This window comes from Haliotis rufescens, unplaced genomic scaffold (genome assembly GCF_023055435.1).
Source record: "Haliotis rufescens isolate VD_foot unplaced genomic scaffold, xgHalRufe1.0.p SCAF_29, whole genome shotgun sequence".
Lineage (NCBI taxonomy): Eukaryota > Metazoa > Mollusca > Gastropoda > Lepetellida > Haliotidae > Haliotis > Haliotis rufescens.
In genome coordinates, this window is record NW_025963990.1 from 572,214 (window position 1) to 644,302 (window position 72,089).

The 72,089-nt window shown below is 43.1% G+C and overlaps 1 protein-coding gene across 1 annotated transcript; it reads left to right on the forward strand.

Annotated features, from left to right (window-relative positions):
• The first annotated feature begins 15,292 nt into the window (after window positions 1–15,292).
• LOC125384199 (calmodulin-binding transcription activator 2-like) lies at window positions 15,293–45,605 on the forward strand. The gene is made up of 20 exons (XM_048402713.1): window positions 15,293–15,562; window positions 21,109–21,176; window positions 22,214–22,349; window positions 23,138–23,209; window positions 23,803–23,941; window positions 24,958–25,004; window positions 26,332–27,492; window positions 27,902–28,028; window positions 28,749–28,883; window positions 29,668–29,762; window positions 30,907–31,091; window positions 32,553–32,628; window positions 33,435–34,155; window positions 34,960–35,094; window positions 35,581–35,818; window positions 35,931–36,121; window positions 36,648–36,796; window positions 37,278–37,456; window positions 37,601–37,663; window positions 42,701–45,605. Exons 1-20 carry the CDS (start codon window positions 15,293–15,295, stop codon window positions 42,795–42,797), a joined length of 4,284 nt encoding a protein of 1,427 aa, XP_048258670.1. The 3' UTR covers window positions 42,798–45,605.
• Window positions 45,606–72,089: the final 26,484 nt, after the last annotated feature.

A 72,089-nucleotide genomic window follows, 5' to 3' on the forward strand; every position in this document is an offset into this window, starting at 1 on the left:
CCTTCGTAAATCTCCAAACGAGACAATTCTACGCCATTTCAAGGCAAGTCGTACAAATGCAACAGTAGTATAGCTGGAAAGGCTATTTATTATAGACTTTAAACAGCGTGAAAGAATGAGTTTCTGAAGTTGAGAAAAGTGATATTTTCACTCGCCTAGCCCTCACCACCATGAATCTGTACCCGACCACCCCTCACCACCATGAATCTGTACCCGCCCACCCCACACCACCGTGTATCTGTACCCGACCATCCCACACCACCATGTATCTGTACACGCCCACCCCTCACCACCATGAATCTGTACCCACCCACCCCACACCACCGTGTATCTGTACCCGACCACCCCTCACCACCATGTATCTGGACCCACCCACCCCAGACCACCGTGTATCTGTACCCGACCACCGCTCACCACCGTGAATCTGTACCCGCCCACCCCACACTGCCGTGTATCTGTACCCGACCACCCCACACCACCATGTATCTGTACACGCCCACCCCTCACCACCATGAATCTGCACCCGCCCACCCCACACCACCATGAATCTGTACCCGCCCACCCCACACCACCGTGTATCTGTACCCGACCACCCCTCACCACCATGTATCTGGACCCACCCACCCCAGACCACCGTGTATCTGTACCCGCCCACCGCTCACCACCATGAATCTGTACCCACCCACCCCACACCGCCATGAATCTGTACCCACCCACCCATCCACCCACCCTACACCACCATGAATCTGTACCCACCCGGCCCTCACCACCATGAATCTGTACCCACCCGGCCCTCACCACCATGAATCTGTACCCGGCCACCCATCCACCCACCCTACACCACCATGAATCTGTACCCACCCGGCCCTCACCACCATGAATCTGTACCCACCCGGCCCACACCGCCATGAATCTGTACCCACCCACCCATCCACCAACCCTACACCACCATGAATCTGTACCCACCCGGCCCTCACCACCATGAATCTGTACCCACCCGGCCCTCACCACCATGAATCTGTACCCACCCACCCCTCACCACCATGCATCTGTACCCGCCCACCCACCCTACACCACCATGAATCTGTACCCACACGGCCCTCACCACCATGAATCTGTACCCACCCGGCCCTCACCACCATGAATCTGTACCCACCCATCCCTCACCACCATGCATCTGTACCCGCCCACCCACCCTACACCACCATGAATCTGTACCCGCCCACCCACCCTACACCACCATGAATCTGTACCCACCCGGCCCTCAACACCATGAATCTGTACCCACCCGGCCCTCACCACCATGAATCTGTACCCGGCCAACCCCTCACCACCATGCATCTGTACCCGCCCACCCACCCTACACCACCATGAATCTGTACCCGCCCACCCACCCTACACCACCATGAATCTGTACCCACCCGGCCCTCACCACCATGAATCTGTACCCACCCACCCTACACCACCATGAATCTGTACCCACCCGGCCCTCACCACCATGAATCTGTACCCACCCGGCCCTCACCACCATGAATCTGTACCCACCCACCCTACACCACCATGAATCTGTACCCACCCGGCCCTCACCACCATGAATCTGTACCCACCCACCCTACACCACCATGAATCTGTACCCACCCGGCCCTCACCACCATGAATCTGTACCCACCCGGCCCTCACCACCATGAATCTGTACCCACCCATCCCTCACCACAATGAATCTGTACCCGGCCAACCCACACCGCCATGAATCTGTATCCAACCACCCCTCACCACCATGTATCTGTACCTACCCACCCACCCCTCCCTCCCCAGCATGTATCTGTAAATTTTTTCCATCAACAAAATTGACGGAAACGTTTTTTTAACGCATTTCAGTGACTTGATAGGTTTATTAAAAAAAACCCAACAGTTTACCAAAATTTGACTTTGGGAAACACCCAAAATAGGTCCAATCCAAGATGGCCACCATCAAAACAAACGAAAATCGAAAAAGTGAAAACATTGAATCAATCAAAATCTTAACATGGATGATGAGTCTATTTATAATCAACTTGCTAGGATCAACACAGAGGAATGTATATTTAACAAATTGTTTGAAGTGAAATCTTTCACAGAAATAAATTATGGCTGCCTGAAAAGTGAAACAAATGCAACTGTTCCATATCAGACTATAAAATACTTAACACAGGCCTATAAAGAGTGAATAACCCTGCAATACTAAAGTTTACAAGTCAAACTTAGTATCAATTTAAATGTCTAAAGTTCAAGATAGTCTTTATATTCACACTCATATACTGGACATGAAGAGACGATTATTCAGTAATGTCAGAACAGTCATGACTGGGTCCATTTAAACATGTCACCCCTTTGCATTGTCCACATGCTTCAAAACACTGTCTGCTCGGCCGCCATTTTGAAGAAGGGGATACTTTGGGATTTTTATTTTCTAACTTGATTATTTATGTGAAGACAAGACACTGTATGCTTATATATGTAAAACGTCAACATTATAATAAATCGGTTCATCTTCTGCAAGAATTACTGATATTAACACATTTGTGTACTTTTTCGTCATTTTGAGGCATTATTTTAACTTTCTATGTGAATTTTCAGTTCAACATTGATAAATATACATTCCTTTGCATTTATCCTGTCAAGCTGATATAGAAAGAATCATCATAAATGTTTTTATTGCTATTGGTTCCATTTTTATGACTATAATTACTTTTGTTGGCGGCCATCTTGGATTTGACCTATTTTCAGATAGTTCCCCACGTCCGATTTTGGTAAACTATTTTTGTTTTAATGTATAGGTGTCAAGGCACCAAAATCCAGCAATAAACCTTTCCGACAATTTTGTTGAACCTTGACCTTTTAATTACTGGACTATAAGGGCGTTAGAACCTGTACTGAAACGTCAATCCTTATTCCATATATCTTATCCTTACTCATGAGAACACCGTTTCGTACGGACAATAGTTCTCAATTATCCTGACGGGGATGGCAATTGTCTTGATACACTCAGTTCATTGTCAAACAAGTTAAAGGACAGTTCTTCACATCCAAGTTTAACATTGGACTCCAAGCATTCTGTAAATCAGTTTCCTGCATGAGTCAATGTATGTGGGAGATCTGGTGCAGGTCCAGTTAGGAGCTGGTATAGCGTCTCCATGGCGACGTTTAGATTTGTCACCGAGCCATCTGATTGATTGACAGATTATAGCACGGAAACTTTGAAACAGACATACACTTGGTAGCCTCTGGTGAGAGGCTCCCGTATCCAACAGTTTGCTCATGAGGCCACAACAAATGATTTACTTGTTGGTCGGATATATTTTGTTTGGTAAATGTATAATTATACCTGTGGCCACGGGTGTATTTAACAAACCATTGCAGCACATTATAAAGCAACGTGTGATGTAATTAATGACACCCAAATCACTAAATATTTTACAAACTTGCAAGTTAATTGTATCTTGTTTGTTTGATGTTTAACGCCACATTCAGCAATTTTCTAATTATAATTGTATCTTAATTTAACTGAGTGTATTTTAGACAATAATTGGGACATTTTAAATCATGAATATTTACAATCGGTTCTCCAGGCATGTTTTGGGGCCATGGGGTATTTAATCAGTGTTATCACATTAGGTGTTGATTGTTTTGTTTGGGTATCAAATATGTTATTTTATTCTTGGGCTAAGTCTATATCATGCTTTTGTAAGCCAATGGGCAGACCTTTAAAAAGAATACTGCTGAAAAGGCTTTTATGTGACTTCTAATGTGCATCATGCGCTTCCTAAAGCGTGTCACGTGTCAAGCTCACAACTATATCCAACACTATAAGCAAGACGTACATAGCCGGGGTAGAATAGGTCTTCAGCAACCCATACTTGCTGTAAAAGGCGACTATGCTTGTTGTTAGAGGCAACTAACGGGATCGGGTGGTCAGGCTCGCTGACTTGGTTGATACATGTGATCGTAAAACAGTTGCATAGATCGATGCTCATGATGTCAATCACTGGATTGTCTGGTTCAGACTCGATTATTTACAGACCGCCGTCATATAGCTGGGATATTGCTGAGTGCGGCGTTGCACAACAAACAAACAAACAAACAAACAGACATGTATATAGTTGCCTACAGTTTCCAGTTCTTTTTCCCAAATGTAGAATAAAATCTTTGTGAGTGAGTGAGTGAGTGAGTGAGTGAGTGAGTGAGGGAGGGAGTGAGGGAGGGAGGAAGCAAGAAGTAGCAAGCAGCATCTATATCCACCTCTTTGTATCTGACTTTGTCTAAATCTATCTGCATCCTTGGCTGCCAGTGATGAGGCCAGGATATGGCCAGTGGAATGGGACACGTGAATGTCATGTACCAGTGTCACTTTAGTTTCAACAGAGCCTGTCTCTTATCATGGCTGCTCGGAACGTAAAAACACGAGGCATGGTTCACAGTGGCTGACCCTGTCAATATCAGATAAACCCACGCATTGATAACCTGTGTAACACTGTATGCATTTGAACAAAATCTTGAAACTGTCCAAATTACGATGGGGTTGTCTTTTGATATTGTATGTGTAAGCTACATGTATATAAAGAGTTACATTTTGATATATATCAACTACCGGTAGCCCTACCCGTCTGGGTTCCGGATAGGAATATAGGTCAGGCTCAGTGACTTGGTTGATTGTCTGTCCTGGAATCTCATTTAAGTGGATCGATGATCATAGTGTTGATCACAAGATTGTCTGATCCAAAATCGATTATTTACAGATGGCCGTCGTGTAGCTGGAATATTACTAAGTGTGGCGTTCAACAACAACACCAACCTGAAATAGCTATAAAAAGATAACATTCGGTATATGTCTACAAAACACATATCATCGAATGTATAAATGATTTACTTTTTATTATAGATAAAAGTGTTCATTATTTTTGAGTCTTACTTTATTAAAATAGATTGTGCTTTCCTTGTGGGAGGGAGGTGTGTGTGTGTGTGTGTGTGTGTGTGTGTGTGTGTGGGGGGGGATGTTTGGGGGTGGGGGTGGGGTGGGGTGTTTGGGGGTGTTTGGGGGTGGGGGTGGGGTGGGGTGGGGTGGGTGAGGTTGGGTGGGGTTGGGTGGGGTGGTGTTGGGGTGGGGTGGGGGTGGGGGGGAGGTGGGGGGGGTGTTTGGGGGTGCGGGTGGTGGTTGTACTCGGTACTCAGGGGTAGAATTGATCCCCATCAACCTGTGCCAGTGGCAGTGGAAGGAGGCAAGTCAATGGATGGGTTGGTCTGCAGGCTCAGTGAGTAGGCTGACACTTCCTGTTACTCGTTACACCAATCACTGGATTGTCTGGTCCAAATATGACTGTTTACACACAATGCAGATTTTCTTAAACTATAGAGTCGACACCAGTAGGTAATTCCGCTTACTTCCGGACGCCACGTGACAGGCAGTCGGAACGAGCAGAAGGGAGTGAGTGAGTGAGTGAGTTAAAGTTTAACGTCACATCGGCAGTATTTCTGCCATATAGTGACGAAACAAAATTTGACATTAACAATAGACCAGAAGGGAACAGAATAGCCATTTGACATTAGCCAATTACAGACGGGAAATTATTCAACGTCACCAGTCCTTCGTCATAAAACGTCAACAATAATAGCTATAAAAGGACAGGTAATCCAGCTGGTCGTGTTACTGGCAATGCTTCAGTTTCTACAAATTCCGCTCACCTTGGCGTGTAATTCCCCTCATACTTGTAATAATAAATTGTGATTTGATCACCTCGACACAAGCCTAATAATTAAAATATGTGAATTGTTTGGCATGACATATATTTCACCATAGTTTCAATATTTCATTTTACCATACTTATATTTTACGTTCAAAAGAATTTACAAAATCTATGTTAGATTTTGTGATTTGAAAGTGTGTTGCTGGAGTATGGTAGAAAATGTGGATTATAAAGTTTAAAAGCTTTTACAAAATGAAGTTCCAGGATCTTATATGGAGAGTATGGGGACGTGCAAGAGTATTTTATCCCCAATTCCCCTGGCTGTTTGCATTATATACAGACAACAGGAGTTTATATTGCCAAGTTTCTGCTGTCCAGTGTACCCCCAACTGTGTCATGTCAAGCACGTTTCAACCACGTGCAATACAGTCGCTCCAACTCACGGTGGACGAGAAGTCTATGGTGAATCTGCCCTAGCCACGTTATAACACTTGGACAGACTGTAGACAGGTGCGTGAGCCTGTATGGATGTAAAACCCATGTGGATTGAAAAGTTTGACAAGCAATATACGAATTTGACTATCCGGGTGTTCTGGGTGTATGGGGTAGTGGATTGTGGATTGTAGATTTGCCCTTGGAAGTTTAATCCAGGTGACCATGCAGGTTTAATATTCATTGTGCCTTCAGCCAATGGGAACAGTTATGGGCGTCAGTCATTTTATCCACCAACAATGACCACTGTCCACGTGGTCATTGATTCATTCCAGGCTCTACACTGTGTAAAATGTGTTTGGAACAAATGTTCCTTGTCCCATAATTTTGACATGTTTAGGCCTAACTTAACAATGTTTAGTGCCTATTGCGGTAAGCAGGTATAACTTCATTGTCAGCAGAGAGAAGTGTCATTAGTAATAGCCAACAACACACTGAAGGAATATGTGTAATAACAGTTTTATATACGGACCTGCAAGCTCTGGGTTGGTAGTCTTTGTTACTACCTGTGCTGCGGAGACTGTTGTCATTGTTGTTTATAGAGCTAAACATGTCTTGTGTGTGTTTACATTCTAAACAGTTTTTACAGTGTAAAGTAATTATCTGTTACAGTACTCTACACCATTTCGTCACTTTACAGGACCCTCATATTGTCTGAAAGGACCCTTAAAATTCATTATTAGGGGTCCCCTTGCCCCCCCCCCCCCCCCTTTTGTAAGTCAAGGTAAAACCCTGACTATAAGATATATGATCAACTGAACACGGCCTCACTAAGTTGGTATGTAAGATGTAGGCTGTAGATTGCACACAGCTGAAAGCCTGACAAAGTAATAATGTATCTACAATATTAAGCTAAACTTTGTTGTGTACGATTCAGTTACCTTTATAACTACTGAGTCACTGTCAAAGTCAAACAAAAGAATCAACTCAAACACTTGAAGTAACACTGTAAGTTGACTAACATTTAATCTAAACACAACAAATGACGTGAATTTATTGATGCATCTCATTGCAAGGGTTGGGCTCCATTTTGTGTCTTAGGGTTAGGGAGCCAGGTCAAGGGTTGGGCTCCATTTTGTGTCTTAGGGTTAGGGAGCCAGGGCATGGGTGGGGCTCCATTTTGTGTCTTAGGGTTAGGGAGCGAGGGCAAGGGCTGGGCTCCATTTTGTGTCTTAGGGTTAGGGAGCCAGGTCAAGGGTTGGGCTCCATTTTGTGTCTTAGGGTTAGGGAGCCAGGACAAGGGTTGGGCTCCATTTTGTGTCTTAGGGTTAGGGAGCCAGGACAAGGGTTGGGCTCCATTTTGTGTCTTAGGGTTAGGGAGCCAGGGCAAGGGTTGGGCTCCATTTTGTGTCTTAGGGTTAGGGAACCAAGGGAAGGGTTGGGCTCCATTTTGTGTCTTAGGGTTAGGGAGCCAGGTCAAGGGTTGAGCTCCATTTTGTGTCTTAGGGTTAGGGAGCCAGGACAAGGGTTGGGCTCCATTTTGTGTCTTAGGGTTAGGGAGCCAGGACAAGGGTTGGGCTCCATATTGTGTCTTAGGGTTAGGGAGCTAGGGCAAGAGTTGAGCTCCATTTTGTGTCTTAGGGTTAGGGAGCCAGGGCAAGGGTTGGGCTCCATATTGGGTCTTAGGGTTAGAGAACCAGGGCATGGGTTCGGCTCCCCCTTGTGTCTTAGGGTTAGGGAACCAGGGCATGGGTTGGGCTCCATTGTGTGTCTTAGGGTTAGGGAACCAGGGCAGGGCATGAGTTGGGCTCCATTTTGTGTCTTAGGGTTAGGGAACCAGGGCAAGGGTTGGGCTCCATATTGTGTCTTAGGGTTAGGGAACCAAGGGAAGGGTTGGGCTCCATTTTGTGTCTTAGGGTTAGGGAACCAGGGCAAGGGTGGGGCTCCCCCTTGTGTCTTAGGGTTAGGGAACCAGGGCAAGGGTTGGGTTCCATTTTGTGTCTTAGGGTTAGGGAACCAGGGCAAGGGTTGGGCTCCATTTTGTGTCTTAGGGTTAGGGAACCAGGGCATGGGTTGGGCTCCATTTTGTGTCTTAGGGTTAGGGAACCAGGGCAAGGGTTGGGCTCCATTTTGTGTCTTAGGGTTAGGGAACCAGGGCAGGGCATGAGTTGGGCTCCATTTTGTGTCTTAGGGTTAGGGAACCAGGGCAAGGGTTGGGCTCCATATTGTGTCTTAGGGTTAGGGAACCAAGGGAAGGGTTGGGCTCCATTTTGTGTCTTAGGGTTAGGGAACCAGGGCAAGGGTGGGGCTCCCCCTTGTGTCTTAGGGTTAGGGAACCAAGGGAAGGGTTGGGCTCCATTTTGTGTCTTTGGGTTAGGGAGCCAGGTCAAGGGTTGGGCTCCATTTTGTGTCTTAGGGTTAGGGAGCCAGGTCAAGGGTTGAGCTCCATTTTGTGTCTTAGGGTTAGAGAGCCAGGTCAAGGGTTGGGCTCCATTGTGTGTCTTAGGGTTAGGGAGCCAGGACAAGGGATGGGCTCCATTGTGTGTCTTAGGGTTAGGGAGCCAGGACAAGGGTTGGGCTCCATTTTGTGTCTTAGGGTTAGGGAGCCAGGACAAGGGTTGGGCTCCATTTTGTGTCTTAGGGTTAGGGAGCCAGGACAAGGGTTGGGCTCCATTTTGTGTCTTAGGGTTAGGGAACCAGGGGATGGGTTCGGCTCCATTTTGTGTCTTAGGGTTAGGGAACCAGGGCATGGGTTGGGCTCCATTGTGTGTCTTAGGGTTAGGGAACCAAGGGAAGGGTTGGGCTCCATTTTGTGTCTTAGGGTTAGGGAACCAGGGCATGTGTTCGGTTCCATTTTGTGTCTTAGGGTTAGGGAACCAGGACAAGGGTTGGGCTCCATTGTGTGTCTTAGGGTTAGGGAACAAAGGGAAGGGTTGGGCTCCATATTGTGTCTTAGGGTTAGGGAACCAGGGCATGGGTTGGGCTCCACTGTGTGTCTTAGGATTAGGGAACCAGGGCAGGGCATGGGTTGGGCTCCATTTTGTGTCTTAGGGTTAGGGAACCAGGGCAAGGGTTGGGCTCCATTGTGTGTCTTAGGGTTAGGGAACCAAGGGAAGGGTTGGGCTCCATTTTGTGTCTTAGGGTTAGGGAACCAGGGCATGGGTTCGGTTCCATTTTGTGTCTTAGGGTTAGGGAACCAGGACAAGGGTTGGGCTCCATTGTGTGTCTTAGGGTTAGGGAACAAAGGGAAGGGTTGGGCTCCATATTGTGTCTTAGGGTTAGGGAACCAGGGCATGGGTTGGGCTCCACTGTGTGTCTTAGGATTAGGGAACCAGGGCAGGGCATGGGTTGGGCTCCATTTTGTGTCTTAGGGTTAGGGAACCAGGGCAAGGGTTGGGCTCCATTGTGTGTCTTAGGGTTAGGGAACCAAGGGAAGGGTTGGGCTCCATTTTGTGTCTTAGGGTTAGGGAACCAGGGCATGGGTTCTGCTCCATTTTGTGTCTTAGGGTTAGGGAACCAGGGTAAGTGCTGGGCTCCATTTTGTGTCTTAGGGTTAGGGAGCCAGGTCAAGGGTTGGGCTCCCCCTTGTGTCTTAGGGTTAGGGAGCCAGGGCAAGGGTTGGGCTCCATATTGTGTCTTAGGGTTAGATAACCAGGGCATGGGTTCGGCTTCCCCTTGTGTCTTAGGGTTAGGGAACCAGGGCATGGGTTCGGCTCCCCCTTGTGTCTTAGGGTTAGGGAGCCAGGGCAAGTGTTGGGCTCCATTTTGTGTCTTAGGGTTAGGGAACCAAGGCTAGGGTGGGGCTCCCCCTTTGTGTCTTAGGGTTAGGGAACCAGGGCATGGGTTGGGCTCCATTTTGTGTCTTAGGGTTAGAGAACCAGGACAAGGGTTGGGCTCCATTTTGTGTCTTAGGGTTAGAAAACCAGGGTAAGTGTTGGGCTCCATTTTGTGTCTTAGTGTTAGGGAGCCAGGGCAAGGGTTGGGCTCCATTTTGTGTCTTGGGGTTTGGGAGCCAGGACAAGGGTTGGGCTCCATTTTGTGTCTTAGGGTTAGGGAGCCAGGGCAAGGGTTGGGCTCCATTTTGTGTCTTAGGGTTAGGGAGCCAGGTCAAGGGTTGGGCTCCATTTTGTGTCTTAGGGTTAGGGAGCCAGGTCAAGGGTTGGGCTCCATTTTGTGTCTTAGGGTTAGGGAGCCCTAACCCAGGGCAAGGGTTGGGCTCCATTTTGTGTCTTAGGGTTAGGGAGCCAGGGCAAGGGTTGGGCTCCATTTTGTGTCTTAGGGTTAGGGAGCCAGGGCAAGGGTTGGGCTCCATTTTGTGTCTTAGGGTTAGAAAACCAGGGTAAGTGTTGGGCTCCATTTTGTGTCTTAGTGTTAGGGAGCCAGGGCAAGGGTTGGGCTCCATTTTGTGTCTTAGGGTTAGGGAGCCAGGGCAAGGGTTGGGCTCCATTTTGTGTCTTAGGGTTAGAAAACCAGGGTAAGTGTTGGGCTCCATTTTGTGTCTTAGGGTTAGGGAGCCAGGTCAAGGGTGGGGCTCCATTTTGTGTCTTAGGGTTAGGGAGCCAGGGCAAGGGTTGGGCTCCATTTTGTGTCTTAGGGTTAGGGAGCGAGGGCAAGGGTTGGGCTCCATTTTGTGTCCAAGGGTTGGGGTCCATTTTGTGTCCAATGGTTAGGGAACCAGGGCAAGGGTTGGGCTCCATTTTGTGTCTTAGGATTGAGAACCAGGGCATGGGTTGGGCTCCATTTTGTGTCTTAGTGTTAGGGAACCAGGGCAAGGGTTGCTCCTTGACTATGGCTAATTCGGCTACCCCTTTGGGCGTCCTTATGCCAAATGTTCCAAAACATCTTCTTAGGGTTAGAAACCTATTATGTGGGTATCGCCATTATGAAAAGATGTGTTTTCTGCCAATGGTAAAACCTGGGAAGAGGTTTTACATTTTTACCAAAACCCTGGGATGAGGTTTTTGTAAATTTAGTAAAACCTCATCCGAGGGTCTTTGTAAAAAGGTAAGACCTCCATACCAGGTCTCGCCACTGAAAAAAATACATTCCCGATACACACTGATTTCACAGGGTCTTACTTAATGGCACATACCCGGACTTCTGCACAAAGACAACAGAAAACAACAGCCAGTAACATCCTTTCATGAAAGTTAAATGTAAAGTAGAGAGACCCTTTTTGGGATAGACCTTCCAGCCTTGGACTTTAGATCGTCGCTGGTGCGTTTGTAGATGCGGACAGCACTACTCCGGTGCCCTAAAAAATATGTTATAGTTAATTACAACAAAGTATACAACCGTATGTTCTAAACATCTATAAAGCATTAAGCCACTTTAGAAAATATGGTTACATCAAAATACATTTTTTTAGTAAAAATTAACCATTTCTATACGCTTGTTAAGGGCGTTTCATTTTATTCACAGATAATATTCGAAACAGTGATAATCATAAAATATTGGTAAAGGACTGTCCTATACATTGAACTAAACTTACCAGTTTGTTCGCAAATCTGCTGCTCGCTTACTTCCAGAAATAGGTCTCCGCCTTCCTCCTCGCTCACATCTCGAACTCAACTGAGAAAGACAACCACGTGTTCTTACCGCATGTATCCCACGTTCACGGTTCGGGTTCTTTCTATACGCTTATCCTGGCAATAGCGAGGTAGTAAATCCCCGTTATAGTGCCCTAAATGGGAGACAATTAAATTTACAGTAATTCTAAACGTTTAACGGTTTCTAAGCTGGATTAAACACTCCTCCTCGGTTTTGGTAGAGAATGTTAAACCTCGGGAGTCGAGAAAGCCCTCGGGGCTATCGCCCCTCGAGATTTCCCTCCTCCCGAGGTTTTACATTCTCTACCAAAACCTCTGAGTTGTGTTTTCTCCATTACTTAGCTGTTGTTTGGGTGAGGTGATCCTTGGAATCAGAACAAACAGCACATGCGTCTCCATGAGTGCACACTGTATGTTTACTTAGGTTAAATTCATCTTAGTTCTATCTTCTCTGTAAACATTGCGCCCCCCTGACGAAATGGTCTACGTTTCACATTCTGGAGCCATGTGTCCAAAGCATGCTATGCTATGCTATGCTATGCTATGCTATGCTATGCTATGCTATGCTATGCTGTGCTGTGCTGTGCTGTGCTGTGCTGTGCTGTGAAAAGTGTTAAAAATGCAAGAAAATGAACAAAGTTGGCACTTCAAAACACATTTAAATTTGATTCAGAATTCAAATCAAAATCATGAATTTAAATTATTTGTTGTTAGGGTGTCTACAAGGCCAGTAGTGGCACCACTCTGACAGTTTAAACTTATATACACACAAACCTTTGTAATAAAGATTCTACTTGAACCTAGGCTGTCGATGTAAAGAATAGTTATTCAACACACACAGTCTGCAGCAGTATTTCCATGAAGAATATGGCGGTAAATATGGAGTCACGAATTCATTGTAGGTTTTACTCCTGTGGTACCTCGGTGACGATAGCACTAACAGGCATTTCCCTTGATCTTTTTTCCATTTATTTGCAATTATTTGTTTATTTTGGTAAACGAAGAGGCTAAACTGAGAAAAATACTACTTAGGACCAGTTTAAGGCAAATTAAGTAGCGTACACATACCAATGTTCAGATTTGAGACTTGCCAAGAACCCACAGGATATTTTTTATTCCCGTCACTGTTGTCTCGCCTCTGTACCTTTTGACCATTATGGCAGATGTCACGTGATGTTCCAGGTTATGAATGTAAACTCTTTAAAATTCTTTGGCTCCCGTTCCTGATCCAAAAACTCGTTCCTTGTCCCTATTAATACGTGTAAAAAGTAAACATATGGCCCTTCTTCAATTCCGAAACAAGTCAAACATACTGACGCATAGGGCAGCAAACGTCCCCTCAAATTGACCACTTGACGCACAACGGAACCGGAAATAAGCCACGCCGGAACCGGAAATCAAGCAAATCGGAACCGGAAATCAAGCAAACCTGAACCGGAAATAGGGAAAACCTGAACCAGAAATCAGGCAAATCGAAACCTGAAATCAAGCAAACCGGAACCGGAAATAAGCCACGCCGGAACAGGAAATCAAGCAAATCGGAACCGGAAATCAAGCAAACCGGAACCGGAAATAGGGAAAACCTGAACCAGAAATCAGGCAAATCGAAACCTGAAATCAAGCAAACCGGAACCGGAAATAAGCCACACGGGAACAGGAAATAGAGCACATCGGAACCAGTAATCAGGCAAACCTGACCCGGAAATAGACCACACCGGAAGTCGTGGGACACCGGAATCGGAAATCAGGTGAACCATCTGGAAATTAGCCACACTTGAACCAGAAATTAGGCAAACCGGAACCGGAAATCAGGCACATCGGAACTGGAAATTATGCCACACCGGAACCGGAAAGAAGGCACACCGGAAGTCGCAAAAGGACAAACCGGAACCGGAAATCAGGCACACCAGAACCAGATGAAACTTTAGTATATCATGTGCAACATTGTGCAACATTGTTCAACATTATGCAGAGCAAAACGGCCGTTCAGTTTCCCTAACGCATACTTACTGTATGAGTTTTAGTCACCTCTTCTTTAAATACAAGTTCACAAGGCAACCGTGGTCTGAAGCCACAACGCGGAACCGCTGCACAGCAAGGTGTTTCAATGTTACGTTCTCAGAGGAAACTGTCTTTAATCAGTAACGCGATACTTCTTTATCATGGTAGGATCATCCATAACAACTGCATTCCTGTAGTAAATGCAGCTCATAGTCAAGCACTGTCCACATGTTTCGTGGCTTCGCATTCACGTAAAGGGACATATAAACTTTGTAGTTTTATATCAAATTTTATATTTATGCTTCTAAAAGTGCACTGAAATAGGGTAAGGCCTATGTAAATATAACATATAACGTTCCAGAAAAATTACTCATATCCAGCAAATAGTCTTGTTCTTTCTGCTTTCAAATCAATCGATAGTATCTGTCTTTGTGGTTTAGGCATTTTGGGCGCATTTACAAAACTTGAAATATCATGCCACGTGCATCGTACGTATGCTATTCAGTTTCAGGCCCCAAGAAGAAGACTGCACTGGTGGTTAACGGGGCATGTTGCGAGCTTATGACCCGCAAATAGATTAGCCCATGGCCACACAAACGATCCTGTACGCCCATAGGCCAGATTGCTTTATTTCACACCGCTAATGGGGCCACCAGTAATCTTGTTAATCTCGCGCTATAGCCCAACATTTATTAATAGAAAGGGTGTTTTCCAGACATTTCACACCCATCTGGATATCCAATTTGGGCTACTTCGGGGTCCTTTCGGAACTTCTCATGCCTCCGGGTTCGGTCCGCAGCATCCTGACACAGCTCGCTTTGGCCCAGGAACACCTTCAGTGGGTGCAAACCCCCTTTCTAGAAGGAACTCTTTTTTTAAGGGACTTCTTACTAATTGCATGAACCCACGACTCAACTCTCAACCCTCAACCCGAGCCAATCGAATCGCTCTCTTTTCATCGGCCGACTAATCGCTTTTCTCCCTTTCCCTTCTTTCGGCTCCATTACCCGGGCCCCGCTTTTACCCCGCTTCGGCCCCGCTTTTACGCCCCTTAGTTACGGCTTCGCTTTCGAACACGATGAAGTTACAAATATTCTCAATTAAATTTACTCGTCTTCTCTTGTCTTTCATTTCATCACATTTTTGTCCAAAATAGTCTCTACAACCAAAAGATTTTATTTTTTTATATTCAGTCTACTTTTGTTTTACTTCTTGCACGTTCGTGGCATACTTATTTTTTGCCTTTCTGGCTATTTTTTGCTATTCAATGCAGCTTTAACTCTCTTTCCAATTGTCACCATATATTTTACACCTCGTCTGCAGGTTTTTATACTCTTCGCATCTTCGGTAATATCTTTTATATTCCTCGTACATGTGGTTCCATTTTTCTCTACTTAGTTCCACTTTTCGCGCAAATCCACCACGTGACTACACCGGTTACGCCCAGAGCATTTGGGCATTGCACCGACCGCCGAAAAACGCAGTTCGGACAGCCGGTACCAAGCCACTCGGAAGACACCCGGAGAGCATCTGGGCTTTGCACCGACCGCCCAAAAACGCAGTTTAGCCAGACGGTACCAAGCCACTCGAATGCCACCGGCTACGCCGAGAGCATCTGGGCATTGCACCGACCGCCAAAAAACGCAGTTTAGACAGCCGGCACCAAGCCACCCGGAAGGAAGCGACAAAGCACCAATCACAGGCGAGATCACTAATGTCAAGGCCGTCATTTCCTCCGTCAGCTGGCAATGGCGACACACGGAATTTCTCTCTGGCTGGCATCGTCACACACACGCGTGCTCCCTCGGTCTTGTCGCATCTCCATCGAGGGAGAGGACGATTATGTTCATGCATCTGAAGGTAAGTTCATTCATATATTTCACTCAACGTCTTTATTTCCCGCTCAGAGCGGCCATTCTGTCAAAACAGGGACGAAGCATGTTCCAAACCTTGTCCTTCCTTTGGCCGTTTGCAACTTCTTAACTTTCATCACAGAAAATGTCACCTGTTTTGGCCGCTCTCTGGTTGCGAAGAAGCAGGCAGCGTGCCTCCCGTATTCTTGTATGTATGGATGATCAATGCCTACCTTCACACACTGACCACGCCCTACAACAGTTTAAACAACTACCGTATTTCATCCGACATAAGAACGGCACTATGCTATCATTAATCAACATGCACCATTCATCACGCCCTTCAGTGTAAACAAACCTAAGTGTTCAACTACCGTATTTCTGACAAAAACACGACCCTTTATTATGAGTATGTGTTGTATATAGTACTTTTCTTCTGTTGGAAATGTATTTGTTCAAGGCCCCTACCCCTCCCATTCAAACTAATACTGGTGGCTCATTGCTGGAAATCTTGCCCAGAGTAATTCTTTAAGCATGTAACATTTGTCTTGGCAATGGGCTAAGGGGAACAACTCTGTCAGTCTTCCAGGTTCATGCAGCTTAATTAGCGTCACCTCACGACCAAATGTGTTTACCTCACCTGATGCAGCTTTGTCAGCCATGTTCTTAACAATACAAAGATACTGACCCAGATTCCTTCATTGTTTTCTGGCTTGTATTACAATTTATGGTCGAAATAAGGCTGCACTATAAGTAATAAAGTACCTAATAGTATAATTAGGTAACCTAGATTTGAAAATACTATATTTGTAAACACTGGAAAATGGTTAGTTCGAATAATTTCATTAATTCATGTTCGCACTACCCGCACGGTATGTAGGCGTTGGCAGACGACATGGTAGAGAAGGTTCTTCATGGTAAAGACCCTAGTTTTAGGGCTCCAGTTATGCATATAGGATGATTATGTTGCCTAACCTGTAGAAACTTTCTGTTTGGCAATATGTTCTAAGTTAGTGTAGGATGCAAGCAGTATTTTGTCCAAAGACAGGTGTTTGTGGGTTACTCAGGTCACGTGACTTTCCACCATGTCACGTACACATCTAGTAGATATTGAAGCTTGAAGAATCAAAGTATAAACTATGTCCCTGGCTAGTGTACATGTTGTTAGTTTTCCCCTCTATGTCATTTGGTATATCTATCTGTCCCAGGGGTATGGGAGACAACTCTGGTTGTCTTGTTTAAGTAATGATTTGCAGGGCGCTTCAATTGTACTGTAATGTTATAATGTTATGCTCTTCACTCAAAATCCATTTATTATAATTCATGTGTAATGTCTTGATATCCATAATTAATCATAGTACATTTTGGGGTATTATTCTGTAGTATATTTCCATGTAAAACACTTGATATTTAAAGAAGAGTTTCTGTCAAACTCATTTCCAAGTGCATGCTGCTTGAAGTATAGCTACTTTTCTTGTACTGTAAATAATGGATAATATATAATAATGATAGGATTTATGGTTCTGATGTTTATTGAAAGTTAATGTTGATCCTGTTAACCATTCTGTTGATCAATAACTATTGTAAAAGGGGTTCATGTCATGTAGACCAGTGTTGCTATACATAACAGAGAGAACTAAGTAGGTACATAGACACTTTACTGAAACTATCCCTTTAATAGTCGATGAGTTGTATGCTATATCGTTGCACCATGCCAAGTTGTAAACTTGATGACAATACAAGTTTTGTCAGCCATGTTCTTACGAATACAAAGATACTGACCCAGATGCCTTCATTGTTTTCAGTCAGTCTGAGTGATTGTGAGCTGGGTAACATATGCATTCATTATGCTCCATTCATGATATCAATCACTGGATTGTCTGGGACTCGATTATTTACAGACCGCCGTCATATAGCTGGATTATTGCTGAGTGCGGCGTTAAACAACAAACCAAACCAAACCAAACCATTATGCTCCATTCATTGATCAAGTTCTTTGTCTTTAGTCCATTGCTGCTGTACAGGCCTGCCGAACCGACGTCACACAACCTCGTCCCTCTCCCCCCTGGTTCCCCTCCCGCCCTCCCTCTCCCAATCCTGTCCTGTTCGTTGTATCATGGATTATTACTTTAACATCTGTTTTTTTTCTAAAAACCTTATGTAAAAGTCAATAATATTGTTGACATTAGTCTCTTTGTGTTACCACTTGATTGTAACCATGGTAACAGTTCTGTAATTATTCCAGTTTCATGAACCAGGAAAAGTGACGTCTTTATTAAGACCTTTATATCTAAATTTCCAAGAAATTGATGTTTTGGTTGGTTACCAAGGTATCAGAGCATGAAGAGTGGTGGAGTAATTATGTTTCAACTTGTTTTGGCCGTGAATCACTTGTGCTCATTTTGTTGGACATTCTTGCAGACCCAAGATGGCTGAGCGGCGCCGACACAATCTCCTGACACAACTTACCACAGCCCTGATATTTTCTTCTTTATGGAAGATTGTGAAAGGTAGGCGATTTTATACTTTGGTCTCCTTGTACTCAATAGTATTTTTCATGAGGTATACTGTATTTGTGGTATTAAGCATCCCGCTCTACTAAAAGCAAGGATTTATCTGGAATTCCAAACAAGGTTCTGTTTGTTCCCGTTGTGTTCGGGTAGGTTAGGTTACCTACAACTCTTTCAGATCAAGCACCACTTTACGATCATTGGTTAGGCACCCCTTTACGATCATGTACCCCTTTACAATTAGGGTTAGGCACCCCTTTACAATCAAGCACCCCTATACAATCATTAGGGTTAGGCACCCCTTTACGATCATGTACCCCTTTACAATCATTAGGGTTAGGCACCCCTTTACGATCATGTACCCCTTTACAATCATTAGGGTTAGGCACCCCTTTACGATCATGTACCCCTTTACAATCATTAGGGTTAGGCACCCCTTTACGATCATGTACCCCTTTACAATCATTAGGGTTAGGCACCCCTTTACGATCATGTACCCCTTTACAATCATTAGGGTTAGGTACCCCTTTATGATCAATTTCCCCTATACGATCCTTAGGGTTAGGTACCCCTTTCCGATTAAGCACCCCTTTACGATCCTTAGGGTTAGGTACCCCTTTACGATCAAGCACCCCTATACGATCCTTAGGGTTAGGTACCTCTTTCTGATCAAGCACCCCTTTACGATCCTTAGGGTTAGGTACCCCTTTCCGATCAAGCACCCCTATACGATCCTTAGGGTTAGGTATGTGGTAGGGCATGGGTTAGCTATCTCTTTTTTTTATCCAAAGTCATTTATCTAAAATCCATACCATTTCTTTAAAGTTTCGGGTGTCTCGATGTCTCTGGCAACAAATGTAACTTGTGGTTTCAATAAGCGCCCCCCTACCTTTGTCAATTTGCCAATCTCCCGGGGTGCTTACTACCGCTGACATTTAGGTCTATATTGTTGTTTTTTGTTTTTTCAATTGTCTTGCAACCATGGCAACATATGAGACAAAGGATTCCAGAAAATCTCTTCTTTTTCAGGAGAAATCTAGATTTGCCATAGTTTTGTACACTTGCTTGGGAGCTTTCTGATATTTCAGTCAATGTCTGTCAGAGGGACAAGTGCTGTTGTGCCTGACAAAGTATGACAGCAACATCTGAAGTGTTTCATCACTACATGTCCATATACCATGTCCATATACCTGTCCATATACCATGTCCATATACCATGCCTATATATCATGCCCATATACCATGTCCCAGACTCGTTGATGTACTGCGGTGGTAACTGACTGGCACATAAAGAGTCCTGTTTATTTCTTGAACCTTGGAGTATTTTCAAGTACTTTTGCCATCTTATGCCAAACACAACACATTTTGTGCCTCATATACATGATGTGTGTTCTCATACTTTCATGGTGGTTTCTTTGAGGCCTGTGTGTATTTTCAAGTACTTTTGCCATCTTATACCAAACACAATAGCTTGACTGTGAACAGTCTGTAGGTGATCCACTCTGTAGGCTTTACTGTAGGTGATCCGCTCTGTAGGCTTTACTGTAGGTCATCTGTTCTGTAGGCTAAAAGCTCTGTAGGCTTTACTGTAGGTGATCCGCTCTGTGGGCTTTACTGTAGGTGATCCGCTCTGTAGGCTTTACTGTAGGTGATCCGCTCTGTAGGCTTTACTGAAGGTGATCGGCACTGTAGGCTAAATGCTCTGTAGGAGAATAGAGATGGAACCGTCAGTGATGTTATGAGAATGGAACTGTTTAGAATGGAACTGTTTATAACTTTATAACTGGGTAGGCAGAGGCACAGGACTAGTTTGTCTGCATCAGACAACACAAGGGATCAAAGTGTGGGTGTGTGTGTGGGTGGGTGTGGGTGTGGGTGTGTGTGTGGGGGGGGGGGGGGGGGGGGATGGGTGTGTGTTATTGATTGTGACTTGGAGTGAGATGTTCATTTCTGTATTAATCCTATCAATGTTAATGTGTGTTTGGTTTGTCATCTTTACTGAACACAAAGGCCATTATCTGGGGTTGCTGGGTGAGAACTGGTCCCTAGCAACATGTGCTTGTCCCTAGCAACCTGTGCTGGTCCCTAGCAACATGTGCTTGTCCCTAGCAACCTGTGCTGGTCATAAGAGGCCACCAGAAGGGATGGGTGGGCAGGCTTGGTGACTTTGATGATTGTTTCATTGTACACCGGCGATGTGGATCACTGCTTACAATATCAATCACTGGTTTGTCTGGTCTAGATTATCTTTAGGATGTAGTCATGGAGCTGAGTGTGGTGTAAACAAACAAATCAGAAATAAGGCCACAGGCTGAGGTCAGTGGGTGCACGATGCAGTACAGCATGTGGCCAAGCATGGATCGGGTGGTCAGGCTCACTGACTTGGGGGATGCAGGTCATTGTAGCCCAGTTGCATAGATCGATTATTCATATCAGTCACAGGATTGTCTGGTCCAGATGCGACTGTTTCAAAGGCATGGGTCATTATTCAGTGGAATACTGCTGAGTGCGGCGTTAAACAACAAACAATGATGGCATGGGTCATTATTCATATCAGTCACTGGATCTGATCCGATGTGTTTGTAGCAGCTTTTTAAATCTAATGGAGGCATTATAGTTTTTCTACGAGAAAAGATTCTAATTGGATCAGTTTAATTGGACAGTGTTATGATATTGTCAAGAATAAAATTCCAATATGGATCATAATTTACAATACATGTGTCATATGGAAATAAAGTTTCTCTGAAAATTCATTCTATTTTATTGGAATCAACAGTGTTATGATATTGTCAAGAATAGACATGATGGAACACAAAAATGTACAATACATACTGTGTCCATATGGAAATAAGATTCTTTGAGTCGAATCGGTGTTCAAAACTCAGCATTGATGTTAAGACCTTAGTGGTTCTTGTCTTAACCCTGATCAGGATAATTCTGTTGAATGTTGGAGATTGAGGGGACCATCCACCTCCCTTAGCTTGGCAGTAAATAGTAATCAAGGGAGGACTTTGTGACTTTAACAATGACAATTTGTTTTCAGGAGACAGCATCTGTGCTGATAGCATTCGATCGTCACAAAGAATGGCAGATCAGAGAACTCAAAATCAGGTATTTTCAATGTGTGCTATTTGGTGCAGTGAAATAGTTCTATCTATGATGCACAATTTATTAGAAAAAATGTTAATAATAATTGTCTATATGTGATTTCCTCATAACAGTGTATAATCTGCATGCAATATGGCTTGCCAGAGGCTCATGTTTATTTGATGTCGTATTAAATGTCACGGTGAAGAGATGGAATTTCAGTATGAATGGAAAGTAGAGAGTTTGTGGTTGGAATTGACATGTCCCTTGATACTAAAACATAGACATTATATATTTTCAATATTCATTTATTTAATGGAATTGATGAAAGGATTCCAATTCATATTGTTCCAACTTTCCAGCATTCCAGTAAACTGACCATTAACCTGAGGCCAGTGATTAACATGATTAATGTTACAAGTTGACACTAGTCTGCTAGTCTGAGGCAAGTTCAAATTAAAAGGGCAAGTAAATAATGTTGGACATTAACCCTCATCGTCTTGTCGAAAGTATATGAAGTTTGTTACAGCTAGCTGGGTTTGAACTAAATGCTAAAATGCTTTCCAGGGTTTGAGTCATTAGCATTAGAAATTAACACTGGTTTGCAAATCTGATGCAAATTAACATTTTTTGGAAGGGCATTAGAAATTACACTGCTCTGCTAGCCTGAGCCAAAAAGAAGTTTGGATGGGCCAGTCATTAGAAAATCAACACTGGCATGCTAGGTTGAAACAGTGAAATTTTGGAAGGGCCTGGCAATAATTAGTGTTAGAAATGGTGTGGCAACTTTAGATTAGTGAAATTTAGAAGGCCCAGTGATTAGTGTTAGAGATTGTGTGCCAACTTCAGACACGTTAAATGTTTGAAGAGCCAGGTATTAGTGTTAAAAATGGTATGCCAACTTGAGACAGGTGAAATTTTGGAAGGGCTATTGATTAGCATTAGAAGGGCCAATTTTGATTAGTGTTACACTAAAGCTGGACTGCTAGCATGAGTCAAGTGAAGTGTGGGAAGGGCAAATGGAACGTGGATGGTTGTTCAGCATTGGTTCATGGTTTCAGGCCTCCGAGTGGCTCCATGCTGCTGTACAGTCGGAACAAGGTGAGGTACCGCAAGGACGGCTACTGCTGGAAGAAGCGGCGCGATGGCAAGACCATCAGGGAGGATCACATGAAGCTCAAAGTGCAGGGGGTGGAGGTGAGGGGAACTACGGGGGCGTTGTGCTGTCACTCTGGCTTCACGCCCCACTCTGCAATAGTCTATCTGTAGGTGTCCGATACATCAGGGTTGGAAATAATACTAGCCCACTTTCCCACTAACCCGGGGCTACTACAAATGCCTCTGGGCTAGTACAAATTCCTGTGTGCTTGTACAAATTTCCTAATTTCCCCATTGTTTTAACATTACTGGGATGCCAGGATTGAATTGATCCCACCACTCTGCTGGTTGTAAGCGTTGACCAGAATTGATCAGGGGGTCAGGCTCAGACGTGTCATTGTGCCCAGCTGGCATGGTTCGGTACTCGCAACATCATCACCGGATTGTCTGACCCAGACAGGATCATTTGGCCATTGATCTCCCCTCTAAAAAACATGTGACCTCCCGTTCATGAACAATATGGGTTCCTGACCCTATGTATCTGATACCCACCAACCCTTTTGACAGGTAATTGGGACCCATGAAGATCTGGGGTAGAATAGGTCTTCAGCAACCCATGCTTGTCATAACAGGCAACTATGCTTGTCTGAAGAGGCAACTAACGGCAACAGGTGGTCAGGTTCGCTGGCTTGGTTGATGCATGTCTTTGTATTTCCATTGCGTAGATCGATGCTCATGATGTCAATCACTGGATTATCTGGTCCAGACTCGATTATTTACAGACTGCCGTCATGCATTAATCAACAAGCGAACAATTAAATGTTGGTGGACACCTGAATAATTTGTTGATATTCAATTGATTGAGTCCTGATTGTGTTTGTTTTCAGTGTATCTATGGCTCATACGTGCACTCGGCAATCCTCCCTACTTTCCATAGACGCTGTTATTGGTTGCTCCAGGTGGGTGTAATGTGTAGTTTCTTACTGTTCAGTAAATAATAGTGACAGGTCCCTTTCCATGTTCACCTGAAATTCACCAAAAGCAGAGTCGATTGTACGATTCCGACAATGTCACGAGCATGTGTATATGAATCACTATCAATAGTGATGATACCATGTTTCGCAAAAAGGTGAGTGTATTTTGTTTCACAGGTGGCACCCGTCACCAATACATGCAAAGACAAGTCAAGTGTTAACCTGAAAAAACACAGGAAGATATGGTGTAAGTCAAATTAGGTAATTGCATCATACACCATTTTTGTCACTGATGTGTCACATTTTTAAAACATTTTGAAAGCTTTACGGAGGCCTTGAATGTTGTAACCTTGATCAAACAACTTCTGACCAAGAGTCGTATGACGCTCTTTGAAATCTTGGAAGAAAGGGGCTGCTCGATTGTAGCTCAAAGACATAAGGGAAAGTTGACTATTGGAAAGACACTTACATTACATTATGTTTCGCAACCCACACACCTGTATTAGTTTAAATAATATTGAAATGGAAAATTTGCGATATATTGTACCTGTGTACCTGTATGGCCTGACCTGTTTCAGAATCCTGACATCGTTCTTGTCCACTACCTGAATGTCCCCTACCCTGACAACACCAAACTGAGCATTCCTGTTTTATCTTACGACATGGAGAAGAAAGAATGGACCAAGGAGGAACTTGTTGATCAGCTCAGGCCGATGTGTGAGTTGACAGAGGGCTTCCGAATTAGCTTTCTTGTTTAACGCCACACTCATCAATGTTCCAGCTGTATGATTTCAAACTGAAAATAATCGAATCTGGACCAGACAATCCAGTGTTTGACATCATGAGCATCAATCTAAGCATTTAGGATATGGTGACATGAATCAAGCAAGTCAGCGAGTCGGAGCACCTGTTAATCTGGGTTGCTGAAGAGCAATTCTAATTGAAATGTTATCTCTTAGTCCAAGACTAATAAACTTCAGGAAGGACTCATTTCCTATCGTTGACTGCCGTGGTTACCATGGCAATTGTGGGGCGGTCGGGTAGCCTATTGGTTAAAGCGTTCGCTCGTCACACCGAAGACCCGGGTTCGAATCCTGACATGGGTACAATGTGTGAAGCCAATTTGTGGTGACCCCCGCCGTGATATTGCTGGAATATTGCTAAAAGCGGCGTAAAACCAAACTCACTCACTCACTCACTATGGCAATTGTAAAGCAGATCATTTGTACAGACTAGTAGAAACAAAGATTAGTTAATTACCCTGGACTATGTTTTGAAGCAGTGAAAGAGTGTATTGTTTATTTGTGTGTTCATTGCAAGACACTGAAAAACAACTTGTTTTATATAGGGTAAGATCCAAACTGAGGCACCACGCCTAGCGTATATGCCAATAAACATAGTTACAAATTCTGATACATATTCTATGAATGCTACGTCATAATACTAAAAGAATTAGAAGACAAAATACCTGTATCCCAGGAACCATTCCAATCTTTGTGAAACTGGGAGATACTAAGGGAGATAATTTGGGCAGTTAATATGCAACCCACTGGTGACACAATGTCAGACATTGTCTGATGTTGAAAACTTTACATGAGTTCAATTGTTGATGTCAGAAACTGACAGAAAGAATTAAAAGCTTAAGACATTGTTGTATTCCTTGTATAGATGTTGATATTGTAGTAACAACAGTCATACTCCTTGAAATGAAGCTGTAACTGTGTCTCTTGTAGTGGCGTGTGGCAGGAGAGTGGATCTTGGTCCTGAGCAAGAACACATGGTGAGAGCATTCATCTTGATGACGAGAGTAATTACTGTCAGGACTTGACTGATTCCCAGAAATACCGATTAACATCACAGGCATGGGTGTTCCAGTAGTCCAAGGCACTAAATATACCGTGCAGAGTTGCGTCCCTTAGGGTTGCCAGGAACCTATGATCGTTGGTTTGAATCCTGGATTCACTCTGATTATGTTTCTAGGTTTGTCCACACGTTTATAGCTTTCACTAAAGTGGTGAACATCTAAGAGCTGCATCGGGGCGGCCGGGGAGTCTAGTGGTTAAAGCATTCGCTCGTCACACCGAAGACCCAGGTTCGATTCCCGACATGTGTACAATGTGTGAAGCCCATCGTCGTGATAGTGCTGGAATATTGCTAAACGCGGCGTAATACCATATTCACTAAGACCTGCATCACTTTGGGTTTTCCTCCCACATTAAGGTGACAAGCCGTAATATAACTGAAATACAGTTGAACGAGATGTTGAACCCAACTGAGTGATTCTCCCTAAGCTCCAGTCTACGACTTTACCACTCACTGTGCACTTCCTCTGTGGTGTAGTGGATGGAGCACCTGCAAAGAGAGGAGAAGGTTCTGGCCACGTTTTACCAAAAGTGTTACCAGAGTGTTACCAGAGTGTTACCCTGCCTGGCACTCGGTATCAAAGGAATGAAACAAGGACTGGTGGGCTCAGAGTCAGTATGCTGTATCTGAGTGTACTTGAGATGGTACTTGTTGTTACCCTGCCTGGCACTCGGCATCAAAGAAATGAAACAAGAACTGGTGGGCTCAGAGTCAGTATGCTGTATCTGAGTGTACTTGAGATGGTACTTGTTGTTTCCTTGCCTAGCACTCGGTATTACAGAAATGAAACAAGGACTGGTGGGCTTAGAGTCAGTATGCTGTATCTGAGTGTACTTGAGATGGTACTTGTTGTTTCCTTGCCTAGCACTCGGTATTACAGAAATGAAACAAGGACTGGTGGGCTCAGAGTCAGTATGCTGTATCTGAGTGTACTTGAGATGGTACTTGTTGTTTCCTTGCCTAGCACTCGGTATTACAGAAATGAAACAAGGACTGGTGGGCTTAGAGTCAGTATGCTGTATCTGAGTGTACTTGAGATGGTACTTGTTGTTACCCTGCCTGGCAGTCGGCATTAAGGGGATGAAACAAGAACTAGTCAGATATTCAGTTTGCCAGTAACAAACTGACGTCTAATCACTATTGTTGTGTTGACGTTGTGTTAACTGACTCGGGGTATCACTAAGGGTTGATATTCCTAGAAAAGGTTTTGTTGCACGGTTACAATATTGTTCCTTTTCTTGCAGGTTGAAGAAACAATTGAAGACTTTGTTCAACAGTTGATTAACCTTCGGCAGGACAAATCAGGCAAAGCCAAACCCCACAAATGCACTCCTTCCTGTGACAAAAACTTTCCTCATTCCAAATGCACCAAGGACTCATCACCTCCTAACACAGCCAGCCTGGCACACAATCGCCTAGTGTCCATGTTGCAGCGCCACACCCAACGCAGCGCCACCCAGTCGGTAGCCCCGCCCACTCCCGAGCTTCACACCAGCCAGGTGGTGATCACGCCCACTACGGCCCCCTCGTCCAACTCCACTCAAGACTTGAACCACACAGCTGCAGCTCCTGCTCCTCTCATTCTAAACCTAGCAAGTCTCCACGGCAGTAACGGTCTGATCTTTGTCAGCGGACATAACACATCACCCATCTCCATCATCAACAACTCTCTCACCACGCCCATTCACACCATCACCGCGGCAACCCTGGACACGCAGGGCCGTTTCCCTCAGCCTCAGATACTCCAAACCATTCCCCAAGTGCTTGCTGGTGTCAAGCAGGATGATAAATTGTCACAACATATTCACAATCTCCATGCACATGACTCGAACAGAAAGTCTCCCGTTCCGATGAATATTGCAAGTGATGCTTTGTTGGAGCTGGCAGGCACCCAGCAGGATTCGAAGGATCTTTTTCTCGATCAAATGTCAGCTACAATCTCAGATACTCAGCGAAATCTCCACAATACATTAGACTCGCTCATTCGCGGGGACTGCTCGCACACTGTGGGAACACTAGTGAAAGATAATTCGGGGACTGATAATTGTGATACTCTTGATGGCAGCTTTTCCTCATTTCCCAGTACTGATCTCAATCTTGATTATCTTCTCGACTTGCCCGAACTTTATGACTGTCCTGATTTGCCCGACACAAATGCAAGTCTCGGGACGTCAAGTGGCGGAATGCCGACTTCTGTCCCGCTCATCAATTGTGCTAACTGCCTCAGCAACCAACAAGCTCAACAATCACAGCAGCAACGGGCGGAGTCGCATCAATCTTCAACATCGACGTCTGCTACGTCAGACACGCAGACAGCAGACAACACTCACTCACAGACTGACACAGACAGCAGCTTCTCTCAGGGCGTCATCACAGACTTCTCCCCTGACTGGTGCTACACAGATGTGAGGGGCATAGAGTTTCACATTTCCACCCAAACCAAGCTGCCTCTCTGTGATAATATTGAAATACTGTTCCAAGCGGTGTAAAAACCAAACTCACTCGCTGACAGATATGATAAATCCACTTCTGAGTAATCTTATCGGGATGTGTTCTAGTTTATGATTTGAGAGCAAGTACATTGAGGTAGCTGTGAGGTGTACAGTAAACGAGGGTTATAACAAACTCAAAGGGGCCACTGATTTTAGTTCCTTATAACCGTGTTCGTTATAAACATATTTGACTGTACCTCCAAAATGTTGTTAAATTATTTATCATCAATAATCCATAATCAGCATGATTAGGGTTGACATGCCTGTGATAGTGTTGGCAGTGACTGATGAGATGTTATTGAGTGTTGTTGTATGTTGGAAGGGTGGCACAAAGATCCTGGTGACAGGCCCATGGTTCTCCACGTCCACGTCCTACTCTGTTGTGTTCAACAGTAAGACGGTGCCTGCTACACTTGTACAGGCAGGGGTTCTCCGGTGCTTCACTCCAGGTCAGTATCTCACACTTCTAAAGGGGGATTCCGGGTTAGTGGCGACTTGGATGGTCAGACTTGTACCACAATGGCATGGATTGTTGATGATGATATCAATCAGTGGATTGTGGGCCCAGACTTGATTGTTTACAGGCCGCAGTCATACAGCTGGAATATTGCTGAGTGTGGTGTTAAACAACACACACACACACACACACACACACACACACACACACACACACACACACACACACACACACACTATGCTGGTCGTAAGAGGCAGCTTGGATCAAAGGTGGCCAGACTCAGTGAATTGGTTGATTGCGTGTTAATATACCCTAATTGCATGGAACGTTGATGTCATATGATGCTAATGTCTTGCAGCACATGACGCCGGCCTGATGACACTGCAGGTGGACAGACTCAGTGAATTGGTTGATTGAATGTTAATATACCCTGATTGCGTGGAACGTTGATGTCATATGATGCTGATGTCTTGCAGCACATGACGCCGGCCTGGTGACGCTGCAGGTGGACAGACTCAGTGAATTGGTTGTTTGCGTGTTAATATACCCTAATTGCATGGAACGTTGATGTCATATGATGCTGATGTCTTGCAGCACATGACGCCGGCCTGGTGACGCTGCAGGTGGACAGACTCAGTGAATTGGTTGTTAGCATGTTAATATACCCTGATTGCGTGGAACGTTGATGTCATATGATGCTGATGTCTTGCAGCACATGACGCCGGCCTGGTAACGCTGCAGGTGGCCAATGATGGGTTTGTCATCTCCAACAGTGAGGTGTTCGAGTACAAGGCTCGGGAGAAGCACAGCACGCAGTCAGCTCACAACGAATGGTTCTCAATGGATTGTGAGTAGTTGTACCTCGGTTTATTTTGCAGTGTTGGAAATTAAGCTTGACAGTCAAGGGGACTTTTGATTTTCCTCATATTAGAAGTCAAAAGATTCAAGTACCAGAGGCCCCCCTTTTGTTTTGAACACTGATTTTGGAACACGGGTGGTTCATTTGTCGAAGGTGTCACAGTTCAGTTTGCAATGTGGCAATAAAGGGCTGCTTTAAAGCGTTTGCTCAGTAATCAGAAGCCCAAGGTCTGTTCCCCAGCTTGGTACAATGTGTCCAACCCATTGCTGATATCGCCCTTATATTGCTGGAATAGTGCCAGTTGTGGTGTAAACTCCAACTAACTCACTCAGTTTGCAGAGTTGTGTCCCCTCAGCTGATTCAAGGTTCCAGTCCTAGATTCAGCCAAATTATTCTGCCTGTGCTCATGGTGTTCCACTAATGCCTTGTGTCTGTGACCTGCCTCACTTTGGCCTTTGAGTGAGTGAGTGAGTGAGTGAGTTGGGTTTGACACCACTTCCAGCAATAGTCCTTCGGGGGACACCAGAAATGGGCTTCATGTGGGGAATCAAACCTGGGTCTTAGTGTGACGAGCAACACTTTAACCACTAGGCTACCCCAGCGCCCCCTGGCATCTTTGAAGTAACTGAATACCAGTAACTAGAAAGTGGCATTAAACCCAACCCACTCGCTGTTTGTGTGCCATTATGATACTGCTGCAACATCGCGAATTGCCTCACAATCTCGGTACATGTGTAGAGGTGTGTAAATGTTTGCTATGTTTTTGTTTCAGCGACGGAGATGAAACTGCTGCTGGTGGAGAGGTTGGAACAACTGGAGAAGAGGCTCATGCCAGCTGACAAGAACACAACTTTCCTTGACAAGCAGGTGAGCTTTCCTTGACAAACAGGTGAGCTTTCCTTGACAAGCAGGTGAGCTTTTCTTGAGAAACAGGTGAGCTTTCCTTGACAAGCAGGTGAGCTTTTCTTGAGAAACAGGTGAGCTTTCCTTGAGAAACAGGTGAGCTTTCCTTGACAACCAGGTGAGCTTTCCTTTGAGAAACAGGTGAGCTTTTCTTGAGAAACAGGTGAGCTTTCCTTGACAAACAGGTGAGCTTTCCTTGAGAAACAGGTGAGCTTTTCTTGACAAGCAGGTGAGCTTTTCTTGAGAAACAGGTGAGCTTTCCTTGAGAAACAGGTGAGCTTTTCTTGACAAGCAGGTGAGCTTTCCTTGAGAAACAGGTGAACTTTCCTTGAGAAACAGGTGAGCTTTTCTTGACAACCAGGTGAGCTTTCCTTGACAAACCCTGTCTATGACACTGCCAACTGTAAATCATCAGTGTGCCAGGTATTTGGCCTTCCACTCTTTGAAAGAGATGGCTTAAGCATGATAGATGAGAGTGCATGCAAGTATCGTGGTATGTATCGGATCGTGAGCAAAGTATCGTGGTATGTATCGGATCGTGAGCAAAGTATCATGGTATGTATCAGATCGTGAGCAAAAAATCATGGTATGTATTGGATCATGAGCAAAGTATCGTGGTATGTATCGGATCGTGAGCAAAGTATCATGGTATGTATTGGATCGTGAGCAAAGTATCGTATGTATCGGATCGTGAGCAAAGTATCGTGGTATGTATCGCATCGTGAGGAAGGTATTGTGGTATATATCGGATCGTGAGCAAAGTATCGTGGTATGTGTCGGATCGAGAGCAAAGTATCGTGGTATGTATCGGATCGTGAGCAAGGTATTGTGGTATATATCGGATCGTGAGCAAAGTATCATGGTATGTATTTGATCACACAGTTGTGTATCATCCCAGCCCTACAACAGTTTACCCTGAACTTAATCGAGTTTGCTGGGACTGACCATTGTCTCGAGCCTTGGCTCCCTTTAAGATGGGAACAAGTTCAATCCTTTCTTCACACAGCTATTTAACAGTATCAGAATAAATGTAGATACAAGTTTGAAACGAGAATCTGTCCCGGAGTGAGACGAGTGTTGTGACTTTGTTTGTTGTGCACTATTCCAGCATGCCCTGAATGTTGACCATGAGAACACCGAGTGTCGTCTTGTGCAGTATGTGGAGCACCTGGCTGGTCGACCCTGGCAGAAACTGGAGACTTACCCCAAGGCTGGCCATGGCGGACTGACTTTACTTCATCTTGCGGCGGCCCTTGGCTACGCCAAACTCATCAGCTCACTTGTTAGGTGGAGGTGGGTAGCACCAGTACAGGAATCAGTGTTGGAAATTAATGGGAGCCATGGTGTCCTTGAGGTTTGCTTCCATAGTGTTTGAATCCTGGCTCTTCTCCTTAAAGGGGAAGTGTACACGCAAAAATTACTTTCTTTCTTTTTCTAAACAAAACGCAATTTTAGAATTAGTTAGTATCTGTGTTTGAAAATATACACTCATTTTTTTCACAGTGAAAGTAGGAAGCTCACAATAGTGTGAAAATGATATGTCGTTATGATGCCTTCGTTTTTCGAGCTAAACAGGCCTGAGTTATCTCCCTTAGATTATGACGTAATTGGTGCCAATTCAACTGGGTCCCTGTCTATTCTGAACGCAAAAGATATCAAGTACAAGTTTTCGGTAAAACAACATGGCCTACGACACACTCCGGCGCAGTGGTGACTCAGCATAACACTATGCTGGCTGGCATCTGAGACGCTAGAATCACACACTTGTACCTACACCACGTGAAGCGGCTCTAACAAAGCATGATGATGTCATAATGTTTATCAATTGGCACCAATGACGTCATATTGCAAGGGGCATAAGCCATGGTGTTTTTGTTATGGAAATAGAACACTTGGTAAATGTGAAAAATATAAATCGTTTTAATGCAAAACATATGTTGATTAATTGTGATATTTTTATATTTTTGTCTATGACACTTCTAGGTTAACACTTTTATTGTGGAAAAAGTACAAGAAAATTAGGTTCATTTCCGTGTGAACTTGCCCTTTAAAGCTTTAACTTGGCAGTAGTTATGACTGGGACACCTTTTCTTCCATGCTTAATTTCCAACAGGGAGATTGAATAGTTGAATGAAAATAACAAACATGTATTTAGAATTGGTTCTTTGAAAGTCCCCAGAACATAATTCCGTAAATAATGGGTGCCTCGTACCCTTCCTTGTTGTAAGAGACGACTTAAATGAGGGTCAGGTAGTTACAGCGTGTGAGCTGACTGATTGTGTTCTATCATAACCCGATGCTGTGGGTTGTTGGTTGTGCTGCTGGCCTCTGGTAAGCTGGGCCAATACACGAATATTCCCAGGCTGCCATGATATAGTGAGAACATTACTGTTTTATGTGTCCTTGGTTCTGTGATGTTTGATGCTGCTGTGAACAATGTCCAGCTATGTCGTTGTTGCCTGCGACTGATTTAGTCTGGGCCAGACAAACTGGTGGTTGATATTATGAGCAACACCCATGTCTTTGGTGAACAACGACATGCAATCAACCAGGTCACTGAGCCTGAACACCCAAAGAAAGTTGGGGAGCCTCTTACGAGCCTTTGCTGCTGTTGCTGCTGCTGCTGCTGCCGCTGATGATGATGATGTGCTGGGGACCTATTCTTACCCAGGGCCCCACAAGGATTGATTGATTGATTGATTGATTGATTGATTGATTGAAAAGTGATAATACTGTTTTCTCTTTCTTTGACAGATCTGACATCTCTAATTTAGTTTTAGAATATGAAGTTGATGCTCACAGTGTGGACAACCATGCCTGTACACCATTGGTGAGAAGCTAATTACTGCAGCATTATCTTGATCATAGGCAGGAATTGATCTAGACCTGCTCACAATGAACAAAGAAGCTGATTACTGCTTCATTTTCTTGATCATTGATCTAGACCTGCTCACAGGTCGATATTTGGCACCAAGTTGGCAGCAACTGTAAACATTCCCGAATGAGAATACAAACTTTCCCAGTTCATGTTGATTTAGTTATAGGTCGTGGTTAGAGTGTTCGCTCGTCAACCCGAAGGCCCTGATTCGATTCCTCACATGGGTACAATGTTAGAAGCCCATTTCTGGTGTCCCCCGCCGTGATATTGCTGAAATATTGCTAAAAGCGGCATTAAACCATACTCACTCACTCACTGTTCTAAAGATACAATTGCACCTACGATTGTGAAGGCTACAAAATGTGGGAGTTGTTTGGCAAGACAATCTCACATAGCCTAGTTTGTTCCTGATGTCAGTGTTGAATGCTTTGGGCCTCAGCTTGTCTGCTAAAGTTTGATGGTACTTTGCAAGTTGTAATCATGGTATTGATACATGGCTGACCATATAGTTGTACTCACTGGTAGTTTGTTGAAATGAATGACGGGAGGGTGGAATGTTTCAGTTGTCTTCTGTTATCAGTGTAGGAATCCTACAGTCTTTAAACTTTAACATGATGGCTTTGCCACCAACAATCTTAGCTCTGCAACTGTCGTAAGCCTGTATGGGAGGTACGATCACCTGAGTGCTAAGATCGCTTTGTGGAACGGGACCTAAACCACTTTAATTTCTTGCTTACCTTCACACTGGTCTGTTTCAGATGTGGGCATGTGCAAGAGGAAATATTGATGCTTCACTGACGCTGTATCATATCAACACGGGGCCACTCAGCATCTGTAACAAGGATGGACGTCTCCCGCTCACCGTTGCCCGAAGCAAGGGACATCACAACCTTGCCAATCAAATCGAGCAGTTGGAGCAAGCTCGTCTGCAAGCCCCGCCCCCTTTCCCCCCATGCACATCCACAGCATCATTTGCTGGCGCAACTTCTTCTTTCACAACCTCGGACTCTATCACTGCGTGTGACCTGTCACCAACTCCTTGCCATATATTCCCCAGTTCTCACAAAAACATTTGTGATGAGAAACAGGAAAACCTTCACATCGACATACCTCCTCCCCCTCCCTACCCAGGGGATTCCAAGCTCGTCCGGCGACTCAGTGAACAAGTCATTGGCACCTGTCATCGCCAACTTAGCAAACGCTATTCGGTGGATATATTGCCGAGTGGGGCAACAAACGACCAGACCTCGCCCCAACATGACGCTTTTCAGAAGCCAATTCGGGAGGCCAATTCTGAGCCACACCTGTCATTGGTTGGTGATCATCCAATCAGTGCAGTGACGGACTCTGCCTTGCTACCAGTTGCTCAACGTGATCTGGCATCGCCAGATATTCTCATGCAGACCGAGTCTTTGCTCAACACCATAGCGACGGAGTCTGGGAAGGAGACGGATGGTCTCCTCATGCAGATGGACACAGGTCAGTTGAATAGGAGTATGACAGTGTTGCAATGTTGCAGATATTGATCAGCTTGAAAATTAACCAGGGATCATGATTTTGCCAGTTTTTGTTTTTCTGTTTGTTGTTTAATGCCTCACTCAGCAATATACCAGCCATATGGCGGTGGTCTGTAAGTAATCATTGGACCAGACACACCAGTGATTGACATAATGAACTTCAATCAATGCAGTTGGGATATGAGGACGTGCATCAACCAAGTCAGCAAGTCTGATTCTGTCGGTCGCTTCTGTCCACAAACATTGGTTGCTGAAGACCATTTCTAACCCGGATCTTATGGAGGTAACAGGATTTAAAAGCTTGATAATGATCGAATTTGTGTGTCATTTCAACAATACCTTAAACAAGGCCTCAAAAAGGTCTTGGAAGTTTGTATTGGTGATTTTCAATGATACATGTCATGGTTATAGTATAAATATATCTACTATTATTTCAGCAAGAGCTGATGAAACATGTTGTACATGGAAGAGACCCATCAGCCTGTTTCTCTGCATGTCCTTCATTGATTCCTCATGTTGTCAATCACTGGATTGTCTGGTCCAGACTCGATTATTTACAGACTCTCGTCATAACGCTGGAATATTGCTGAGTGCAGCGTTAAACAACAAACCAACCAACCAACCTCATTGATTCTTAACATTTCTTGTGGATGAATGTTTCATTTGCCATGTTTGAATTTGCAATTTGATCTGCTCTTTAGTCGTGTAATCAGTGTTGAGTGTCTGTAGGAGTAATGTCTATAATGCAAGCTCCGTACCTCTGTAGATGAGGTATCATCGGTGCGGAGTGACAGCCCTTTCATTGATGTAGAAAAGATCTCATCTGACGAGGAGGCGGAACACAAGGCAGCTGTTGCTGCTGCTGCTGCTGCCGCCGCCGCTGCTGTAGCATCTGGTGAAGGTTAGACACCATAACACACACATAAACACCATGCTTTAATGAGTTGCTTTTGAATCTAAAAATGTTACGCATTAAAGGAAGACTGTATTGTTTAAGCTTAACTCTGTTGTGGGTTTGAATCCCGGTTTGCCCTATTATGTTTCTGGGTTTGTCAGCACCTTAACAATGCTCCTGGGTTTCACCGACGTGGTCAACATCTATGACCTTTGTCACCTGGGGCTCCCTCCCACATCAAGCTGACACGCTGTGATATGACTGAAATGCTGTCAAAGCAGTGTTAAACTCACTCAGTATTAGCTGAACTAGTTTGAGATGTGATAATTAGAAGATAAACATCATTTGTTTTCATATTTGTAGGTGTTGTTGAGTATAGGCTAAAGCCTTTGTTTCCAAATGTAAAAACTTCTGGCTAAAAACACACAAATACATATACCTGGAGTATTGCTGAGTGTGGCGTTATACAAATTCTGTACCAAATTGTTCCAGGTGGGGATCATGAAGGCAAGAACCAAATGGTAACCCTCGCCAACCAGATCATCGCAGCCATGCCGGAGCGTATCAAGCTGTCTCCTGCCAAGGAGGAAGAGTGTGGAGTGAGCAGTCGAGCTCGGAGTGAGTCCTACAGCTCGGCCCCGTCTCAAGGCTCACCTCCCACCTCATCCTTCGGGGATGATTCTGGAATCTCAACACCCATGACAGATAGTCTGGCCTTTGATGAGTACAGGTATACACTTTTGTAGGCCAGATACATCATGATACATGGACTGGATATGACTTGAATGATGACAAAGCAACCTAAAACTCCCATCACTGTATTCCCGACTTTTGTATTGCAGGTACACAGACCTGGGCACCCCTGCCTCGTCCCTGAGCCCGGACTCTACCTGTCTGCCCAGCCCCTACAGCCCCTACAGTTCCTACAGTTTCACTCTGGACTCCCCGCCCCCCACCACTGCTGACTTCACCGAGTACTTCAACGCGCCAGCCACGTACATGGAGAAGGACTTTTCCCAACTCACACTCTCAGGTAGGGTCCACACTTCCCTATACACTGTTGCCAACCCCTGTGGAGATTCCAGGACAGAGAAGGTCCACAGCCTCCCATGTTTGTCGTTCTGACCCGTGAAGATCCGGGGTAGAATAGGTCTTCAGCAACCCATGCTTGCTGTGAAAGGCGACTATGCTTGTCGTAAGAGGCGACTAACGTGATCAGGTGGTCAGGCTCGCTGACTTGGTTGATGCATGTCATCGATCCCAATGGCGTGGATCGATGTTCATGTCAATCACTGGATTGTCTGGTCCAGAATATTGCTGAGTGCAGTGTTAAACAACATGAAACTGAAACTGTTTGTCTTTCTGTAGAGATTCCAGGATAGAGTAGTTCCATATTATGATTGGGTGGTTACGATGTACCCTGAATATATTATGATCCTATTATCAACCACTGACTTAGTCATTCAGACTTGGTTGTCAAGAGATCGCACTGATAAGGCTGGAATTATTTAACAATAATCTTCTTCTACCACTTCATAAGTATCCTTCTCTCTATTCAGATCAGGAACAGAGAAAGCTGTACGAGGCTGCCAAAGTGATCCAGAATGCGTATCGGCTGTATCGGGATAAACAACAACTGCAGCAGCAGCGACAGAAGGAGATAGAAGCCGCCATCTTGATCCAGAGCTACTATCGGCGATACAAACAGGTACTGGCGGACTCCTGGCACAAAGTATTGCTCTGCCGTGAACCTTCGGTGAATTTGTCAGTTCTAGTTATCACTCCTGTATCAGAGTATATTGTTAGAAAATTATCTGACACTCTCTCATGTTGGTAAGGACTGATGACATGGTCTAGTGGATCGAGCATCTGCCCGGAGACTGCCTATGTGGTCTAGTGGATCGAGCATCTGCCCGGAGACTGCCTATGTGGTCTAGTGGATCGAGCATCTGCCCGGAGACTGCCTATGTGGTCTAGTGGATAGAGCATCTGCCCGGAGACTGCCTGAGTGGTCTAGTGGATAGAGCATCTGCCCGGAGACTGCCTACGTGGTCTATAGGATAGAGCATCTGCCCGGAGACCGCCTACGTGGTTTGATTTTTTCTGCCATGTTACTTTCAGTGATACAACTAAAATAGTGCACAAAGCAGCGTTAAACCCAACTCACTCACTCACTCTGTATATTTCAGTATGCATACTTCAAGAAGATGACCCAGGCAGCAGTGTTGATCCAGAATCAGTTCCGGAGTTACTACGCACAGAAACGTCTCAAGAAGAACCGAGACCCTGCGGCTGGCCTGCAGCGACAAGGACCGGAGAGACTGAAGAAGGGCCGCAACCAGTCCGTGATCATCCAGCAGAGATACAGGTGTGTCTTCACCTCCAGTATGGTGGCCCAGTGGTCTAAGGTCCTGTGAAAAGTTGTGTCCCTTGGCATGCCAGGATCTTATTATTATTATTATTATTATTATTATTATTACTACTACTACCATGCTGCTGTGCCTTGTTTCAGGTCTCACTATCAGAGGAAGACGGAGAAGGAGGGTCGACAGTTGTCCGCTGATGCAGCAGATAGGTAGGTTGTTTACGTCAGCCCATGCCAGGCATGGGAATGGAGTGTACCCTTTACTGACATAACATACCCTTGGAACCTAATGTATTCCCCGTAATGAGCTCCGTGGTGCTTAGAAAATGGACAAAGGTGGTGGGTGCTTAGTAAGACAACACAAAAGGTTACTGAGATCGAGCAGTAGTTCAAATGTTGATGAAACTAAATCTTTGTCAATAATAATCCCATTGTAATTATAAAGCCCTTCTGAGCTGCTGTTGTCTGTTGGGTATCATGTCATATACACCAGAAAATAGGCACTGTCACTTTTGGTCTTCTTGGGGTGCTTGTAAAGCTTACTAACAGATAGGTGTAGAAGTTGGTCAGGGGCTTACTATGGCGAATACGGTAGTTGGAACCTTACTTTAGTAGGAAGTACCCCAGGCTAACAAAATAAACACAATTGGTTCTCATGGCAACTGAATGTCGACTTGATCAGAGCCAAACATAAATAAGTTGAACTGATTGAAGTTCTACAGGACACAACTGCTTGCCGTAATGTGTTACATTGATTTGCACTGTTGTACATTGTAATATGATCTTGTGTAGGGACATCTTTAAATGTGAAATCTGGTGTCAAAAGGTTTATAACCAATTGAAATCTGAACCTAAAGTCCTGTTTGAATTTAACCATGTTCTACAATGTATCTGTTTTCTTCACTTCATGCTAACAGAGATATATGGCAGCTTGTGCATGCAATTAGGGTAGGTAACTGGTGTGCCAAGCTGTCATTCATTGATGCCTGCTATTGATGGGTGTGCATTTCACCGTCGTCACAGTTTGATGTGGTTTTGTGAACTGTATTGTGCTCTGTAATTTCCTGCCTTTATTTTCGGTGCATACTGTGTCATAAATATTGTCTTAGACATGGTAGTCTGTTGCACAGCTAAAACCTTTCCTGAGCATTTCAACATAATGTACCCAAGAATGTTTGCTAGGACCAGTATGTTGTAAGTTTTCTCTGTTTGATGTGTGAAATATAACCAAGTCGGACATTTCTTTCAGATTTTATTCCTTCAAACCATGGGTCAGTGGTCAAAATAAAATTAAAAGAAAGTTCGAATTAAAGCCATAATTAGACGGAGGAATCAGGTAACTCTTAAACCTTTTGGCTCCAGTTCTTAATCCTACTTGCTCAAGCTGTTGGTTGGGACGAAGGGTATGAAAATACAAATAAATGCCTTCAGACATACGTTTTGTAATCAGTGTTTGGAGAAAGTGACATCAAGGCCTCGTAGAATTCACACATGATTGACCTGTCTTCCAGGTCTATTCCAAACATTCAACACTGAAGTCCTTAAGAACCTGTGTCAGGAAATGTAGAATAGTATGTTTTGGCCTTTTTAGAAAATCCATCAATCAGCATTTGAACCCTTGAACAATAATTGTAATGATTGTTTGTTCTTTGTAGTGGTCTGTTCAGTTAAGGGAGTGCACCTTCTAGATTCTTAACAGTCTCACCTGCACTTGTGAGCCTTGACACGTTACCAGAGATGCTGTGATCCACTGAATGAGTGTCCTGTGTTAGTGATACAGTCTTGTACATTAACAGTCTCACCTGCACTTGTGAGCCTAGACACGTTACCAGAGATGCTGTGATACACTGAATGAGTGTCCTGTGTTAGTGATACAGTCTTGTACATTAACAGTCTCACCTGCACTTGTGAGCCTAGACACGTTACCAGAGATGCTGTGATCCACTGAATGAGTGTCCTGTGTTAGTGATACAGTCTTGTACATTAACAGTCTCACCTGCACTTGTGGGCCTAGACACGTTACCAGAGATGCTGTGATCCACTGAATGAGTGTCCTGTGTTAGTGATACAGTCTTGTACATTAACAGTCTCACCTGCACTTGTGAGCCTTGACACGTTACCAGAGATACCATCCATTATGATTTCGATGGATTCTTTAGGATGTTTTTGACCAAATTCTGCCAATACTCCAAGTGACATGTATTACAAATTTTGTAAGACAAAACAACCAGTGATTTAGCCTGATTGTTGATCTCACTGCATTGTCACATATACAACCATGTTATAATCACACATAATCACCAGTTTTAACTTTGGTTTGGGTGATAAATGCAATACAAAAGATGTTGAAATCATCAAAGCGTAACAGTTTGTTTCACACCCCAGTTGTCCCAGGTACTCCGAATTTCTTCAATTTCTGGGTGGCATCTCTGCATTTGATTTTGTTTAGAACTAAATTGTATGCTGTGACTGACTCTAGAATGTGATTTCTGCTTGTTGTCTTGTGATTCTGGCATGCTGTGATTGGTGCTTTCAGAGATCCAACCATTGTGTCAATGCTAATGAGATGAAGGTACATCCTGCATATACAACATGTAGCCTGGCTTGTTTCATGCCTTTCTCCTAGTGTAGATCTCTGTAGCCTTCTACTAATATTACATCCTCGTGAAGATATGGGTAGAGAATAGGTCTTTAGCAATCTATGCTTGTTGTAAGAGTCGAATAACGGGATCGGGTGGTCAGACTCGCTGACTTGGTTGATGCATGTCATCGGATCCCAATTGTGTGATCTCCTTCTCCTTCTACTAACAGTACCCCAGTAACTTGTAAAGATTCCGGGTTAGAATAGGGCCCCAGCAACCGATGCTGGTCGTCAGAGTGGATTTAGTGGATGGGAGGACAAGCTCGATGATTTGGCTTGTGTGTTGTAATCCCAGATTTACCCATGATAATCAGATTATGATCCTTGGGTTGTCAGTACCATATCCTTGATTCCTACATTCACTAAAGGGCTTCCGTTCATGACCTGTGTCACTTTCGGCCTTCTTCCAACGTTAAGCTGATGCACCATCATGATGATGATGATGATGTGACTAAAAAACTGCTCAAGTCAGCTTTGGGCCTCAGTTCACTCACTCACTATACTTACTTAGTGTTGAGGCCCCAGTCGTTAAAGGCGCCGCAGTTTGCTGTGCGGTCGTAGTGCTGAGATGACTATGTTGAATGTAGCCCTGGGATAGGTTACACAAACCAATCTTAGCACTAAGATGATTGTAACTCCCATGCTTTAACATCAGCTTACGACAGTTGTAGCACTATGATCGCTTGGTGGAATGTGGGCCTGTATGCTAAACCCATGATGCTGTGTTTCCTGTTCTCTGTGTCATGTATTTTTTCACAAGTGTGACGTTAGTTGTCTGCACCACCTTCGCTTATACAATCTACTCTACATACGTCAGCTGAATGTCATATTGCTTATAGTGGATTCTTTTGCTTAGTCACATCAACTTTGCCCATATGCTTTGTTCCCCATCTTTGTGTAAGTTGCCTCTTTCCATCTCTGTCATAAGAGGCAGAGACTGCCTCCCTGGTCTCATGGTAGAGCGTCTGCCCGGAGAGCGGAAGGTCGTGGGTTCGATCTCCGGTTGTGTCATACCAAAATACATTAAAAGATTAAAAGTACTTGTTGTTACCCTGCCTTGCGCTTGGCATTAAGGGACAAGGACTGGTCAGCTTGGAGTCAGTATTGTGTGTCTGATTGGGGTAATATTGTTAAACTGTAGCATGGTATCTCAGTGGGCTAGCACTATGAAATCAGCATTAGTCCAGACTATTACAAGCAGACACACACACACACACACACACACACACACACACACACACACACACACACACACGTGCATGCACATTTTAACATAAGTGCAATAATCTTTGATGTGACATTAAACCCCATTTCACCTCCCATAAGAGGCAGTGACAATAGGAATCAGTTTCTTACAATCGTCATACAGCGACCTTAGTAATGTCACTAAGTCTGTGGGAGTTGTGATCACCTTAGCGTTAAGATCACTTAAGATACATCTATGGCAAGTTTATGTTAAATGACGGGAGTTATGATCACCTTAGTGCTGAAATCACTTTGTTGAATGGGCTTCTGATTGGCTTGACATGCAATTGTTATTTGGGTATTCATTTTGAGTCTTCATGTCATCAACCACTGGGGTATCTGCTCCAGCCTTGGACCTCTTCCACAAGGCAGTCATAACACCATGGTGGTCGTAAATCTGTGTTAGAGTATGGGAGTTGTGATAGTCCTAGTGCTAAGATTGCAGTCATAACACCATGGTGGTCGTAAGTCTGTGTTAGAGTATGGGAGTTGTGATAGTCCTAGTGCTAAGATTGCAGTCATAACACCATGGTGGTCGTAAGTCTGTGTTAGAGTATGGGAGTTGTGATAGTCTTAGTGCTAAGATTGCAGTCATAACACCATGGTGGTCGTAAGTCTGTGTTAGAGTATGGGAGTTGTGATAGTCTTAGTGCTAAGATTGCAGTCATAACACCATGGTGGTCGTAAGTATGGGAGTTGGGATAGTCTTAGTGCTAAGATTTCAGTCATAACACCATGGTGGTCGTAAGTCTGTGTTAGAGTATGGGAGTTGTGATAGTCTTAGTGCTAAGATTGCAGTCATAACACCATGGTGGTCGTAAGTCTGTGTTAGAGTATGGGAGTTGTGGTAGTCTTAGTGCTAAGATTGCAGTCATAACACCATGGTGGTCGTAAGTCTGTGTTAGAGTATGGGAGTTGTGATAGTCTTAGTGCTAAGATTGCAGTCATAACACCATGGTGGTCGTAAGTCTGTGTTAGAGTATGGGAGTTGTGATAGTCTTAGTGCTAAGATTGCAGTCATAACACCATGGTGGTCGTAAGTCTGTGTTAGAGTATGGGAGTTGTGATAGTCCTAGTGCTAAGATTGTGTCGTGGTACAAGGCAGTGTGGCGTAAAACAGTGTGGCGTCTCCTGATATGAATTTATTAGAAAATGTTGGAAGAGACCTCAGTTATTGTGTTTTGAAAAACATAATTCATAAATAAAATTCACTTATCTCTTTGTCATAATATTTTTTTATTTATTGTTTAAAAGTTATTGTGATTATTTTGTAATACAAATTTTAGTTCAAGACCCTTCTAGGTTCAACTGGTCAGTATCAAGTTCATTTATTAACCACTGATCTCCGACCTCTATTGCAGCTCCCCACCCCCCGAGCAAAGCAGCACATCCAGAGACGGAACCCCACCAGTCGATGCTGAGCCAGATATCCCCTACCCAGAAGAAGAGGATGGGTGAGCCACCGTCAGGGACAGACACGCCCACCCACTGCTGGATCCGTGACTGGGCATGGCTGTTCATCTTGGTGACACCCTCGGGAGGACAACCTCTGTCTGAACCACAATGCCCATGTCACGCTGTGTTCAACTGCTTAGGTAGCAATGGCCTCCGGAGGACTTGTGAAGGAACAAGCTGTCGTTGTTGTCAGGTTGAGCCGTGTCGTTCTTTGACATGCCTCGTCAGTATGGGTTGGGACGTGATGTAAAAGGGTGTGTAGCCTATGTATGTGTGACACCGGCGTTGTGAACAAGCTGTGGAAATAGGCTTGCTGTGAAATACCCACAGTTTCAACCCTTTGCTGTTTCAAGTTTGTCATGGCTCGTCGTGGACTTTCAGGTTTGATTCGTGACAAATAGCTGCCAACTGTCCCATTTTTTTAATGTTTTTGTTACGAATTTGCAACTTTTGTCCTTAATTCCTGTTAAGAATATGCCAATCTACATAAAAATATCACAAGGTTTCAATTTTCATAGACACTGATAAAGAGAGGGTCATTATTTAGCCTTACACCGTCAGCTATAAATGCTTCATGTTTATCGACTGGTATATCATCATATTTATAGGGTTGCATTTGTTCAATTGAGACACTCCACGGTATTATTGAAAGTTGCTTAAGTCGAGATAGAAACAAACTTTAAAATTATGAACTGAGTTTCGGAATCACATGGCTGTATTGTATTGTAGTCGATTCATATCGTCTGGCTTTGTTGTCAGTTAAAGAAGATTGTTGGAAAATACTAAACTGGGAAAATTGGCAGCTATGGTGACAGATCCTGCCATTTAAGTTCATGTTTGTCAGCCAATGTATCAGTGACAAGCATGAGCCACATTGATATGAACAGGTCTTCAATTTTCCAATGGTGAAAACGTGCAGCTGATTGACTCTGGACACGCCCATCCTCCACTGGACTCTCCGCCTAGTGGCCCCGCCTTCTCCTCAAGGGTGCCCCGCCCTCTTCTCTACCCCTGCTGTGATTGTTTCTTCAAGCTGCACCTCGCAGACACTGCTCAACACTGGACTACTCTCTGTTCTCAATTGTTTCCGCAACTTGAGATGACTCATCAACGTATTCAACAACAAGTGGTTTACCTCAACAGAGAATCAGTGGGCGTGGTGGGTAAATGACATTTCAGCAGTTTGACAAGTTGACAGGTAAACCTGCAACAATGAGATATGATTTGACATAATATTGTTATGTAGAAACATTAACTATATCATATTCATAAAAGGTATATTTTCCTGCTTGTGTGTTTCAGCAAATGGTATTATTTCAGTCCAGATATTTCTTAGTTCCAAATAATTTGATAATTATTTTATGAAATTATCGGTGAACAGAATTCTATGAAATGATTGTTTGGGAAATTCCATCAAGACAGAATATGAACTGTTTGATAGGTATAACTTTGAAGTTGACGGATGACAAAGTAGAGATAACATATGGATAACTTCTTTATTAACTGTAAAGGCGATGTTTGCAATGACAACGGTATAAGAACAATACCGAAACATTGCCTTTACAGTAAATAAAGGCATTAATTAACTCTACTTTGTCAAGACAGAATGTATCTAAATTATTCCCCTAAGAACTTTATTCAGTGAACGAAATATTGTTGGGAAATGTTTCTGAAGAACATTGTATTAGCAGTCCAAATGTCAAGATATCAGGACATGCATGTCACAGTGTTGTAGTAGTAGAGTATTGGAATCCATTGGACGAGGTAGAATACAGGTACTAATGGCTCACTGAAAAAGTCAAATTGTAAGGTTCTATGGAAGTTTGAAATCCTGAGACAACACAGCTGACAACTAGCCTTTGAATAGCCTAGTAGTTTAATTAGGATTTGACTTCAAGAGAAAACTGCTTTAGGTGGCATCCTGTTGGTGACAATTGCCATGATCTTACCTCCTCCTCTGACTTCCTATCTATTGCACAACACGTGTCCGTCTTGGGCATCTCTGTGTTTCATTGACCCTACTGTCCTGTCCACTAGTTACGACTGGAGTGTTGCTAGCTGTGGTATTAACCAGAGCAGTGTTCTTAACCAACATCCACAAGATGGCCCTTTTGATTTTTCAAGGTCAAACATGGTTGATTGTTTGTGGCTCCTGACATTGGTGGGTATCGACGTGATATAATTAACCCAAACCATGATGAGAGAAGATTGGGAAGAGTGGCGCCATATTGAAACAAATAGGCCAAACAAACCCTGGAGATAGTTGCCTTTGTTCCAACCGGAACCTTTTCTGGTTAGAACCAAGGTTTGATACAGTTCTCTGTTGGTAACCGAAGACATTTGGGTTGTACAGCCGATGAAACGCTCATGTTAAGTCAGCTGTTGATGGCTCACAGACATATCATGATGTTGCATTCAGCATTGTCTATTTCCTGTTTCTGTGATAATTCCCCATGTCCTACTTACGCTGTTAAACTGGTCTTTCATTTCTCCACTTGTTGATGACATCAGTTCCTAGGTATTAAAGATGTTTCTTGCATGTTACTTAACTGTTAATAGCCTTGCTACTGACTCGTTATGTTTGTAATTAAACTGTACAGCCAGTTGTTGTCAAACTTTGAAATTATTCCAATTTAATCCCAATTTCTAGTTAATGCAAAGAAATATGCATGTTGAAATATTTATATTTTAAGGTCATCTTTGCACATGAATATAAGAATCACCACGCAACATATATGGCCACAATGTGTGTTATGAGCATGTCAGGAAAAGAAAATAGCAACTGTTACGACTGAGCTTCTAAAACTGTTTTAAAACAAACCTATAATATTTGGATTAGAAACTCAGTTATGTTTTATGTTTTCATATTTGCTTTTGTTTGTACAATGATTAAATGCTTAAGTAGCATAAATTCATTAAAGGAGCACTAGGCTCTGGCTTCTGTGCTGACACTGCCCCCATGGGCTCATCAGCTGCTTGGAGCTGATTGGCTGGCTGAGGCAACTGAGAGGACGTGACACTGCCCCCATGAGCTCATCAGCTGCTTGGAGCTGTTTGGCTGGCTGAGGCATCTGAGAGGACGTGACACTGCCCCCATGGGCTCATCAGCTGCTTGGAGCTGATTGGCTGGCTGAAGCAACTGAGAGGACGTGACACTGCCCCCATGGGCTCATCAGCTGCTTGGAGTTGATTTGCTGGCTGAAGTAACTGAGAGGACGTGACACTGCCCCCATGGGCTCATCAGCTGCTTGGAGCTGTTTGGCTGGCTGAGGCAACTGAGAGGATGTGACACTGCCCCCATGGGCTCATCAGCTGCTTGGAGCTGATTGGCTGGCTGAGGCAACTGAGAGGACGTGACACTGCCCCCGTGGGCTCATCAGCTGCTTGGAGCTGATTGGCTGGCTGAAGCAACTGAGAGGATGTGACACTGCCCCCATGGGCTCATCAGCTGAGTTGATTGGCTGGCTGAAGCAACTGAGAGGACGTGACACTGCCCCCATGGGCTCATCAGCTGCTTGGAGCTGATTGGCTGGCTGAAGCAACTGAGAGGACGTGACACTGCCCCCATGAGCTCATCAGCTGCTTGGAGCTGATTGGCTGGCTGAAGCAACTGAGAAGACGTGACACTGCCCCCATGGGCTCATCAGCTGCTTGGAGCTGATTGGCTGGCTGAAGCAACTGAGAGGACGTGACACTGCCCCCATGAGCTCATCAGCTGCTTGGAGCTGATTGGCTGGCTGAGGCAACTGAGAGGACGTGACACTGTAGGAGGAGTGGACATGCTGTGTCATGTTTAGGACAGTCAGCCTGCCCACTGCTCAACATGAAACACCTTGAAAAAGCCAGCCAATTCTGAAGGCTTGAGCCTAGTGACCCTTTCAATTCTAAAACTACCATAGATGCAATGTTCATGAATTTGTAATTTTTGATTGGCTCTAATCATGACACACATGACCTTGAATCATTTCATGACAGAAATAGTTTCCTAAATAATATTGTTATCACTGACCTGAGCAACATGAACAATGGTTTATGCAGCATATTGTGTTGGTAGAGATTATGCGTGCCTGTTACTCAGTGTCCACACCAGAGCTTCGTATGACAGTAAGAAGGGGTTCACGCAGGTGGATCACCTGCTTTAACACTGAGTGTCCACACCAGAGCTTCGTATGACAGTAAGAAGGGGTTCACTCGGGTGGATCACCTGCTTTAACACTGAGTGTCCACACCAGAGCTTCGTATGACAGTAAGAAGGGGTTCACTCGGGTGGATCACCTGCTTTAACACTGAGTGCTCAGCTTCACAAATTGCCAGTGTTGTTGTAGGGAGGAGAGAATTTCATGTTTTCCTAAATCTAGTTTTTTATATTTGGAGACTTTGTTTCTCATCGTCATCAATTGAACGTTGAATGTGGATGTTTATCAAGTCCCCTTGTTGTGTGTAGTGATGGATGGAGAATGTTGAATGTTTACTTTGATTTACTTGAACAAATCTTTGACATGAAGCGGATCTACATGATTGTTAGTATGAAGGCTCTTATCCAAGGCATATGTTAAAATTCTCTTACAGTCTTGTGTGTGCACTGATCATGTAGATTAGGTTTTTCGTCCTATTTTTCGTCCTATTTTTCGTCCTATTTTTCGTCTGTCTAAATAGTTTTTTGGATGACAAAATTAGAATTAAAACAAATGTGAAAAGCTGTGTTCCCTACAACGGAAGCTTCCTTTAACCTTTAACCTTTAACCTTTAACCTGATTTTTGTTTAAACATTTAAGCTAAGGCCCTTTTTGTGGTCAATAATACATTTGACCTTTTGTCAGCACCTTTTTGCTGTTTAAGACATCAAAATCACTTGGATCAAAGACTTGCTCCTGATCAAATATTAGAAAATTCTTCTTGAAAACCATGTAGACATCTTGTACAGCATTTTGCATCTGAAGATATTGTCCCAGAGACTCTGTAACACAAGACAGAGAGTGTTACACTTTGCTGGTCAGTAAGATCCTGTTGTCTCAAGCACAAGCTATTTCTCTCCCTCCAGCTCTAGGGTCTTGTGTCCATCATTTCTTATAGAGATATTACTTTAAAGAGATGAAGAATGCTATGTCAGACTTGTTGTAGGGGGTCTAGTCTCTCCTGTTGTGCAGGTATGCTTGTTTCTTCAATGAGCTATTAAAGGGGTACTCCGCTCCAGGGTTTGTGTCCATTCCAGTGTAGATGTTGTAATGCTGGAGTTTCTGCTCTTAGTGGTGATCATGTGACAAGGATACGCCATAGGATGCACTGGGTCACAGTTTGAAATAGACATCGGCTGGCCCGTAGGTCCGAGACCGACAGATTTGTTCTCAGGCTGATAGTTTTAAATTTCAGCAAGCCCTTATGGCCTACAGTTTGTTCAGGTAATTATTTATTAAGCATTATTTAAGAAATGTGATAAACATAACTTTCATGTTTATAAGTGGTAGGATTAGACCTTTCGAATGGTGTTTGACATGTAGTCGCAAAGATGTTTTACAAGCTAATGATTTCCTGATAAATGTAGGCTTCATCTATCACAACTGCGTCTGTGGGAACTCGGTGTGATAGCTGTCAAGGCTTCTGGTTGACTGATTGTGTTTTGTAATTTAAATTGCAAGTGTATGTCTCCCTGCTTCAGCTAAAATGTTTGGGCCTACAGTTTTTCCACAGGGCCTACAGTTTTTCAAATGGGCCTACAGTTTTTCAACTGGGCCTACAGTTTTTCCACAGGGCCTACAGTTTTTCCACTGGGCCTACAGTTTTTGAAATGTGCTGGCCCTTAAGGCTCTCAGTTTACTCTGCTAGTTTCAGATCCAGTGATCTAGATATGTAACGTATCCACAGGTCCTTACATCATGGTGACTTCTCCTGAGTATACAGAGTGTCCATCCCTCGATAACCAGCTGGTTGCTGACATCAATCTTTAGACGTATAGCATGTCCCTTGTCACATGATTGGCCTAAGTTAGAATTGCGAGAGATCTCGTTGACTGGACTAGGACTAGGAGTGTCCTGTGTCACATGATTGGCCTAAGTTAGAATGGCGAGAGATCTCGTTGACTGGACTAGGACTAGGAGTGTCCTGTGTCACATGATTGGCCTAAGTTAGAATGGCGAGAGATCTCGTTGACCGGACTAGGACTAAGGGTGTCCTTTGTCACATGATTGGCCTAAGTTAGAATTGCGAGAGATCTCGTTGACCGGACTAGGACTAGGAGTGTCCTGTGTCACATGATTGGCCTAAGTTAGAATGGCGAGAGATCTCGTTGACTGGACTAGGACTAGGAGTGTCCTGTGTCACATGATTGGCCTAAGTTAGAATGGAGAGAGATCTCGTTGACTGGACTAGGACTAGGAGTGTCCTGTGTCACATGATTGGCCTAAGTTAGAATGGCGAGAGATCTCGTTGACTGGACTAGGACTAGGAGTGTCCTGTGTCACATGATTGGCCTAAGTTAGAATGGCAAGAGATCTCGTTGACTGGACTAGGACTAGGAGTGTCCTTTGTCACATGATTGGCCTAAGTTAGAATGGAGAGAGATCTCGTTGACTGGACTAGGACTAGGAGTGTCCTGTGTCACATGATTGGCCTAAGTTAGAATGGCGAGAGATCTCGTTGACCGGACTAGGACTAAGGGTGTCCTTTGTCACATGATTGGCCTAAGTTAGAATTGCGAGAGATCTCGTTGACCGGACTAGGACTAGGAGTGTCCTGTGTCACATGATTGGCCTAAGTTAGAATGGCGAGAGATCTCGTTGACTGGACTAGGACTAGGAGTGTCCTGTGTCACATGATTGGCCTAAGTTAGAATGGAGAGAGATCTCGTTGACTGGACTAGGACTAGGAGTGTCCTGTGTCACATGATTGGCCTAAGTTAGAATGGCGAGAGATCTCGTTGACTGGACTAGGACTAGGAGTGTCCTGTGTCACATGATTGGCCTAAGTTAGAATGGCAAGAGATCTCGTTGACTGGACTAGGACTAGGAGTGTCCTTTGTCACATGATTGGCCTAAGTTAGAATGGAGAGAGATCTCGTTGACTGGACTAGGACTAGGAGTGTCCTGTGTCACATGATTGGCCTAAGTTAGAATGGCAAGAGATCTCGTTGACCGGACTAGGACTAGGAGTGTCCTTTGTCACATGATTGGCCTAAGTTAGAATGGAGAGAGATCTCGTTGACTGGACTAGGACTAGGAGTGTCCTGTGTCACATGATTGGCCTAAGTTAGAATGGCAAGAGATATACATAATAAAATTTGACTTGACAGATAACTGAAACAGAATCAAACTTGCTGGGACTGCCATTTGCTTCAGCAAAGTACCCCTTTAAAGAGCAAATGTTGATTTTCAATGCAAGGTTAGGACACTTAGTCATTTGTCTTGCAGGTTATTGTGTCTTTCTAACACTGAAGCTCTTTGCTGCACAGATAAGGTTCCCATTGAAGTGTTTGCTTGTTAAACTGTTATTATTTGAAAACGTAAGTCATAATGGTTGAAGGTACATAGTGTCAGGAGAAGGAACAGAATCTGCCCCTCACCAACGGTGTTTACTAGTTTGTCATTTAGCTATGTTCCTGTATGAGTGCATCCTCTGCTTCCACTATCATCTCAACACACTTTCACAGGCGCCATCTACTTCCTGTAGTAGCCTCATTCTGGACAACAACCACAGAACAGGAAGTGATGCTCTGCCCTCCTCGCTGAGCCTTAGCAGGGTGTTGGTACGATTCATCCTACGTACTTAGTTCTTCCCAGGGTCTTGAGATTGAAGCATGCATGTCAGTTGACATTGTTTATTCGTATCATTTGGGTTTTTTGTTTTTGTTTTCAACATTGTGCACCCCTATTGATGCCTTTGTGAAATGTTTTATTTATTGATGCCACTATTGTTACTGTGATATGTATTTATGTTATCTAGTTGTGCTTTAGTTTTCAGTTAACAGAACTAGAATCTATTGGTTTCATGGTGCAGACCAAAACCTGAACACCGTAGCATTGTCAGAACTGTTACATCAGTATGTTAAGCAGCATTAGCACGACATTCAACAATATATCTCGCATAGGATTTCTATAAACTTGGAATCTTTGACCAAATATGCTTTAATTCATAATTTGTAGTTATTATCTGCATAACTCTGTATGATTATTTGAGACTAATATGGATGGTTTGGGTAAGCACGTACCAGGGGTATTTGAATTGTAATTTTTAAAAACCTGACTTTTAAAACCCCGCTAGCACATGGTATTTGAATTCTAATTTTAAAAACCTGACTTTTAAAACCCAGCTAGCACATGGTATTTGAATTCTAATTGAAAAAACCCGACTTTTAAAACCCAGCTAGCACATGGTATTTAAATTCTAATTTTAAAAACCCGACTTTTAAAACCCAGCTAGCACATGGTATTTGAATTCTAATTTTAAAAACCCGACTTTTAAAACCCCGCTAGCACATGGTATTTAAATTCTAATTTTAAAAACCCTACTTTTAAAACCCCGCTAGCACATGGTATTTAAATTCTAATTTTAAAAACCCTACTTTTAAAACCCCGCTAGCACATGGTATTTGAATTCTAATTTGAAAAACCCGACTTTTAAAACCCCACTAGCACATGGTATTTGAATTCTAATTTGAAATACCCGACTTTTAAAACCCCGCTAGCACATGGTATTTGAATTCTAATTTGAAAAACCCGACTTTTAAAACCCAGCTAGCACGTCCACTGAAACAACTAGGGCTGACCACAACACATTTTTAAGATTGTAAAAAATCTGCACTTATGAAGCTTACTCACAGATTTGTTTCTGAAAATTTTCAGGGGTGCTTAATATGGCAGAATGGAAGAAAATGATCAACATTTAAGCAAAATGTTTCTAAACATTTACGGAAGAGAATGGACATTGGGTAATAATGATGTTTTGGAAAGAGTGGTTGAAGCATTCGCTCGTTACGCAAAGACCTTGGTTCAATTCCCCACATGGGTACAATGTGTGAAGCCCATTTCTGGTGTCCCACGCCGTGATATTGCTGGAATATTGCTAAAAGCGGCGTAAAACCCAACTCACTCACACATTCACTCACTCACTCACTCCACACCACCACACACGGCCCAAGAGCGATCAGTTCGCCCTTTGTTGATAAGCCTGAAAATAGAAAAGCCTGATGCAGGGGTTGAAAATGACGACAGGAAACAGAAACATAATATATTTTGGGGCCTTATCGGGAATGACTGGAAAAAAATGTTCTAAAAATCTTTGGTTGGCGTTTCAGAAATTTAAAATTTAGAAAAATAGAAAAATGAGCATGATGTAGTAGATTCTGTTCCATATCACATATCTAGTGTTAAACAGGGCTTGACTATAGGCTTGAACTGTATTATAATACAGTGAATAGTTTTTATACCAAACTGAAGACATATACTAAGTAATTATGAATTTTACCCATAGAGGAAACTTGAAGGCAAGCCATGTTGCCGCATAATATAAATAATGGCTTCTCATGTAACCCTTTCAATATGACACTAACTTCAGTTGGCAATGTAGAATCCATGAAATACATAAATAAATGTACAGGTTACCATAAAATATTATATTGTGATAATATAACCCTAGAAAATAGGCGAACATGTGCATATTGATGATATAATACAGGTATTGCCAGCATATGTTAATAATAATAATAACCCTCGGACTAAACAGGCCACCTCAACTGAATGAATAGTTCTATGTTAAGCCACTGTTCCCTTCACCAATCCATCTTATATTTGAATTGTCCAGTGCTCTGATAGAACCGATTGTGCTGCTGTGTGGCCAGAAACCTGTGATGATGGGTTCGTCAGCACCAGAGTGATAAAGGTCAAAGACCTGCGTTACCTTGACCTTTCTTCCCACATCAAGCTGACATGCTGTGATATAACTGGAATACTGTCCAAACGGCATTAGATCCAACTCGCTGTGAAAAAAGGTAGTCATTGACAAATAAAAAGGGTCCTGTCTTGATTTTCATTGGATTAAGTGTGTGGGAGGATTGTAATATGTATTGTTTTTGAATGAAAGAATTGCCTTCCTAATGACTTTTAAGGAGGAATTCTTTGTCTGTCTACTGAATTCAGGACAGTTTACTAGTAAGACGGGAAATCCAGTCCAATCTGCCAGAAGTCCAAGCCATCCATCATCTCCACTGCCCTTAGTGCTTGTGTGATGTCTGCATACTTTAGTGTTGACTGGTAGCTGCAAGAAATTGTATATGGTTGTATTTGACTTTTTATATTGTTTGCCTGTAATTGTTGTTTACTTATCCACTTATCCTATAAATAGGGCTTCAGAGGCGCAGTCAGGATGGTAAACAAGATTACCCACTATTCCATGAAATGTGATTACGTGACTCATTCGTAGCCATGCTCTGATGGCATTGATCTGCAATGTAAGCTTGTGCCTGTCAAGATGTTGACGTGTGATTGGTAGAGATACATTGGGTTAATATAGCTTCTCTGTATCTGAATCATTATTCAAATATTCAAATAACAACCGATAGAATATAATTGTCTGCGGTCCATTTGTTTTTTCAGGTTAATGATTTTTAGCATTTGATTATGCATGGTGCTACCCAATTTTGTTTTTTAAATTTTTTGTTTAAGTTATCTACTGGTAGGTAAATGAGTGATATTTCAATGTCTCACGTTCAGTTTTAAAAGAAATCATTACAAATTACAAGCAAGTCAATGAAATGAAATATTGACCTTTCTTTCATTTTAATTTTTGAAAATAAGTTTGCATTTTCAAGTTTTGTATATGGAGACGGGGGGAGGTTGTGTGTTGCACAGACATGGTAGATTCTTGTAATAGATGCTCCCTGATGTGGAACTGCCTGGGATTGCAAGCATGACTGCCTTGCTAGTGCTTGTCATTGTACATATATTTGTCAGTTCTTCAATTCTATTTTTATTGTGCAATATAGCCACATTGTTTGTCTTTGAAACAAATCTTGCACAATCCATTCAAGATGAAACTACCATTAATGTCGTGTTACACTGAACATGTTTCACGGTTGATGCACATCTGGTAAGTCAACCGAAGACAAGGATCATTCGTAATGATGTCAGGTCCGTGTGAGTTGTAAGATCACTTTCATGTCAGGGGTCAATGCAATGTCAAGGTCATTGTCAAATGTCGGTTTGATGTCATTGTCACTGCAATGATCTCCGAGGTCATGTTTTATCAGGTATTTGTTCGAGGTCATTTTGACGCCGTCAGTGGTCACTTCCTATTCTTGTAACCCTTGTGATACATCCTTCATATTTTTTCCCAAATGTTGCCATGGCAACACAGCACCAGCCATATTGAACCTGATTTATGCACATCCTTCTGCCTGGTATAATTCAATCACCATTGCTATTCAGGAGTGTTTTGCATAGTTTTTGATAGTAGTTTTACATGTTGTGAAATGTCCTTTAGATATATTACAAAATTGAAGTTTTACGAACAATTTTTAAGCTCCTTTCATCTTTATCAAAGCTCCATGCCACAGTCATTTGAGCGGCTTCATTCATCATGGTCTAATAAGTTATTAATTATTTTTTCAATACATTTTTTCTAACATTAAGACAATTTGTTGAATTAACTCGAGGCAAGTGAAATCATATTTAAATTTACTTCCACCACTTTTCATTCACAACACCATGTAAGACTCCCTGTGTTAATGATACATCTGCATTCTCTTTCAATGTACGTTTGTTACAGTATCATGTATCATGTATAAGCTGTTGTTTACTTTTGAAATTATTTCCGATTTATGATATCTTTTTATTTGTAATAAACTGTTTGCAGTTAAAATTGTACATGTTGTTTTTGGTATGTTTGTATGATGGTGGCGAAGTGGATGATGGTGGCGATGTGGTCGATAGTGGCGATGTTGTTGATGGTGGCGAAGTGGTCGATGGTGGTGATGTGTTCGATGGCAATGTGGTTGATGATGGCGATATGGTGGATGGTGGTGTGATGTGGTGGATGGTGTGGATGTGGTCGATGGTGGCAATGTTGTCCATGGTGGTGATGTGGTTGATGGTGGTGATACTCATGGATCGTAATGGGATGTCCTCAGATCTTTGTTTAGCAGGAGCGAGAACTAAGTTCTAATTTTGATTTTAATTTTACTCTCTCGTGCATGAAACAAGATTGCAAAACAAAGTTAGGCGACTCAGGCAGAGCCTTTGAGTGTGTCACTTTTGTTTGTTGTTTAGCGCCACACTCAGCAATATTCCAGCCATGTGACTGCAGTCTGTGAATAGTCTAGTCTGGACCAGACAATCCAGTGATTGACATGAGCATCGATCACTTTGTCAGTTGTGTGTCCTAGTTGACATTGTCTTTCATGGGAACTTAGGGTGTACTGTTAGAGTTTGCAGTTTCCTAAGCAACTGATACAAGCAAAATACAGATTTGCTTTTGTTTGTTTGTTTGAAGCCACCACTCAACAATATTCCAACTGTATGACAGTGGTCTGTAAATAATCGAGTCTGGACCAGACAATCCAGTGATTGATATCATGAGCATTGATCCACACAATTGGCATACAATGACAAGCATCTACCAAGTGAGCGAGCCTGACCACCCGATCCTGTTAGTCACCTCTTATGACAAGCATGGGTTACTGAAGACCCATTGTAACCCGGATCTTCGTGGGTCATATTTGTCGTGAATGTCATATCAATTTACATGACGGAAGGATACCATCAGTCAATAATGCAAAGACCGCCTCCGTGGTCTAGTGGTAGAACGTCCACTCGGAGAACGGAAGGTCAGGGATTTGATCCCCAGCTGCGTCATATCAAAAGACATTAAAATATGGTACTTGCTGTTACCCTGCCTGGTGCTCAGCATTAAGGGGTTCAAACCAGAACTGGACAGCTTGGAGTCAATGTTTGTTCTTACTTGTTACTTAACGATGTGAGAATTGGCAGGGATGATGATACAGTTTCACCTGATGAAATAATGGGCCTAAAATAAATATATATATCATCCCACACATTATGCTTGCTTCATTAGTTCATGTCAATATCTTAAAGGTAGATCTGAAAAAGCACTGTATTCTCGTAACCCAATACAACAACCCTTGCACAACAAATACTGGAAAATATGAAAGAACATCTTCTTGAGGTAAGGGAGTTAACTGACTGTAAAAGTCCAGTTTCCACCCTTGATAAACAGGGCTATCAATGGGAAAATGTATTAGGTATTATGTGCAGCGATATCCACTTTTCAGTCACGAACCCACATGACATATTACTTCAAAATCCCAAGACAATATGCGGGGTGATGGCCAAGTAGGGCATGTCTCGACTGTTGGACCACCTAAAACATATCATTCTCAGACCAATGTCAGAGTCTTAATTGAGGGCTCCTTGATACTAGAGGTTCCCTTGTACAGGTAGCAGCAGTTTAACTGGGAGAAGTGTAGTTTACCAGGCACTTTTTGGGGTTTCAATGAGAGCTGGCTGAGGATCAAACTCACAAAGCCAGCTTGTAGCTAAGCTAGGCTAATGAGTTCATCACATCAGCCAGCACCATGGGACCATGTGCGCTATGACCAATGAGAAGTGCTCGTTGACCAAGTCATCAGCATCCGGGTGTTTACCATTACACACATGCTCAGCTCCAATTATCTCAGCAAAACTCAAAACTTCATACAAATTGTACAGTGTTTCCTCAAACTACACTGGATTAATTCGTTAAAAGTGATATCTATCCCATACCCTACCCAACAACTAACCCTAAGGATCGTAAAGGGGTGTTTGATTCCGAATGATGCTGAACCCTAAGGATCGTAAGTGGGTGTTTGATTCCGAATGGTGCCGAACCCTAAGGATCGTAAGTGGGTGTTTGATTCGCAAGTGATGCTGAACCCTAAGGATCGTAAGTGGGTGTTTGATTCGCAAGTGATGCTGAACCCTAAGGATCGTAAGTGGGTGTTTGATTCGCAAGTGATGCTGAACCCTAAGGATCGTAAGTGGGTGTTTGATTCGCAAGTGATGCTGAACCCCAAGGATACAAAAGTGGATGTTTGATTCCGAATGGTGCTGAACCCTAAGGATCGTAGGTGGGTGTTTGATCGGACAGGGGTATAAACCCCAAAGATCGTAAAGGATGCTTGATCGGAAAGGGTTCGGTGAGGTGAGGTGAAATGGGGTTTAAAATTGCGTTCAAGATTATTGCACTAATATAGCAACGTGCATGGCACATGACGTGTATGGGGCTGCTTGTACTAGTCCGGACTGATGCCGATTTACATAGTGCTAGCCCACTGAGCTACCATGCCGCAGTTTAAGAGGAATACCCCACTCAGACACAGTATACTGACTCCGAGCCAACCAGTCCTTGCTTTAGCCCCTTAGTGCCGAGCGCCAGGCAGAGTAACAACAAGTACCATCTTTTAACATCTTTAGGTTTGACACGACCGGGGATCGAACCAAAGACCTTCCACTCTCCAGGCTAACCCTCTATCGACTGGGCCACGGAGGTGGTTGATTAGAAAAGGGATCCAAGGGCAAAGGATCGAGTTTGGGGTAACATACTCTAACCAGATAGCCCCAACATAAATAACCCTAACGATCGAAGAGGCACGAGATCTGTGAAGCAATTAAGAAACAGCCTACACACAGCTGGACGTATCCTCTGTGCGTTTTCCGCTAGGAGAGAGTATCGGTGGCAATGCTCGCTGACTTGGTTGATGCATGTCACTAAGGGCTGGGACGGGTAACTCGGGTACCCGGGTCGGGTTGGTACTGAGTAGGACCCGGGTACCCACAGGACTACCCGGTCCCGTGGTTAGTCACGTGATTTATTGTTTAATGACAAAAATTATTTAGAACTCTATGGTTGTCACTAATGTTCGCATTTCTTTCTGACTATGCAACCATTCCTTCTGTCTTTTCACATGGTTGAATAAAGATATAACTTAAGTCAACTTCAGTGAATGTATGACCAGATTGTTTAATATTTGTATCTAAATACGTTTGGCAGGGCTATGGTAAAAAAATTCCCAATCGGACATTTTGTACCTATCTCTTGAGACTTAAATTGGGAACCCGGGTAGGTTCGGGTTATAGGGGGTAGGTACCCGGCCGGGTAGTAAATTTGGACTCGTCCCAGCACTAAGTATTGTCATTGTATCTCAATATTGCGTTGATCGATGTTCATCATATCAGTCACTGGATTGTCTAGTCCAGACTCGAATATTTTCAGATCGCCGCCATATAGCTGAATACTGCTGACTGCCGCGTTAAACAACAAACAAACCACCTCCCCACGCCAGCCCACCACCCACCATCCCCACCCACGGGATTCGCCCCTGACATAGTGTTTGTGTCAGCACTTTTCCGCTCATTGCTTGTGCTTGAAATAAAAGACAAGGCAATAACAACGTTCTTTGTACCCCATGCCAATCTTCTATACTGGAAGAGAACCTAAAACGGTGCCCTAATCATATTTTTGTCACTGTGGCCTCGCCTCGCCTCGCCTCGTCTCTGGGTCCAGCTTCTGACCAATATGGCGGTGGTCACGTGACGTTATAGACAATTTATCAACGTAATATAAATCTTTTTCGTTCTGTATCTCCTTTAAAAAAGCAATCGCTGGCCTTATTAATACATAACAATCAGGAGTGAAATTATGACATTTCTTCAATTCCAAATCTGGCCCCACACACTGACGCATTGGGCAGCAAACGTCATCTGAAGTTGACCCGGATTTTGGCCGAATTCAACAGAAATTTGACCACATAAAGCGTCATTGTCAGCTGTCTCAGGACCAAGGTCACAGGGTTCAAGTACATAGTGTGACGTCATCATCGCCAGTTCTGACGTCACAGGTTTCAAGTCGGCTGTGGGTAGTCTAGTGTGGAGTAAGCTGGGCCCCGTCTCTAATATCACGAATGAGCAATCGAGTCACAATTTGTAAATCCCTGTACATATTCATGTTAAATCTGGCATGTTCAATTCCTTTCAATTTTGTGTTTGTGGCGCCGTCGATAGCGAGTCATTTAAAAAAAACCCCAGAGATTATGAGTTCGAATTCTTGCGTGTAACAATCTTTTTTCATTATCTTTTGTAGATAATATAGATTTACATGCATAGCTAAATGAATCTTTTACCGTGGCGTTAAATTTTGTAAGACATCATTAGAGCACTACACTTCACTTCCCGCCTCGCCACCCCACACAGCCCCTCTCACGACAAGCACAGGCTCTGTCCTGGAAAATATTTAGGTATGACGAGGAAAATTACATAACTCCAGCGTTCGAAATACTTGCCTGCCCGACCGTCCGAGACGGGTTGATTTCAACTCGGGCTGCCAGATTTTCAAATCCCCCTGCCCGACGGTCGGGTTATATATTTCACAGGTGAAAATATTCTAAATATTTCCCGATGATAAGCATTAATTCACATGTAAAGATGAACGATAAAATGTAACCAAAAAGAAACCCCGTTAGCTTTTAGACAACCTAACATTTAGCGATGCGCTTATGCTACAAGCAATCAGTTTTCATATTTTTAATTAAATTATCCTGAGAAACATATGATTAAAGTGGGCAGGCAGGTTTTGGTCAGGGCTGGCAAGTATTTCAGCTAGCCAGTCCTGTGGTCTGGCTGAAATTTTTGGGAGTTTCATACACTGATAATTCGTCACGTGTGTGTTTGTGGTGCAGATGGTCGCGTGTTACATTTTAAAATAGACATTCTGAGTTCTAATCCTTCATTGAAACAATATTTCGACTTATCTTTTGCAGATATATACATATGTATATATAGTTGAATGAATCTTTTACCGTGGGGTTACAAATTGAAAAAGGCACGTGGAAAACAGAAGCAATGTAAATTATTTGTTTGCTATACCTCATACATAGGGTCATAGACTTGAAGCCACTGTATCAAACTTCGGATTCTTGGAACGGCTGTTTTCAAATATGTTTCTTCCGCTTCAGTCAGTTCTTGCATATTGAAGACCACACTCAGCCCCTCTCACCACAAGCAAAGGATGCTGGTTACTGAAACGGCCATTCTTCAGAAGTTTGTCAGCCGCTTCAATCAGTCAGTGAGACGATGTTTGTTTGGTTTGTTGTTTGTTTAACGCCGCAATATATGACAGCGGTCTGTAAATAATCCAGTCTGGACCAGACAATCCAGTGTTTGAAATAATTAACATCGATGATGACATGCATCAACCAAGTCAGCGAGCCTGACTACCCCGATCCCGTTATAGTCGCCTTTTACAGCATGCATGGGTTGCCTATACGTTGTCGCGACGTTTTGGTTAAACGTTGTAGCAACGTAAAAAATGGACGTTGTGACAACGTCTTGAATTGGTTGTATTTTGGTTTACGCACAACGTTGTAGCAACCAATCTGGGAGTCTACAGAATTACGTTGTGACAACGTAACATCACAACGTTGTAGCAACGAAAAGTCAACGTTGTCACAACGTTGTCACAACGTAGAATTGTTTGCTGGGCAGGGCCTATTCTAACCGACGGGTCAGTAAGACAATGAGTGAGTGAGTATGGTTTTACGCCGCTTTTAGCAATATTCCAGCAATATCACGACGGGGGACACCAGAAATGGGCTTCACACATTGTACCCATGTCGGGAATCGAACCTTGGTCTTTGACGTGACGAGCGAACGCTTTAACCAACAGATACCCGGCCGCCCCCAGTGAGACAATGAATACACCCGCCATGTGCAATAGCATCGGCCCAACCCAACGCAAAGCAAGCAAGCCAACAAGCAAATCAATCACTTGCATGTACATAATGCGTGCAGTCAAGGAAGACAAACAGGTGGTCGATATCATGAGCAAAAGTCTATACCACCAGGATGCACAGCAGAGCACAGCACAGCATTGCACAGCACACAATCGCCGAGGTCACATATCTTAATCTGTTTGTAAGTTTAGTGGTCTTGCGACCAGCATGGGGTTCTGGGGTGGCTTTCTGGCCCTGAATCCCAGCGGAAAATCTGTAGCTGAAGTTTTGTAATTTAGAATCTAGCCTCTCATTACCTGAACAGTACACAACAGGGTATGTATTGTCATGGTAACGGGTTCTCTGTGGAATTTCATTTTTTACGAGTATATATATTGCTGAAATTAAATATATTAACACCGCCGGGGTTAAAACAGAAGTGAGAATTATCGCTCAGACGTAGGATAAATGTTGGATATATGCACTTGTGGTATCTATCGACGTGCATTAACGAAAGGGCGGCGTAGCTGGTACAGACAGAAAGCCCCGTGTCTGATGCAGCTTTCATGGCATATATGCAACTTGGCCTTTCCACCTCAACACATCGGCAGTTCCCTATACAATTACCTAGTTCACTGTGTCTGTTTGCTTCAGTTCTGCGTATCGCGGCTGTCTGACAACCAGTCAAACCAGTGGTGAATACAAGGAGCAACGTCCCGCGACGTGGGTACAGGCCTAGCTTGGCATTACCGTGTCACACCCACTAGGTCCCCCTTGTCACACGGCCGGGGAGGAGGGTACAGGCCTAGCTCGGCATTACCGTGTGTCACACCCACTAGGTCCCCCTTGTCACACGGCCGGGGAGGTGGGTACAGGCCTAGCTTGGCATTACCGTGTCACACCCACTAGGTCCCCCTTGTCACACGGCCGGAGAGGAGGGTACAGGCCTAGCTTGGCATTACCGTGTGTCACACCCACTAGGTCCCCCTTGTCACACGGCCGGGGAGGAGGCTACAGGCCTAGGTCGGCATTACCGTGTGTCACACCCACTAGGTCCCCCTCGTCACACGGCCGGAGAGGAGGGTACAGGCCTAGCTCGGCATTACCGTGTGTCACACCCACTAGGTCCACCTTGTCACACGGCCGGGGAGGAGGGTACAGGCCTAGCTCGGCATTACCGTGTGTCACACCCACTAGGTCCCCCTCGTCACACGGCCGGAGAGGAGGGTACAGGCCTAGCTCGGCATTACCGTGTGCCACACCCACTAGGTCCCCCTTGTCACACGGCCTGGGAGGAGGGTACAGGCCTAGCTCGGCATTACCGTGTGCCACACCCACTAGGTCTCCCTTGTCACACGGCGGGGGAGGAGGGTACAGGCCTAGCTCGGCATTACCGTGTGTCACACCCACTAGGTCCCCCTTGTCACACGGCCGGGGAGGAGGGTACAGGCCTAGCTCGGCATTACCGTGTGCCACACCCACTAGGTCCCCCTTGTCACACGGCCTGGGAGGAGGGTACAGGCCTAGCTCGGCATTACCGTGTGCCACACCCACTAGGTCCCCCTCGTCACACGGCCTGGGAGGAGGGTACAGGCCTAGCTCGGCATTACAGTGTGTCACACCCACTAGGTCCCCTTGTCACACGGCCGGGGAGGAGGGTACAGGCCCAGCTCGGCATTACAGTGTGTCACACCCACTAGGTCCCCCTTGTCCCACGGCCGGTGAGGAGGGTACAGGCCTAGGTCGGCATTACAGTGTGTCACACCCACTAGGTCCCCCTTGTCACACGGCCGGGGAGGAGGGTACAGGCCCAGCTCGGCATTACAGTGTGTCACACCCACTAGGTCCCCCTTGTCCCACGGCCGGTGAGGAGGGTACAGGCCTAGCTCGGCATTACCATGTGTCGCACCCACTAGGTCCCCCTTGTCACACGGCCGGGGAGGTGGGTACAGGCCAACTCACCACATACATCAGCTGGAACACCACATACATCAGCAGGAACACCACATACATCAGCTGGAACACCACATACATCAACTGGAACACCACATACAACAGCTGGAACACCACATACATCAGCAGGAACACCACCTACATCAGCAGGAACGCCACATACATCAGCTGGAACACCACATACATCAGTTGGAACACCACCTACATCTGCTGGAACACCACCTACATCAGCAGGAACACCACCTACATCAGCTGGAACACCACATACATCATCAGGAACGCCACATACATCAGCTGGAACACCACATACATCAGCAGGAACTCCACATACATCAGCAGGAACACCACATACATCAGCTGGAACACCACCTACATCAGCAGGAGCGCCACATACATCAGCTGGAACACCACTTACATCAGCTGGAACACCACATACATCAGCAGGAACACCACATACATCAGCTGGAACACCACCTTCATCAGCTGGAACTCCACCTACAACAGCTTGACACCACCTACATCAGCTGAAACACCACATACATCAGCTGGAACACCACATACATCAGCTGGAACACCACATACATCAGCTGGAACGCCACCTACATCAGCAGGAACGCCACATACATCAGCTGGAACACCACCTACATCAGCAGGAACACCACATACATCAGCTGGAACACCACATACATCAGCAGGAACACCACATACATCAGCTGGAACACCACATACATCAGCTGGAACACCACCTACAACAGCGTGAACACCACCTACATCAGCTGGAACACCACATACATCAGATGGAACACCACCTACATCAGCAGGAACGCCACATACATCAGCAGGAACGCCACATACATCAGCAGGAACACCACATACATCAGCAGGAACACCACATACATCAGCTGGAACACCACCTACATCAGCTGGAACACCACCTACAACAGCTGGAACACCACATACATCATCTGGAACACCACCTACATCAGCAGGAACACCACATACATCAGATGGAACACCACATACATCAGCAGGAACGCCACATACATCAGCAGGAACGCCACATACATCAGCAGGAACACCACATACATCAGCAGGAACGCCACATACATCAGCTGGAACACCACATACATCAGCTGGAACACCACCTACATCAGCAGGAACACCACCTACATCAGCTGGAACACCACATACAACAGCTGGAACACCACCTACATCAGCTGGAACACCACCTTCATCAGCTGGAACACCACCTACATCAGCAGGAACGCCACATACATCAGCTGGAACACCACATACATCAGCTGGAACACCACCTACATCAGCAGGAACGCCACATACATCAGCTGGAACACCACATACATCAGCAGGAACACCACATACATCAGCAGCAGTTTGGGGTATACGTTAAAGACACAATTTAGTAAATCCCAGTACTAGCATCTGGTCATAATACAAGAACAACACTATCTATCAGACGTGTCACAAGGTCACGCCAATCCTAGAGTTTAGTTCTCAACACCTACGCACGAAACAAACATTAATGGCATTGTGTGGCGGATCTCCGGGTTCCATTGACGAGACATGGTGTCGCAGTCTGTAAATCCATCAAATAAAGACAGAACAGGATGTCTTTGTCAACAATAAAAACATATGGTGTGTCTTTGGAAATATTCATAATAGTTGAGTATTGTTTTTTATTGTATATTGCATTTATAATTCTTATCCTACTCAATGGCTAATTATTACCAGAAAGGTCCACTTTACAATCTCAGGTCACATGTACCCACTGCACCCCCGTGGAGAATGTCAGACCTATTGAGAGTAGTAATGAAATGATGGATAGTGTTGGCTATCACAGGAACCCTGTCCAGTCGTTCAGCGAGCGACATATGTGGGTGATCCTAAAAAGCAGCTTAGTACACTTACTGGACCTCAGCCTTGCTGGTCCAGCCGTCATGTACCCAATGACAACTCTCCTGATCCATATGAAGTAAATATTTTGACACAGCTGTCTAACTCTGTATCAAATCTGTCCTAAAGAGTTAACTCTATGCCCGTCAGACAGTTAACCCTCTGGAGCGCGTATTTCTCTGCAGTTACCTAATTTTAATGACAAGTGAGATTCTGCTGCTTTTGAAGCACAGTTTAAGATAATGACTTCTCAGTCAAACTGGGGTGATTACCAATCAGCTCCAAAAGCTGTGCCATGGAGGGCGTTGCACAGCCATGTTATGCACGTCTGCCTCAACAGGAGCGCGTGAATTATGCTTGGCTCAATTCAACTTTAAAAAAAACCCGGTATGGTTCCGCACGTCCTGATGTGGGAAAGCTGCTACACTAATCCAGGTCAGAAGATTGCTGATCTTCGCAATAATCTTTGGATATTTGCTCAGGAAGCATACCCTGATCTGATTTACCTTCTGCACGAGCGTATATGGCTCTCGATGCTCTTAACCCTCATGGCGCCTGCCCGTCAGCTGGCGTTGCATGCTGCTCAGTAGCCCTGCACCATGACCGTGGAATATATTTATTTTATGAATAAATAATAATCTAGAAATGCATACAAAAGCAAGTCTAGCCAGCTCAAGCTAGCTCTATTCCACATAGGGATTTTTTAAAATATTTTTAGAGTCAAGAAGGATATTGTGTAATATAAGATTTCAGAGACTAAACGTGAGTCTGGCCGCTCAGTGCCCAGTGTGATGACACCGCGCGTATACATTGTATAACAAGTGTTACAACGTTCTTATTGCTGCACACAGTGTAACCAAATAGCATACCTTCAACTAGAGTTGATTGTCTCTCCAAAAGTATCTGAAGTCACCAAATCCCAAAGGCATATGCACTGCGTAACTAACGATGAATGTGGCGGTATTCTTAGTTTGCTATGTATATTACATACTGTAATATTGAAGCGCATGAATGAGGCTGTTTCAAAGACAATGTTACAATCCGACCAACAGTTTGGATTATATATCTTGGAGAACCAGAAATGTTTCAGTGTCAGAGCTCTTTCATTAGTGAGAAAAGAAACTTCGGGGTTAACATCGGACATTTTCAAAGGACAAAACATGAAACATAACTCAACAGCTAAAACAATCCTCAAATTGACATTGCTCAAAATAGGACATCATTATCATTTCTTAATAATTAACAAGATTATACTAATGTACTATCACCCAAGAGTAAGTATACGTATATTTCATCAATATCATTGGAACGTTTTCATTAGACTACATTGGCAGCAAATATTTTCAACAAACTAGTTTTCAATCACTCGTAACACGGGCACCATGTCATAGAAGCATCAATTCCTTGTGCAATGATGCAGACTGCTTATTTATACTTCGGGTGTTATGATGTGTTGTTATGGGTTAAAACCTAATTTATAAATAACTTGAAACGTAAAATAATTGGACAGTTTAAATACTTAAATTTGAAAGCTCAAGAACTGTGGACTAATACAAGGAAACGATAGCCTAACCTTTGCAGGAAATAATATTGTATTTACAGTACAATTATAAGTAACATCTAGATTAAGTAAAAGAGAACATTACGGAAATGTGAATTACCTCGATTAATTTATTGTTATTTTTTTTCTTTAATTCATATTATTGTTTGTTTAATATTGGTAAATTTACACCTTGATAATTATATGCATATTACATTTAAAGATGTTACGTTTATTTTAAGTTTCCCATTTCATCCCATTCTACAGAAGGAAAAGTTTGAAATCGATAGTGATAGTTGATCAATGAAACTAATTGAATTATTGGTCATAAAAAAGGAAGCAGAATATGAAACTGAATTACGAAAACAAGATTAGCAACATCGTTAATATAACTCGTTTTTGATAATTATATCTTTCCCCTTTTTCCTTTGCCCTAGCGACAGCAAGTAGGGAACCTATATGATTTAAACTTGAATTATGATTTAAACTAAAACAACAACAATCTAAATAAAACACAAGAATGCATCTTGCTTCTAGGCAAGATGTCTCTTTTACACATTCATTATTGTATTAAGGATACAAAATAAACAAGAAAACAGCGTTATCACTATCCCACACCACGGGGCACAGAGGTTTGTTCGTATAGTAGTGACCAACAAGAACGTTAATGTTAACTAAAAAACCCAGTCTTATAAATCGGAACTGGGGTCTCTTTACGTTGTCAGAATAAATGATGACAGGTGAAATTAATACACACGAAATACCCCTTCTCTGGGAAAATAATTGATGGTACCAATTTTCGAACTCAATCTTGACAAGTATCTCTTATAGGAGCATGCAAGCTTTCATTCATGTAACCTCAGTATTTTATGAGAAATCTTTTTCCTATGTGACATAGTATGCACTTAGCTGTATGCAAGGGCCCTATGTCTGTAGAAACTTCATTTAGGACACCGTGTTTTGAACTCATTTGAGATCGTGAATAGTTAAACCAGTGTGTAAAATGTCATTTCTCTAACTCAAATAGTTTTAGAGAAAATTGGTCCCTAGAGGGAAGGGGTGAAAGAACGAACCCAGTTCCAATATCCACCACCCGACTTCGTGGCGGGGGTAACTAAATATCACAGAAAACGTATGTAAATCACATGGCATTGATGGAAGTATCTGATAATTTAGATAATGCAGGATAAAAAATATATAATGAAAACTGTTTCAAACATCAAAACGAAATCATATTTACAATTTACAAATTTTGTCAGTCAGAAATAGATTATCTATAAGTTTTGTGTAATTATTGTAGCTGTTTGTTTATTAATTCAACCATTTGTGTTGTGTATGGATAAAATATTAAAAAGGCTGTTTAACCTTGGGTCCATGTTGACAGCATTCTCTCTGTAAAAGACTCTGTTCTGTTTTCAATTATATGCTCATTATTCTTTTTGGAATATCACGCCTTGGTGTGAAAAGCACATGTCAAAATACCAATATTAGTAAACTGCGCCAAATTCTGATGTGTTAGTCAAGCGTCACATTTACTCGATGGTCGCTGTGGAAATCTTCCCAATCATGCTGTGCTAGATCTGCGTTCTAGTTCAGATCAGTTCTGTCAAAGAGAATATTATTATTTAGGAACTGAAAACACCCGCATATGACCATCATGTGACCACAACATTACATCAGCTGTTTGACGTGACGTCATCCACAACACCACACTCGAGGTCAAGCCACTTGCACCTGCCCAGCCGAATCACCGACCGTCTGTTAGCCTACACAAATATAACTGCAGAGAGCAATATCGTTGAACGAAAAATCAAAGTGTTTACTCATTGCTGACATTACAGATAACATATCAATTAAAAGTTAAAGACTTGTGATTGACTATCATTATCAACCATAGACATAAATAAACATAAATCTAAAATTAATTAGATCTCAAATCTATTGTAGAATGTTGGAAATACGAAACCTATCCTGTTATGATAATCCTTTCAATTTCTGAAGAGATTTATTATGTGTATTTGATAATATTTATATAGACATACATAATTATAGCTATCTATTATCTTGTACAATCACAGCATGTACCCTGTACATTAGACTCACGGAAAATACAATTTCAGCAAACCAGTCATTGTGCCATTATTACAGTTTCAATGAAGAAAAAATAATCGAACTCGAATCAGTCATTTGTCATACTGACTGACACATTTGCGACAAAACTGTGTTATGCTCCTTGGTCTATGGAAAGCCAGTTAATGGGGGTTATTCGTATATTTTATGATATTCGTATCTTTACTGTATGGGAGCTGTAAACTGCAGACTTGCCATATTATCTACCAGATCATGCACTTTGTGTTTCACAAAAGGAAAGTCCCTACATGATCCCTTGATCTCACTTTGAACATTTTGTAAATCTTTGTTTTTGAAAGAATGTTTATTATAAGCAGACCATCCTTGCAGACCATCCTTGTATTCAGGTCACATATCCATTTTCACAACAGTCCCACTCATCATATCATCATAATTAACAGAACCGAAAAGATGACACTATTTTGGAGAGTGTATAGAATAAAAGCCATCAGTAGGATCTCATTGGGCATCTTTTGTTATGGGATTTAATATTGTTATAGAAGTCCAATATAAACAGTAATTGTAATCAGAGTACATTAAGTAAACCTTGTCCATCATAAGTGTCACCTATTTTCGTTACATCACGATCTATCTGCAAATGTCGATTCACAATTTTCACAGTCATAGATTCATGATAAAATATTTTTCTGCAGTCTAATCTAGATTTGCAATATTCAGACACATAGAGGACAACATATACGTTCCCATATTTCTTGCATTTGTACCTGCAATATGACAGTCGTTCTGTGTTATGACATTTCATTGCCGACAGTTCAAGGCAATATTGACCATCTGTTTGTCTGTTTCCCTGTTAATATTTGCCAAGTATTTAAATGAATCGTGTTACTGTTCGAATTATTAAAGGACTTATAGGACAACATCAATACTTGGAATGAGGGCATATTTTCTCCTATAGGCCTATATTTGTGAATGGTCTTAGCGTACGTTTGACGTCTGTCAAACTGTCCTCCCAGTCTGAATCTATCCTTGTCCTAAATATCATTGTATCAGATATTTTCACAAATTCTGTTTGTTCAACATGTTAGATCTATTCGAACACTTTGTACAGTATAAGGACAATACCAATTGATAAAAGAAACTGATTGTTTGTAAATGTCACTTGTAACGGAGATGACCACCAACCAAGATGGCGGCCACTGACGCAACGTTGGCGTAAAGATATTGTCCATTTATTTATAACAAATTGTCTCCATGTCCTGATTATTTCTACTGTGTCCTAATTGTATTCGGGCAAATAGGACAAAACAAGGACATTTTGTAATCACTTACTTGTGTTGGAAATGACATTACCTATGCCATGCTTGTGATATGAAAGGCATCCAACTTGTGTTCTGATTGGCTAAGAAAGGTCACATGACATGTTAATTATGCCTATAAATACGATCACGGGTCAAGGTGTAGGACTTCTACTTATCATTCACTACCACTAGGTACATATTTTGATACATTTTTAGGCCAAATTTGGAAGAAATCTCTTGACATTTTATTACTTAAAATAACATTTGCTCAAAACAATAAAGCTAATATAACTTAATATTATTACTTCTTTGGAGACTGAGCCCTGTTAATAAAATCTAATAGACTTAATAGTAGCTGATCAAAACTGGGGGTATTTATTGGCATCATTTGTTTATCACATTGTTAATAATTTGTGTCCACATTGTTGACATTTAAAACCAAAATTAAACATAAAGTTTGTGAACGCCATTACAAACTTGGACTGCCAAACTTCATCTTTGCTCGTGTTATTTGTGCTTTCACTATATAGCTAGCACCCTAAGGGTGTTACAATATAGAACATCCAGCTGTAATATCTAACAATGGTTATCTTGATACCATGTATGTAATGTTCAACATTGTCGAACATTATCAAGAGCAAAACGTCAATTCGTCCTTCCCAGCCCATACGATATGAGTTTTATTCACCTCTACCATAAATATAACTTGTAAACTTGAAAAACCTGTTTCAATGTTGTTGCATTGTCAGAAGGTGTTGAATTTGTCTCTTATTATCTGTAAGTAACCTATTAATTGTTAAAACAGGTTTATGGCCATGGGGGACTTTCAACGTCAGTGAGTGAGAAACAACCTTGTACTTCTCTGTAAGAAAGATCATACTCCACTAGTGTTACATAATTTTCACATTATGTGAAATGACATTTTCATGTCGGTTTCATATTTACGTTCATTTAAGTTCATATTTACGTTCATTTAAGTTCATGTTAGTTAATTGGGGAATAAACGTGCGCTTTTCGACATATAGCGAAAACGTATTTCGCACACAGTGTACGCCATGTAAAGCCATTTTTTATTGATAGTTAAAATAGTGCGCTGAGAATTGGTTGAGTTTATATGAATATAACATACCATCCAACGAATAGGTATGCTCTTTACTTTTTCGAATCTATCAAACGTAATTGTCTTTGTGGTTTAGGATTCTTTTGTGTATATACAAAACTTGAAATAATATGAAATGTGTGGATTTCATTTTAGGCCCTGGGGAGAAAATCTGGTAGGTAAATAAAGGGAATTGAGAGCCCATAACCAGATATTTCAAGTACGAATATTGTGTGTCTATTATTCAGTGTCCTTTCAAGGCAAGTCATACACAACGCATACGCAACAGCACTATAACGCGAAAGGCTTTCTCCCGTGGAAATAAGTGTATTGTATACATACTTACCCAAATGATATTATGATGGATTCTCAGGAGATATCCCAAGTACAAATATTGTGTGTCTATTATTACACGTCTTTTGTAAATCACCAAACGAGACAATTCTGTGCCTTTTCAAGGCAAGTCGTACACAGCGCATACGCAACAGCACTATAACGTGAAAGGCTTTTTCTCCCGTGGAAATAAGTGTATCGTATACATACTTATCCAAATGATAGTATGGTGGTTTCTCAGGAGATATTCCAAGTACGAATATTGTGTGTCTATTATTACGCGTCTTTCGTAACTCACCAAACGAGACAATTATATGCCATTTCAAGGCAAGTCGTACACAGCGCATACACAACAGCACTATAAAGTGAAAGGCTATTTCTCCTGTGTTAATAAGTGTATTGTATACATACTTACCCAAATGAAAGTATAATGGCTTCTTAGGTGATATTCCAAGTACGAATATTGTGTGTCTATTATTACGCGTCTTTCGTAAATCATCAAACGAGACAATTCTATGCCATTTCAAGGCAAGTTGTACACAGCGCATACACAACAGCGCTATAAAGTGAAAGGCTATTTCTCCAGTGGAAATAAGTGTATCTTATACATACGTACCCAAATGATAGTATGATGGCTTCTCAGGAGATATCCCAAGTACAAATATTGTGTGTCTATTATTACGCGTCTTTCGTAAATCACCAAACGAGACAATTCTACGCCATTTTAAGGCAAGTCGTACACATCGCAAACGCAACAGCACTATAAAGTGAAAGGCTATTTCTCCCGTGGAAATAAGTGTATCGTATACATACTTACCCAAATGATAGTATGATGGCTTCTCAGGAGATATTCCAAGTACAAATATTGTGTGTCTATTATTACGCGTCCTTCGTAAATCTCCAAACGAGACAATTCTACGCCATTTCAAGGCAAGTCGTACACAGCGCATACACAGCGCATACACAACAGCACTATAACGCGAAAGGCTATTTCTCCCGTGGAAATAAGTGTATCGTAAACATACTTACCCAAATGATAGTATGATGGCTTCTTAGGAGATATTCCAAGTACGAATATTGTGTGTCTATTATTACGCGTCTTTCGTAAATCACCAAACGAGACAATTCTACGCCATTTTAAGGCAAGTCGTACACATCGCAAACGCAACAGCACTATAAAGTGAAAGGCTATTTCTCCCGTGGAAATAAGTGTATCGTATACATACTTACCCAAATGATAGTATGATGGCTTCTCAGGAGATATTCCAAGTACAAATATTGTGTGTCTATTATTACGCGTCCTTCGTAAATCTCCAAACGA

Bases quoted from the DNA above. Each gene is read 5' to 3' on its own strand.
- LOC125384199 (XM_048402713.1), top strand. From the start codon at position 15,293: ATGCCACCGGCTACGCCGAGAGCATCTGGGCATTGCACCGACCGCCAA. The intron at 28,029-28,748 runs GTCAGTATCTCA...GATGTCTTGCAG, and splicing joins TCTCCGGTGCTTCACTCCAG to CACATGACGCCGGCCTGGTA. The intron at 29,763-30,906 runs GTGAGCTTTCCT...GCACTATTCCAG, and splicing joins CAACTTTCCTTGACAAGCAG to CATGCCCTGAATGTTGACCA.